Raw genomic sequence first — 72,089 nt, 5'->3', positions numbered from 1 at the left:
GTAATCCCAGCTACTCAGGAGGCTGAGACAGGAGAATTGCCTGAACCCAGGAGGCGGAGGTTGCGGTGAGCCGAGATCGTGCCATTGCACTCCAGCCTGGGTAACAAGAGCGAAACTCTGTCTCCAAAAAAAAAAAAAAGAGAGAGAAAAAAGGTAATCAATCACAAAATTGAAACTATAAAACAATTTATTAAGGCAGCAGGTTAGAAACTATAAAAGTTCAAGAGTTTTTATATAAATAACAGCAACAAATAAGATGACAACATGGAAAAGAAAACCACATTTTCAATAGCAACAACAATAACAAGATCCCTAAGAGTAAACCTTAGAAATGTTCAAACCTTATATAAAGAAAACTTTAGGCTCCTGAACGACACAAAAAAAGATGTGAACAAATGGAAAGACTTCCACTGCTCTTTGACAGTCAACTCAGTATCATCACAAAATCAGTTCTCCAACTTATAAACTTAACATAATCCCCATAAAAAGACCAACAAGCTTTTTTTCTGGAACTAGAACAATTTGATACTAAAGTTCACATGGAAAAATAAACATAAAAGAATAACCTTGTAAAAAAAAGAACAATGAGGTGAGAGTGGCACTATCAAAGACTAAAACATGTTAAAAAGGCTAGGCACAGTGGTGCACATCTGTAGTCTCAGCTACTCAGGAGGCTGAGGCAGGATCATTGCTTGAAAGTTAGAGTTCAATACTATGATGTACTATGAGTGCACCTGTAAATAGCCACTGCAGTCTAGCCTAGGCAACACAGCAAAACTCCACCTCTTTAAAAAACAAACAAACATGGTGTAATGCCTCAATAATTAAAATACAGGGAGTTACCATTCCTTAATCCCCCATATTGGAAAAATTTAACAAGCCTGACAACACAGCAAAATTGTGGAAAACAGGTAATGTTGGTAGAAATGCAAAAAAGTTATCTCCTACAAAGGGAATTTGGCAATATTTAACGAAACTACATATGCATTTATTCTTTGATTGCTGCTTCAATTCCCATGTTAGTAGTTAACTCTAAAGACACAGCTGCAACAATCTGAAAATACGTTTGCATAAGGTTACTAATATTTACAGATTATTCAGATGACATTATTTACAACAGTAACATTGGAAACAATCTAAGTGCCATTATGTCGGGAACTCGTTGAATAAACTGGGATATAACTACACAATGGAACATTATGCAGTTGTAAAAAGAATATGACGGGATTCTATGAGCTTAGTGATTTTTTAAGATATATGAAGTGAAAAAAGGCAAAATATATATTTTTAATGAGCTTTATTTTAGGAAGGGAAAGTAGGCTTAATCTTAATCTTACATGTTTTGCATATTCATAAATAAAATTTCTTTAATTCCATAATTCAACAAACATTATACAATGCACTTACACAAACCTAGATGGCATACAGTCTACTACATACCTAGGCTATAAGGCGTAGCCTATTGCTCCTAAGCTACACACCAAAACAGCATGTTACTGTACTGAATACTGCAGACAACTATAATACAGTGCTAAATATTTGTGAATCTAAACATATCTAAACACAAAAAAGGTACAGCAAAAATACAATAATATATTCTTATGGGAACACAATCATATATGCAGTCCATCATGGACCAAAACATTTTATGCAGTGCGTGTCTGTACTAACGATACATAAACACAAAAAGAACTTCAAGCAAATCAGTAGCTCTATGTGGCAGGTCTGTTGTTTGTTGTGGGATAACAATCCTGGAAGTATTCTGTAAGTACTCCAGAACTGAGAAGATATATATATACTATTGTAGAAAACTAAGATTCTTACTGCAGGTTAAGAGAGGTACATGGAATGGAATAAGGAAAAGAACAAACTAGCTAGTATGGATTGCAATTAGAAGTATCAGCATAGCCTCATGATTTTCAAAATAAGTGTATTTACAAATAAAATAATTTTTTTCCCAGCTCTGTTCTCTAAAAGGGATAGAGGAAAAAATAACTCAATAGCAATGAGCACACCTATCACCTCGACCTTGGTTTCTATATACTATTAATACCACACTAAATGGAACCAGAATTTTCAGATAAATGGATGATTCTAGAACTGAGTAGGCAAAATACAAGATGACCCTGGAAGATCTTACTTTATCAAAAAGGGCGGGCCCAAGAATAACAGACACATGTTGAATAGATAAAAGAAGCTAGCTTAAAAAGGCTCCCACTGGCCAAATCTAAGCAACCAAATGCTTAACAATGACAGTTTTTAACCAATGTATAAAGTAAAAATTGAATCAATAAAGAAATAAGAATGAAAATACTTCCCTTACTGGAGACTATCAACTAAAAAATGTAAAAGAAGTCAGGAGGAGTGGCTGATCCCTGTAATCCTAACACTGTGGAGGCCAAATGCAAGTGGATTGCTTAAGCCCAGAAGTTTGAGACCAGCCTCAGTAAAACGGCACAACCCTGTCTCTATAAAAGGTACAAAAAATAGGCCGGGCACAGTGGCTCACACCTGTAATCCCAGTACTTTGGGAGGCAGAGGAGGGCAGATAACCTGAGGTCAGAGGTTTGAGACCAGCCTGGCCAACTTGGTGAAACCCCATCTCTACTAAAAATGAAAAAATTAGCCAGGCATGGGGGCACACACATGTAATTCCAGCTACACAGGAGGTTGAGACAGAAGAATTCCTTGAACCCAGGAGGTGGAGGTTGCAGTAAGCCGAAATCACACCATTGTAACTCCAGCCTGGGGTGCCAGAGCGAGACGTTGTCTCAAAAAAAAAAAAAAAAAAAACACTAAACAAAAAAAATTAGCTAGGCAGAGTGGCCTGCACCTATAGTCCCAGCTACTTGGGAGGCTGTGGTGGGAGGATGGTTTGAGCCAGGAGGTCAAGGCTGCAATGAGCCATAACTGTGCTACTGTGCTCCAGCTGGGTGTTTTGAGACAGCATGAGAACCTGTCTCAAAAGAACAAACAAATGTAAAAGGAAATGACAGAGTTAGAAAACAAGCATCATAAAATGCTTGTATCATATTAATAACTGATTCAAGCACAAATAAATGCAAGTATATTAATAACTGATTCAAGCCCAAACCATCAGTGAATGTTAAAACTACTGGGTAAAAGTTTGATGGTAAGCAAGATAGTTACATGGTCTCAAGGTATATTGCCACAGATTACTCCTTAATTCAAAAAGAGAACATGGTGACTTTACAGTGGAGAAATCAGGATATCACTTAACCTCAGCAATAATGGGACAAAGTGACATGACATGCCTCTTGCCAAAAATGCCTAACTTAAATCCTGAAAAAATACTAGACAAATCCAAACTTTATAGTACTTTTGGCCTGTACAGTACAAAATGGTAACATCACAAAAGGCAAAAAAGGCTTAAGTAGAGATATGATAACTACATGCAATACAAGATAATGAATGGGCTGGGGAGATAGGACTGCTATAAAAGACATCTTTGGGACAATTGTTAAAATTTGATTTAAGGTCTACATAATATAGAATACAATTTTGTCCATGTTAAGGCTTCTGAATGTAATTACTGTCCACTGTTACATTAGAGAATGATTTTATTCTTAGGTAATAACACATAAATAAAAGATATTATACCGTAATAATGGCAAATGAATAAACAACACTGACAATTATCACACACTTGCCACATCTGCTTTGTATTTTTCTTTTTATATGTGACGATGTGTGTGTGTATGAGTGTGTACACCATCACATACAAAAAGAAAAATACAAAGCAAATGTGGCCAAATAATTACTTGGTTGATCTACAGGAAATATAAGCAGAAGTTCACATATAGATAGCAAAAAAAATTAACAATATTAAAAAGGAAAAACAGGCCAGGCGCAGTAGCTCACGCCTGTAATCCCAGCACTTTGGGAGGCAGAGGTGGGTGGATCATGTGAGGTCAGGAGTTTGAGACCAGAGTGACCAACATGGTAAAACCCGGTCTCTACTAAAATACAAAAATTAGCTGGGTGTGGTGGTGGGTGTTTGTATTCCCAGCTACATGGGAGGATGAGACAGGAGAATCACTTGAACCTGGGAGGCAGAGGTTGCAGTGAGCCGAGATAGCACCACCGCACTCCAGCCTGGACGACACAGTGGGACTCTGTCTCAAAAACAAAAAAAGGAAAAACATGGCAAAAAAATAAAGAAAGAAACAAACAAAATGATGGATACACCATTTCTCACTCAACTGGACTATATTTAAAAACCACATACATTTTTACTACTAGATTGAATTACTACATTGCAATATGGAGCTACCTGAAAAAAAAAAAACTCAGAAATTCAAAAGTTTGACTCTTTAGTGGTGTAAACTAAAAATCATACCAAACCACTTAAGCACTCTAGATAGACCACCTATTATTTGCAAGCACACTTGAGGTACAGTTTACTCTAAGGCACTAACTACTATTTATGAAGTTCTTTCTATGTAGTCTGATCTGAGCTCAAGCATATGGCTAATTTACTTAATCTATGAACTATTAGGGAAAGTGTAATCAACCTGAGCCTTATTACTGAAAAATTTAAATTCATCCTTTTTTATTTTTCTTTTGAGACAGTCTCGTATTGTCGCCAGGTGGAATGCAAATGGCATGATCTTGGCGCACTGCAACCTCCGCCTCCCGGGTTTATGTGATTCTCTTGCCTCAGCCTCTCAAGCGGCTGGGACCACAGGTGCACACCACCACACATGACTAATTTTTGCATTTTTAGTTGAGACAGGGTTTCACTATGTTGGCTAGCCAGTCTCAAACTCCCAACCTTGTGACTGGCCTGCCTTGGCCTCCTAAAGTGCTGGGATTACGCTGTGCCCAGCTCCCATTTTTAAAATTTACAAATTAGGTATTTTCTGGACAAAGCCCTAACTATGATCTTTTCTTTGACCTATTTTAACAGAATGTTCCCACTGATCTCACGTATGTTTATATTAACATTTTATTTATTTAAAAGTAATCACTGAGCTACCATAGAGACAGAATAAAATTTCACCCAGTAACACTTCACCATGAAAGATCTATACTATAGAATAAACATCACCTTTGTGCACAAAGCAATTGACCACTGGGCACTGTACATAAATATTTATCAAGTACAAGAGCAAGAACTCAGAAAGACCAGAATTATGGAATCTTGCCATATTTTACAGTAAGATATATATCCAAACAAAAGATTATTATACAACCTTATTTGAATTCTTCATAAAAAGTAACTTTGTATTTTAACCCAATTATATGGTAATTTAAAAAACTACTTACTGATAGAAATAAAAGCCAGGCACACCTGGAACATCGAATATACCTGCCTCAAGATGATTAGCAACTACGGATAACGTAGGATTATCTATAAAACAATGCTCTGGCTGGGTGCGGTGGGTCACACCTATAATGTCAGCACTTTGGGATGCCAAGGAAGGTGGATCACCTGAGGTCAGGAGTTTGAGACCAGCCTGGCTAACATGGTGACATCCTGTCTCTACTAAACACACACACACACACACACACACACACACACACACACAATAATTAGCTGGGCATTGTGGCAGGTGCCCGTAATCCCAGCTACTTGGGAGGCTGAGGCAGGAGAATCCCTTGAACCCAAGAGGTAAAGGTAGAAGTTGCAGTGAGCCACGATCAAAACATTGTACTCCAGCCTGGGCAACAAGAATGAAACTTCATCTCAAAAAAAAAGACAATGCTCTGTAATATGAATAGCAAGTTTATCAGCAGGGAAGGGAATGGGAAGGTAAAGCAGGGAAAGTGTGGTCTGAAAATATATAAAATATATATATTTTTTTTACTAGCAATTATGGCTGACACTTAAGGATAGGAGTTGGATAAAACCTACAGCCTTAACAAAAACAAACAAACAAAAAAAAGTAGCCTATATGCCCCAGGAAGAAAAACGTTTGGGTGGCATAAAGAACTTTTTCCCTTGCTCTTACAGAAAAACAAACAAATATAAAAGAGAATTTGTTTTCCTAATTGTTATTTTTTCTAAGATTAGATAATACAATTACTTCTGAAATTTGAAATTATAAAAACAAAATATCCCATGTGAAAATGTTTTGACAAATAAAGCTAGTGAACATTAAACAAAACAGGTTATTGTTAGTATTATTTTTTTCGAAATTTATATATGTCAACTCCACTATGAAATACCAGGAGAGACCAACAAACTCTCACAAAGATAACAAGCATCCAGTAAATTCAGTAAAACAAATGGTACCCCATTTGTAAAGAATCCTGTAAAGTTCTATGGAAAAAAAAAACCATATATATATATATATATATATATATATAAAGAAAATTCACTGAGCACAGCGGCTAACACCTGTAATCCAGCACTTTGGGAGGCTGAGGTGGGCAGATCATTTGAGGTCAGGAGATGGAGACCACCCTGGCCAACATGGTGAAACCCTGTCTCTGCTAAAAATACAAAAATTAGCTGGTCGTGGTGGTACGTGCCTGTAATCCCAGCTACTCGGGAGGCTGAGGCAGGAGAACTGCTTGAACCTGGGAGACGGAGGTTGCAGTGAGCCAAGATCATGCCACTGCACTCCAGCCTGGCTGACACAGCAAGACTCTGTCGCCAAGAAAAAAAAAAAAAAAAAAAAATTAGCCACAGGTGGTGGCGCATGCCTAGAATCCCAGCTACTCAGGAGGCTGAGGCAGGAGAATTGCTTCCTGGGAGGCAGAGGTTGCAGTGAGTGAGCCAAGATTGCACCATTGCACTTACTCCAGCCTGGGCCAAAGAGTGAAACTCCATCTCAAAAAAAAAAGAAAAAGAAAAGAAAATTCTCCAATTACGAATAATTGAAGGAAAATTTATTTTTAATTAATTTTTAAAAATCCGAATAACATAAACACACTTAGGATAGGTTAGAATTTGGTAATTCATTTTCTCTTTTTTTCCCTTAACTAAAGTGGAGCCCTTGTTATCATCTCTGGCATCCTGAGACAAAGAATAGGGTATGTCCAAACTCTGCTCAGAAATGACAGGTGCAGCTTGAGCAGGTGCCCCTAGACCAGATGTCACCTAGAGGTTTTGTTCTGGATGTAATCCTGGCCAACATACTCATGCCAAGTTAAACCAAACTAGTTATCTCAGCAACTAAACTGGTTTCATTACAATACTTAGATCAACTGTTCTCAAACTTCAGTGTACTTAAGAATCACCTGGAGCATTCTTTTTAGAAACCCATATTAATTAAGTTATTAATACCTAGAACCACTGTTCAATCTTATCATCGCTAAAGCAGGACAACTAAACATTATATGCCTCATGATATGAAAAGCATAGCACTACCTATTATGTATACCTAAAATACTGAATCTGAATATTATTAACCTTTAGATCAATCAATTTGCAGCCAATAAGTATGAGGGATAGAGGAACAAGTTAATTGACACTAGAAGAAAGCAACCAAAGCCAGAATTCAGGACAGTCTAAAGAACAAATTGATTTGCTCTTTTGTTGGAGTAAAGGACAACAAAATCAATGGTATAATTGAGGTGGGGCTGGGTGTTGGGAGAATGTGGCAGCCAAAACATCAAAAACAGCACCATTCTCCCTGGGGCTCCACCAAAAAAATTCTATGGCAGTAAGACAGGATTGAAACCCTGCAAAAACTGACTTAGATATTAATGGAATATGGATGTATCATTACTGGTCAACAATTCAGAACATGATAGTTATTCCCAGACATTACCACGAGATTTCCATTCCAGCAAAAGGTAACTGCAAAGTATTTAGTCAAATGAATTATCAATTCACAACATAATACACAAAAAGTATCCAAGCACAAGTGAAATTTGTGTTTTAAAACAGAAAAATATTTTTTGTTATTTCTTTTATCACATTACAAACAGTAGAAAACGTATACTTATGCATCTCTTAGGCTGGTGCAGAAGTAATTGCAGTTTTGGCCATGGTATTACTCTATTTACTGTGGCGTGAAACACTATTTACTATGGGGAAGAGAAGAGAAGTAATAGTTACTTCTCCCAAATTTCTAGAGATCCGCAATACATATTAGCAAATTAAAGTCTCTAAGGAGTCCTGAAATAAAGTAACCCAAGTTTAGCCTTTCGCTCAAGTTCATCTGGTCCTTTTTTCAAGGAAATACTTTAACGTTTCTGGAAAACTAGTCTTTCTAGAGCACAAACTGGGAATTTCTATTCTAGCTGACCCTAAATACAAAAGAGGGTCAAAGCAGCAAAAGGAAAATCCTCTTGCCCCCACCCGACTCTATTCCATTTATCCTCTGTCCTTCCTTCGCAATTCAGACAAAATGCATTTTTACCATTAAACTTTACTAGGTCTGGAAAACGCCCAATAAGCACCTTTACAAAATAATAACTCTTAAATACTTTACCTAAAAGTATATAATAAGTACCTGCTCACTGACTAGTGAAATGCAGTTAAAACATTTGTTTTTCCTTCCTTTCCAACTTCTGATTTCAGTTTGAGAATATAAAAGATCTAGTAGTGATACACTTTTCTATCAGACACATTGTAGATTTCATACACAATCAACTATGAAAATATTGAATCCACAACAGGGCAAAGATAGAATTATAAAAGAGTGCTTCTATTCAGAAATATGTATTTTTAGTTAACAGCCAAGGTAGAAAATTTAAGTACAAAAAAAAAAGCATATAAACATTTTTGGGAATTATAATGTTCTCAGTTTATCTCCTCAGGAAAATTTGTAACCTCAGTAAAAACTATCTACCTTGGAAAGAACTCAATTTATTTCGACTTTGGGCGATTTAAGCTCTAAAAACATGGATTCTAAGACATAACACTAACCTAGCTGAGCTTTGATCAGTCTGCCAACTTTCTTCACTTTCCCTCTTCCTTTAAACAAGTGTACATGCCCTTTAAAATTTTAACAGAATATCAGAAAATATCAAAATCAGGGTTTTTTTTTTTTGAGACGGAGTCTCGCTCTTGTTACCCAGGCTGGAGTGCAATGGCGCGATCTCGGCTCACCGCAACCTCCGCCTCCTGGGTTCAGGCAATTCTCCTGCCTCAGCCTCCTTGAGTAGCTGAGATTATGGGCAGGTGCCACCATGCCCAGCTAATCTTTTTTTTTTTGTATTTTTAGTAGAGACAGGGTTTCACCATGTTGACCAGGATGGTCTCGATCTCTTGACCTCGTGATCCACCCACCTCGGCCTCCCAAAGTGCTGAGATTACAGGCTTCAGCCACCGCACCTGGCCAGTTTTTTGTTTTTTAAAACGGATACATTGCCAGGCACAGTGGCTCACTTTTGTATCCCAGCACTTTGAAAGACTGAGGTGGGAGGATACCTTGGGTGGGAGAACATCTTAAAGCCAAGCATTCAAGTCCATCATGAGTGTCCGGGCACAGTGCTCAGACCTGTAATCCCAGCACTTTGGGAGGCCGAGGTGGGCATATCACTTGAAGTCGGGAGTTCAAGACCAGCCTGACCAACATGGAGAAACCCTGCCTCTACTAAAAATATAAAATTAGCTGGGCCTGGTACCGCATGCCTGTAATCCCAGCTACTTGGGAGGATGAGGCAGAAGAATCACTTGAACCCGGGAGGCGGAGGTTGCGGTGAGCCGAGATTACGCCATTGCACTCCAGCCTGGGCATCAAGAGCGAAACTCCTTTAAAAAAAAAAAAAAAAAAAAAAAACCAGCACAAGCAACAAAGCGAGACCCCTGTGTACATACACTTACAAACACACATACACATACACACACACACACAATCTAGTTTACAAAGTTAAATTTGAAATACATGTTTGAATAATTTATTGATATATTTGTCTTCCAGTCTCCATATACTTTTATTTTCTTTCCTTGAATAAGGAGAGCAATCAGTTTACTCAGCTCTGTTTGGCAATTTACAAATTCAGTTTTTATTTACTTAAGGCTTTCTTTTAAAAGAATTGATCTATATGGTGGACACTAACTAAGAGAACACATGAGTGTATTCATTCCATTTAACAAATGTCAACTCCCTCAATTGGTGTAATTTAAGAAAGAGCTTTACATACCAAACCAAAAAAATAAATTTACAATGCAATTAAAAATTTATCGTGGTAAACATAACTCTACAATTAAGTTTTCGACTATTCCAAAGGTAGATACATACAAAAAGAAATTAGTATTTCAGTGCCAGAAAACTAGTAACATATTGTTTTGTACAATAAATTTTTAATGACCAAGATATTTCACCTCCTTTCCAAAAAACCAAGTTTTATAAAGGAAACATCAAGTTAACCTTGAATATTGGACTCAGTAAGCAAAAACAAAATTTTTCATTAATTAAATATTTACCTGAATCTTCATACCAAAGTTTCAAATTCTTAACCCAAATGAGACCAGCAAATCGTGCCCCAATTTCAACAACAAAACAGAACAAAAAAATTAAACTCACCAAGTAAATATGGAACTCATTAGGGAAGGATATACTTGGGCATAAATTTAACCATAAGTAATTTCCAATGTTATTTTAATTTCTTAAAATCATTTGTAACAAACAACTCACAATTATTAAATATTATTGAACATGTCATGAACACAATATTTTTGTCCAATTAACAAATGTTCTTGAGCCATTTAGTTTTTTTTTTTGCACTTTAATTTCTCCATCTACAAAATGTGGGAAATCATACCTTATCCTTTTATACTATAGGATTATCCTAATAATAAACATTTGTGGAACACGTTGAGACGTACATGCCAAGAAAAGGAACTGCATGAAAATAAAGTACATAAACATCATAGATGACTAACATCCAATTTTTCAGGGCAGGGGGAGGCAGGGGAAGACAGAGTCTTGCTCTGTCAGCCAGGCTGGAGTGCAGTGGCAATTCTCCTGCCTCAGCCTCCCGAGAGCTGGGATTACAGGCATGTGCCAGCACGCCTGGTTAATTTTTGTATTTTTAGTAGAGATGGGGTTTCACCATGTTGGCCAGGCTGATCTCGAACTCCTGACCTCAGCAAATCTACCTGCCTCAGCCTACCGAAGTGCTGGAATTACAGGTGTGAGCCACTGCACCTAGCCTCCAATTTTTAGACTGTTTTTACACATTATCAGTAGGCATTTAACTTTTTTCAATTTTTAATTTTTGTGGGTACACAGTAGGCATACATATTTGTAGAGTAAGTGAGATACTTTGATACAGGCAAGCACCTATATTTGTAAAAATTAAATGCCAGCCAGGCACAGCGGCTTACGCCTGTAATCCTAACACTTTGGCAGACCAAGGCAGGCAGACCACAAGGTCAGGAGTTCGAGACCAGCCTGGCCAATATAATAAAACCCTGTCTCTACTAAAAATACAAAAAATAGCTGCGCATGGTGGCTGGTGCCTGTTGTCTCAGCTACTTAGGAGGCTGAGGCAGGAGAATCGCTTGAACCTGGAAGGTGGAGGTTGCAGTGAGCCGAGTTGTGCCACTGCACTCCAGCCTGGGTGACAGAGCAAGACAACATCTCAAAAAAAAAAAAAAAAAAAAAAAAAAAAATTAAATGCCAATGTTAAAACAATCAACTGCATTTTCAATTTTAGACTGATAAATTTTTGTAGACAAACTACTACTGAATAAATGTATGTTTGAGACAATCAAGCTAACTTCTGGCAGACCATTAATAGTCAAGTCTATATTTAATGACTGTCAATATTTGCATCAAAAATAACAAAACACTATTAGAATATACATAGCCAGCAAACCAGCTTTGCTCTTCCTAATTTAAATATCTGTAATATTATGAAGAGATACCATAAACACTAGGCTAACAGCCATCCATTCAATTAGCAGCAAATTTACAGGGGAATGTGAGCAAATATTAAACTTATAGAGTAAAAGAGAACTAACACTTTACAGTCTTACAATAGGTGAAATGAAAAAGCAGCTCATATTAAAAAATTATTCCGTCTGTAATTTTAAAAACACACTGCATTATCTGCTTATCAATAATGATGATACTCAATCTGATGTACCAAAGAGGTAACTTAACAAGTCTCTTGACTACTATTTCTTAGGAGGCAATCTTAGGAGTAAGCAACAAAATTACTGTTACTTGGCATCTTGTCTGCCAATTAAGATTTTTCAAGGAAGGTGTAAAAGGCAGCATCATATATATCCTCTCACTGTGCAATATTAGACCACTAGGGAAAAATTCTTTCAAGGTTGGTAGTACCCAATTTTTGACCAGCACATTTCTTTTGTATTTCTTTACAAGCCATGCAAATCTTCACATGGTTTTATTTTCCAAAACAAATGCTTCAACTTTTTTCCTAGTAGCCTAGCTACGACCCTGCAAAAACAAACCTGGAGAGTGACATATGGAGGGAAAACAAGTTTAACTAAGGACATAGTTCAAAAAGCAGCTTCTAATAAGAGCATAAAGTGCAATTTGATCTGAAGACAATGTAAACACTTACAATGTTGAAACTATACAGTTAAAAACAGTACCTATAATTAACATATGATATGCCCCTAAGATAAAAATTACAACTGGAAAAACAATATTTATAATCAGCTTTTGTTAAAAAAAAAAAAAAAAATTGGAAGCCTACATATTACTTTGATTATGCTAAAGCTATTAGTATAAATGTAAATTCTTCAGAAAAATATACATCTCGCGAACCATGTATATTCCATAGTACTTTCTGGTTCTAAAATTTAAATAAACCAATCTAACAAATATGAAGCAAAACTTCAAAAATATGTATTTTAAAAGTCCAAAACTCAAATGTTTTAAACTGATAAAACCATAAAACCATAGTACGTAGTAATATGTTCCTCTCAATATCATAAATGGAAATGAGCAAATGAATGTCACCATGAATATAAAACTCTCCATTTCTCACCCACTACTAACTCAACAGTTTTGGAGACTGATTTTGTTTTCTGATTCAGCCCTTTTTTTTAAAACGTGCTCTTTAAAACACAAATGCCATCACACACAACAGATGACAACTAACCATATTAATATTTTCTAGACTTCCTGTGTAATTCAACTACACAATAACTACTCCACAAAGTTCTGTGAACTCCAGCTTCAAGCCTGAAGTCAATCTAAGATAGCCAATAGAAAGTACACCTGTGCAATTATTGCATTTCCTATTTCAGAATGTTGAATGTAACACATGATAACTGTAACTGAATGCATCTGAAGCAATAATAAATGCAAAACTCAAACTATGCAGAAGCCACATTACAAAAAAAGGCCTGCAGTATCACTATTTAAAAGTAATAAATACAAAAAATATCATTTTAGTTTTAAATAATACCAACTAGCTTAGAATCCTCTGAAGTAAGCATTAAAAATAATACACAGCGTCACGACAAATTATATGAAAGGATTCCTAGAAGACAAACTAGAAGCGAAAAAATAACACTAAATCATAAAATATATCTAGACTATATCGCCTACCAACAGAATAAGAACTTTGTCAAATAAGCAGTCAAAAAAAGAAAAAAAAAAAAAGAGGGAGAATGAAAGAAAATCCAAAGTGTAGTAAACCACTTCATAGCATCCCCATTTTCCTAGAGATATAATAATCATTTTGAACGTTTTTAAGTCACTGGAAATTCAACAAAAAGTAATTCTCAAAACAATCCTGGTCACCTAAGGCACCAACATGTTATGCCATGTATTCATATTCTACTGAAAAACCTATTCAATGACACTGTTCCAAACAAGAAGTTTCATTTAAAAAATAAAATCTGAAAGTCAGAATTTTTTAAACTAAAGAAGTTTCCAAAACAAAGAAAAAAAATTTTTCCCAAAGATTACAAAGTTTCATTAACTATCTTAACTCTTTTACTAAGCATCACCTTTCTGCCATTCAGTGGATATCAAGCGATCAATAGCAATGCCACAAAAGAATGTTTACCAAGATGGGGGCTGGGGTGCCACCTGTAATGATTTTGTATGAAAAATGTAAACAATCCTAAAATTGGTAAGAAAAACTTTCACCTTCCTACAATATCATTTTATTTATATTAAATGTGTCTTAGTCTGAAATGAACAAGCGCTCAGGAACTGTTTGGTGTGCAAGGTTTGCTTTTGTTTTTGCTAAAAACAAATCTCTCCATAAGTCCCTTATTTCCAAACACTATGGAAAAGTCACTACTACTCACCGCAAGTAATACTGTTTTAAAGCAAAGGCAGCGTTAGAACAACTTCTGGGAAAGTTGAACTCTTCAACAATTTCTCCCCACTGATTCTTCTCAGAAACCTGGTAAAACACAGGCACACTTGTCTGAAAGTGAACAATCTAAAAAAACCTTAACCTAACTGAAATAAATACCCATTCTACAGAGATCTGTAGATACCTAAGGCATCAATCGTTGTTTCTGATCGATCGGTAAGAGTTACTAAGCAAGGGCTTATTGAATCCCTATGTTTTCACCAGACAGCCCTGTATTTAATACCACTTGTTTTGTTTGGGGTGGGGGGGTTGGTGGGTTTGTTTTGTTTTTGAAGCCCGGACAATAACCAATCGCAAGTCCCTCTGTCGCCCCCTTTTAAATCTCAACGCGGTCCGTTTACACTAAAAAAAAAAAAAAAAAAAAAAAAAAAAAAAAAAAAAAAAAAGTTCAAAAGGATCAATACAGTTCCGGACAGCGACGTCCGCGGGTTCTGGGGGGGCCGGGGCCGGGGCCGATTCCGATCCCTCTCCCAGATCTATCCATCTCCATAGGCCCTTCTTTGAGGCCTACAGCTTCTGCCTAGCCTTGAAGCCTAAGATGGCTATTTGGAGACAGGTCCTGGTTTCTTTTGTTAGCTGTATAAACCGAGGGCGACGGGGCCGAGGCTGTGCCCCCGGCTGCCGGGATCATTTCGCAGCCGATTATCGATGTGAAACCTGCCCGCGCTAATTTTGAGTTGCACGAAAACTGCTCTGAGTCTGTGTGTCTCTGTGTCTCCGCCTGTGCTAGAGCGGCAGCGGCGGCAGGGCTGACGAGCGGGCGGGCGGCCGGGGCGGGCGCGGGGCGGGCGCGGGGCTCGAGCCGGCGCCCCGCACGCCCGCACCCCCCGCCGCGGCGCTCGGACCCCGCCGGCCCGCCCGGGCACCGGGCAGGGCGCTAGCCGGCGCCGGGCCGCCAGCCCGCGGGAGCCCCGCGCCCGCCGCGCGCACGCGAGCCAGCAGGCCGAAAACAGCCCCGCCGCCGTCCGCCTCCGTGCCACCGGCTGCGAGCGAAAAGAACGCCTTTTGCCCCCGCAGGCCGCCCCCTCGGCACCGAGCGCCCACTCCGGGGTCAAAGGAGACTTTTCGGAGGAGGCCAGTGGGAGGGAAATACAAATTAAAACTTCCACTCACCTTCGCGAATCCGCCTAAAGTAGTGACTCTGGTGTAGAGACCGTGAAGATCCAGCTCCTTCCCACCCACCGCAGGGATTTTTTTAAAAGGCGACCTACGGGAGAGAGAGAGACCCGCACTTGTCAGCCGGGACCCCGCGCCCGGCCCGGGCGGCTGAGCCCCGCTCGCCCCGGCTCGCCCCGGCGCTGCCCCCCCGGTCCTGCTCTCACCCTCTGCTGTGGTGGAACTGCCGCAGCTCGTCCAGGAAAGCGAGTCCCTTTCTCCGCTCGTCCGGAGGCGCCTTCCCCGTCGAGTTTGCCATTATTTTTTCAAAGGAGGTTTTTAAAAAACCCAGATCGGTGTTTTAAAAGCGCCCCCCGCTCCCAGCGCTTCCTACCAGAGCCCGGAGCCCATTCCTCGGCCGGCGGCGGCGGGGCTCAGTCATGGGCCGGCGGTGGCGGCGGCGGCGGCGGCGGCGGCGGCGGCGGCGGCGGCGGCGGCGGCGCAGGGAGGGAGGGAGGAGGGAGGGGGAGGAGGAGGAGGAGGAGGAGGGGAAGGAGGGAGCAGGAGGCCAGCGGGAGAGGAGGGAACGAGAGAGGGGAATTTCTAAAAAAGTTTAAAGAAATCGGTGCGAAACTACAGGGGCAGGCGACCGCCGGATCCGCGCGAAGCCGCGGGGCGAGCGCGGCCCCCACCCCTTCCTTCCCTCCCTCCCTCCCCGCGGCCCGGCTCTCGCCCGCCTCTCAGCGCCGGCGGCTGAGGTGGCTTGGCCCGGGGACGCGATTCAACATGGTGCTGCTGCCGGGGGCGCGCGAGCGGGCGAGGGGCAAGGCGAGCCGACGGTGAGGGGTCGGGGCGGCCGGAGGCTCTAGAGTTTCGGCGGCGGCGGCGGCGGCGGCGGCGGGGCTGGGGCAGGCGGGGCCGGGGGTGGGGAGGGGGAGGTCTGTGTGGTGGTTTGTAGAACGCGGGGCGACAGCGTGTGTTTCGGCCCCGGCTCCCCGGAGCCCTCGCGCACATTCACGCGCGGCCTCGGCCGCTGAGGCCGGGGCGTCCCCGGGCAGAAGCACCGGCGGCAGCTGAGCCGCCGCGCGCCGCCCGCTTGCTTCCCTCCTCGTCAGCCTCCCTCTCTGCCGCCGCCAGCGCCGCCGCCACGGCCCGGCAGCCGGTGCCGCACAGCGACCCCCAAGGGCCGGCCGCGGCACTGCGCCTGGCTCCGCACCGCCCCGGCAGCTCCTCGCGGGGAACAATAGACTCGGCTCGCCGGGCTTAGGGTTCGTCTGCAATGTGCCGCACATTTCACACGCACACAAAGCCGGCGGAAAGGGGGGCGGCGCGGGGAAACGGCCACTACCGGTTGTTCCAGGGTTAGGGGTGGAGGCGATGTTCGCGTCCCTGGCCCGGCTGTGGAAGGGCCGCCTCGGAGTCCCCGCCCGCCCGACGGGAGCGGTGTGGCGCCCTGGAGGGAAACGGAGCTCGCCGGGGCGGCTCACGCTACGCAACATTCACAAACCGGAATAAAGTCAATTTGTTACATTCTCTTTCTGTAAAGTCTAGAGACATTGGTTTTTATGAGCCTTATGCTAGTATTTTGGGGCCTGGTTAGCACATTTTCTATGAATTATCCACACGCTATCTTTAGCAAACTATACGTTAAATATAATGTGAACTGTCTGTCCTAGTTCTGTGGAAATAAGAGTAATGCTCTTAATTCATCTTGCCTCTGCTTGGCTTCACACATCAAACTGGATCATTCTCTTACCAAAGTCGTGCAAACTAATTAAACTGGTTAGGAAGCAATCTGTCCAACTTCGACAATAATAATCAACGTTTACATTTTTATAGTAAGGTCTCTTAAAGATCACTGCATTTAAAATAAATGTCGAGTAAAATGTTTTTCCTTGCCTTCAAATGTCTTAAATATAATCCTCGTTTAAAATATTTTTGAAGGTTAAAAAAAACCCTTTGCTTAAATGGGAAAGTCAAAACATCTCAGCAAATACTATCACCTAAATTTGCATTTACGAGGGGTGCTGGAGTCGGCTCTTTGCTGCAAATGCTAATTAAGATTAGAGTAAGCGAAGCGTATGATTATTCCCATTTTAGTGACGGCCGCTACGAACGAAGTCCCTGCCCAGCCCAAGGTCACAGGGCGGCGAGGGTCTGGATGCACTGCTATGTCAGGTAGCCGTTCCCATGGGAGCGCTGCTCCGGAGGTGCAGTGTTATGTCATAGAGCGCAGCGTGCTGCCGCTGCTCACTCTAGGAAACGGACTTATTTCCCAACTCAAGTTGTCTCTTAAGAGGGGTCGGAGTGAGGTTATGGCTAGGAAGTTCCCGACACCCAGGGCCGGCGAGTGTCTCGGAAGCCTGTGGGGGGCGGAGACCCGGCCGGGGAGGCGGAGAAGCTCGGCGGCCGGCCGCGGGAGACCAAGGGTGAGGCTGCGGCGAGGGAGACCGGGCCAGCCGTGCCTTCCGCCACCGGTCCTCTTAGGGGGAGTGGAGATGTGGGCCCCGGAGCTGCGTGGCCCGGGTTGTTCGGATTCCCTAAACGCCGCACTTGCGCACAGCCCCTTACGTAACCGGCAGCGCCGGGGATTCCCTAGAGGGGGTCATTCTCTTCAACCATTATACACACCCCGGGCTCCTGCCGCCGCCTCACAAAATGGCGGCGCCCATCGAGGAGACGGCAGCCGCCTCTTCGGCCCCATTTTGTGGGAGGCGAGAGATCCGTCAACGTGGAATACCTCTGCTGAGGATGTATCCGAGTTTGGAAACCGCACTTAAGGGATGGAGCCTGGGGGATCCCGTTAGACGGAAAACGTCCACGACTTCTACCACCTCTACGCGTTTTCACTTTTTCATTTTCTCGAAGGAAACGCCAGAAGCCTGTGGGGTAATGGTAACGAGGCGGAGAAGGCGAAGCTGAGCTGACTGCTCCGGGGCTCGCCGCGGCGCCTCGGCAGCTTTGGTTGCTCTTCCGCGCTCCCGGCAGCTGACGGGCATCTCTCGGAGGGTCTCCGGGGCCACCTCGGCCGCGCCACTCGTGCAGTGAGACTTTTGGAGAGTTTTAACATCCCACCGTCCACCGCCCGGTCGGCACCGCTCTCCCGAATGGCGGGCTCCGGGAACCCGGGAGGGCTGCTGCTCGGGAGCTCGCGGTCGGCCGGGAGCCGGGGAGCGCGGTTACCGGGAGCGGGCGGCACTCGCGGATTGCGGCGGCCTTGGCGGGTCGCTGCCCGAATCCGAGCCGGGGATGATGGTGCTGATGCAGCCGATGGGGCACGAGTGGGAACGGAGGCACTGAAATTTAAGTCGTCCGAGTTGGGACTTAAGATTGCAGGTTAATATTGTCGCAGGCTAGACTTAGAACGTCTTTTCTAGTATCCCAGTCTGCAGTGGGCACATCTATTGTCTTTATTTCTCATTGAAGGGCAGAATGGAAGGGTGACATATTTTTACTTTTCAGGAGGCGGTTGCCACTTTTAAGTTCCTGTAGTTAATGTGTGTGTGTACATACACAAACATATACAATAGTGTGTTTTGCTTTTCAGAGCAAGTATCAAAGGCTAAAGACTTGGAGTGATACTAACGTTTTAAAGTCTTTTTTTTAAAAAAAAAAAAAAAAAAAGATGTGATGAGAAATTGGAGAATTGACTATTGAAAATTCGTTTTCTGTAGAAGAGGCTGTCTTCAAAATGGAGTCCTAAAGTATATCTGATGGATATAATTTAAATTCTTAACACTGTATACGCTGTGGTCAAAAGCATAAACATAAAACTTGATGTTTATCAGATTACTTATGTTTCGATTTTCCTGTGATTAGAAAAATGTAAGACAAGTAAGCTATTAACGGTATTTGCTTGTAAGAGTAACTTAAAGGTTTAAGAAAAGGTTTATTTGTTGAAACAGATAGGCATCACACGGATAATTTATTTTAAATGATGTCCAGTTGCAGCAGTCATTTGTGCTTACATGACTTTTTAAAAAGGGGTTTAGTTTGTTGATTTTGACCCTCATATTTAATCTCTAGTGCAGAAGTGTAGCTTTCTGCAGCCTGCGCCTCAGTCACTAAGTTCCACGCCCCATCCTTTGCCGCATCCGGTTGCTACTCCAGGCATGTGGATCACCAAGATACAATTTCTGGTCCTGTCTGTTCTTACTGATGTCCGTTAGAGTTAATAAATTTGATTGCCACTAATCAGTCTGTATCTCTTGCAAGAACAGCACATTTAGCATCCAAGTAGAGTTTGAGTATATTTTTTATGAGATTGTACTAAAGTTACCTTCGTTCATAGTATTACATTTCTTATTACCATATTGCATTTCCTATAGTGGGCAGCATAGAGCAGGTGGATCTTAGCAAAGTAATTTAAGAGATGTGCTGACAACTTTACAATAGATACTGTCCAACTAATTTGACAAGATATAAAATGTAGTTGGTAGTTTTCAAGCATTAATGGAAAGTGTTCCTGTTAAAGAATTACTAATCAGTGGAAATTGTTGCAGTTCAATTTGTATAGTTTACTATTTTGATGACAAAGCCCTTATGATGGGAAAAATGTAAAGCGTTGCTTTTGTGACTGCAAACGCTGCGCACCGTAATTAGAGGTTTCTATTATTTTATTTGAACTTTTAATTCTTACCATCAGTTTTAATATTAGGAAACTGTGATAAATTTAAAATTCATTCAACTAAACCTTTAAAAACTGTATCCAGTTTCAAATCAAGCATGTCAGGTGTATGATTACAACAGCTGAAATAACTTAATTGAGGACTTGGTATGCCAACTCAGTAGAGAAAATGTTGAGATTTTAGGTTACTCTAAGATTTTCAAAAATAGTTTGATTAGTTAAACAAGGCTTTTGAAGTTAAATTGGTATTTCTTTAAACATGATGTTAGAAGAAAAATACTTTGGCGAGATTCGAAAATTCGTTCATGGCTTCTATTGCCTGTACCTACTGCTAAAATTTTTATGTGGGCTGATTTGTCTTATTTGAAAAATTGATTACAATATTAAGTCCTAGATGAAGCTGTTCCATTTTTACAATGATTCTAAGGAGTACTGATAACTAAGCTCCTAAAAGGCGAGGAAATAGTTTATTTTGCTGCAGATTCGGGTAATCTTAATGCAGATACACTGGTGGTGATTCTAAGCAATATTGATAATTAAGCTTTTAAAAGGTAAGAAAATAGTTTATTCTGCTGCAGAGTAGGGTAATTTTGATGCCCTGAATATATTCTGAATTTTTATAGATAGATTTCTGAATGATTTGGCCCAAAAGGGCCTGACAAGCTTTGGGGGATTTTTAAATTTTTTTTCTCTTAAAGAGAAATCAGAAATGTGGGATTTTTAAAAATCATTTTCAGTAGATATTGGAGATTATGCTTTGCATATTAAATCCAGTTTGATTTTTAAGTGATAATTTTCAATTAGACTTTTTAATAAGACTTAACTAAAAAATAAAATTATAGGCAATTACAGTGTTTTTTGGAGAAGCATTACCAGATGTGCTTTTGACAGGGAGTTGGTTTCATAGTTGTTTAGGTTGTTTAATCTAGAATTTTAAAAATTGTCGTGAGTTTAATGTGATACATTTGTCCATTCTTATTTATTTCATCTGTTTCAATCACTGAAAAGTTGTTTAAAAACTGTGCTCATTATACACAGTTTATAGTATTTTATACTCTGTATAGTACTTAATAGTAAGAGAACATAAATACTAAACCAAGGAACTATTTATTAATGGTAATCTACATTTAGTAGTAAATATATTTGTAACTAAATGTAGATTACTAAATCACTGAATAAATATTTCTTGAATATTTGGACAAGAGGTGAGGGGAGGGAAAATTACTTGACCCTCAAGGAACAGTACTTCAGTACTGGATTTTTGTTAACTGCTAGCTTTAAAAGATTACATTGAAGTTGGGCACATTGGTGCACACCTGTAGTCCCAGCTTCTTGGGAGGCTGAAGCAGGAGGACCCCTTAGTCAAGGAGTTCAACACTCTGTCTCTTAAAACAAAAACGGTTTTATATATATATATATATATATATATATATATATATATATGTATATGTATTTTTTTTTAATTAAAAATTTTTTTTTTCTTGAAAGACGGGGTTTCACCATGTTGGACAGGCTGGTGTTGAACTCCCGACCTCAGGTGATCCGCCCGCCTTGGCCTCCAAAGTGCTTGGATTACAGGTGTGAGCCACCATGCCCGTTCAAAAATGGTTATAAAAATATTCAGACTGGAGGGTTCCTATCTTTTAATACTTAAGCAGGGTCTTTACCATAGAGTTAAATTTAAAATTCTGTTTATAATAGAAACAAATTTAATTATGTACAAAACAGCATCACTTTAGTGTTAGGATCAGTGTTACTCAAAGTGTTGTAATAATGTTAATTACAAGCATTTAAATCACATTGTTTGAAAACTGGGATCTACAAAAAATGTGATTCCAATAATTAACTTTTTAATTATGGGAAATGCAAGGGGATGTTCAGTGAATGTAAAAAATATACTACTGAGCAAACAAACAAATTATTTTAATGAATTTTGATTTTCTGTTTTAATTTTTTGGTACATTGACTCTTCTTGACGTTGCACTTTGCTATTAATTAAAAAAAATTAAACCCCAAAGACAAATTAATTCTGTATTTAATGCAGATTTAATTCTTGACTAGCCATAGTGTTTAAGTAGTTGGCAGTCTTGTTGGCAAAACAATAAAATAGGAATTAAGCTGAACTGCAAAACTGTGTAATAATTAGGTTTTATGAAAGTATATATAGTTTTCCTTAATAACTACATGAGTCAGTAGTGTTGACTTAATAATAATTTATTTAGCTTTTGCTTTTCTCTGAAAACATATCAAACTATTCATATATAGCATCAAAATAGATATTCAGCCTGAGCCACTGCAAATTGTTGAAGCTTATTGCTATACATTAAGGAAAACTCTAAACAGCAGTTCAGTGTAAACAATTTTTTAAAGGTGCTATGATTCTTTAACATGATTTGTATTATGTAGAACTCAAAAGTATTCTAGAATAATCTTTATGTGATAACATACATGAGAAACATAAGCAGTCCTTCAGGTGTACAAAATAACTGACATAACATTTTGCAGTTAACTACAGTGCTTCCAGGTATTTTAAACAAAGATGAAAATTTTAGAGTATTGTGCTATAGTTATATAACTAAATTTCCCTCTTATTAACAATACTAATATTAATAACATTTAGCCATCAGTGATTACTGATAGCTTAAATAAGAGTGTAGTTTCTGTTTCTCATGTCTATTAATGTTAACCCCAGTTAAAGACTTTTCCTACTTATCAGACTCAATGTTAATTCAAAGTTAAATGATGGTCCTTCTGGTTCTCTGGAAACTGAAGCAAAGCTTCTCTTTCTTTAGGGCAGGCGTCCCCAAACTTTTTACACAGGGGGCCAGTTCACTGTCCCTCAGACCGTTGGAGGGCCACCACATACTGTGCTCCTCTCACTGACCACCAATGAAAGAGGTGCCCCTTCCTGAAGTGCGGCGGGGTCGGGGGGCCGGATAAATGGCCTCAGGGGGCCGCATGCGGCCCGCGGGCCAGGCCAGGCCGTAGTTTGGGGATGCCTGCTTTAGGGTATGCAGGAATTTTTTTCTTCCCAGTGAACTGAATCCATCCTTTCCACACTATTTGCTAACCTCAATTGTTTTTCTGCTCCATTAAAGTTGAGGCCACCAAAAATAGTAGTAATATCACAACTACAAAAGCCTTGGTGGGTTTATACCCATTGCACATACACTCCTTGCTGCCATTCCTAAGAGACTTTTGAAATAATAGTATATTCCCAGCTAGACAATAGAGTCAATCTGTGGCCTATTTATGGTGTTGGACAAGTCTATGAGCTCTATGAAACAAGTTGTGTTTACTGCATTTTTTCTCGAGAGAAGGTCTCAGCAGGTGCGGGCATCTTAAAGACCCTGTGATACCCAAAAGGTTAAAGCTCTATTTGCTAATGACAGTAAGTTTGGAGGATCGCTTCAGATGCTGCATTTTATTTTGTGGGTTGTTGGCCTCTAGGGAAAAACATTTTGAAATTGAATGAATACTATTTCAGTTCATCAAATTGAAAAAAATTATGGCAAATAAGCAAAAAATCTATTTCTAAAGAACTACATACAATATATTCTTATAAAAGAGTTTAGATTAAATGCACATAACTGTTTTTTTTTTTTTGGTTTGTCCTCTATTGAAAACTGATGGATGGGGGATTACTTTAATTAATGTATTTATTCATTTATTTTTAAGAAAGGGTCTCACTGATACCTAGGCTGGAGTGCAGTAGCACCACATCTGGCTAATTTTTATTTTTGTAGAGACAGAGGTCTCGCTGTGTTGCCCTGTCTGGTCTTAAACTCCTGAGCTCAAGCAATCCATGTGCTCAAGCCATCGGACCATCTCAACCTTCTAAAGGGCTGGGATTACAGGCGTGAGTCACTGTGGTCAGCCCATATTAAAGTAGGCTTCAAATATAATTCATCACTAATTGGGAATGCCTGTGGATGTATATTAATTTATTATCATTTTGTGAGTAGTAGCGTATGCTCGTGTTCATGGGTGGCATTCATCAGAATGTTTTCAATGGTGTAGCCAGGTTACACTGCCATCTTCATGTTCCCCTTTGGCTTACTTGCTCTGCTTCTATTTGCTGCAGTTTCTGGCGAGTGTATGTAGGTGTTGGTCCAGACCTTGCTTTTGTAGAGCTCATCCATAGGGCTGATTTATGCCAAATCAGTTTTTGTAGCTTATCTGTGGGCCCAATGTTTAATTTGAACTTTTAGGATACTACTTCAGACTGCAGTGTACCATAATCTTTAAAAAAAAAAAAAAAAAAAATGCTAGTTTTGTCCTCATCTGTGCATATTCCAAATTGCTCAGTGAGTATTAGTAATACATGAATTATTTCTGTGCCCTTTTTGGGGTAATTAGAGTCTCATATGAATAATTACTGTTATTTAAAATTCACGACTCCATGCATTGTTTTGGTGGAAGAGAGAGGGTAGTTGCCCATCATGTTTTACATGTATGTTAACATTCAGATTTTCCCTTTTGGCCCATTCCCTACTGAACTGAAGCAAAAGGGCATATTTGAGAGAAAACATGTGCTTTACTCAGGCTCCAGTAATTAGGCCGATGCACTTGATTTAAGTTATACATTTAGCTCATTCTTAAAATGTAAACGCTTTAACCCTCCTGGCTCCAAATTCAGTGCTTTTTCTACTAAACATTCTTTCTGTCTTGCTTAAAAAAAAAAAAAAATCCAATTTTCGGAATCCAGTTAGTTGTTAAGCACATATGCATAAAACCATAAATTTAATCGACTCGTTTATAATTTAAGGAGAAGTATATAAAAATTTAAACAGAAATCATTGATTAGTAAAAGCAATGGAAAATAAGCAAAATAAAAATAGAATTAGAGTAGGCTAAAAGGCCCTTCTTTAGGGAATTATTCGGAAAATGGAGTTTAAATATACAGTCTGGGACTACTCAAACTCTATATTTAATTTTATATTAAATTAGAATCTGCATGAGGTGGGGTGGGGTCACTCATACCTGTAATCACAGCACTTTGGGAGGCTAAGGCAGGAGCATCCCTCGAGACCAGGAGTTCAAGACCAGCCTGAGCAACCTAGCAAGACTGTATCTCTATTTTTTAAAAAATAAAATTGGATTTAAAATAAAAGAATCCACATGAACTTTCTTATCACTTATTCTTACATATTATTTCAGTGTACAATGCTTAATAACAAAGTAAGACACTTGAAATAAGTCTTTTAAGGCTACAACTTATATAACATTTTATAAATAGTACTGTTATATATATAATAGACTAACTTTTTTTTAGCCTCACAATAATACCTTGTATAATCTATAACTGCTAAAGGGCCTATAGAAGGCTACCCACCTATGTAAAAAAGGTCCTAGCTCTGTCTGGTGCAGCTTGGCAAATTATTTTTGATATGAATTGCCAGGAATATAGGGGTATCATTCCTTGCTGATAAGAGTACATGCCCTTCCTTTGCCAGATAAGCTATGTGATTCTATAGGACCTTAGTGCTGTGGCCATCCTTCAGTAGGCAGATTTAGAGAAGTTCCATTGTTCCCTTATTTTGATAGTTTTTGGTCTTTCTATGTTGTATAACCTCAATCAGATTGTTATGACTGTTTCCCCCAGGATGTAAGGAAAGATAAAAACGCCAGGCCTGATATGTATGACTGAGCATCAACAGATGAAATAGGTGTCTTAACCATGCTCTCTCTCTTTTTTTTTTTTTTTTTTAAGAACGAGGGGTCTTACTCTGTAACCCAGGCTGGGAGTGCAGTGGCTCACTCATGGCTCACTGCAGCCTTGGCCTTCCCAGGCTCAAGTGATCCTCCCGCCTGAGCCTCCTTAGTAACTGAGACTACAGGCATGGAGCACCACACCCTGTTAATTTTTTATTTTTATTTTTATAGAGACCAAGTCTTGCTATGTTGCCTAGGATGGTCTTGAACTCCTGAGCTTACGCAATCCTCTCACCTTGGCCTCCCAAAATGCTGGGATTACAGGTGTGAGCCAGTGTACTTGGTCCATACTTCGTTTCTTAAAGTCACAAGTTAAAAATGGAGGTTTCACCCAGAATCAAAGTGCCAGGTAGCATTTTAGTCCAGCCTAGGATCAGCAGCTTAGCTTCCATTAACATAGTGCAAGAATTCAGGGATATCACTTACCAAATGTAAAGCAGTTACCTCCATATTTTCCCAAAAATTTTATTGTGACAAATGAGTGCCATACTCTGAACATTAAAGGCTTTTTACCTCCAGCTGTCCAAACATTGTGCATGTTATTTAGGTAAAGGCACTGGTATGGTAGGAGTTTCTCCTTTAGTGTCTTGTGGTAACTGACAACAGATCTAGCATTTATGGAATGTATTGTTATTGTAGCTTTTGAGTTTCCATATTCAAGAATGTAAGAGAAATAACTAGGTATAGCTCATTATTTTTGGTAAAGTTAGTTTTAGTCAACCTTTGATAGTAGATACTTCTCAGATTACAATTCAGACTCAGTAACAAAACCAGGAAGTTCAGGATGGATAGGGTAGTGCTATGGTCTGAATGTTGAAATCCTAACTATCAAGGCATTAGGAAACGGGACCTCTGAAAGATGATTTAATCATGAGGGCAGAACCCTAATGAATTAGTACCCTTATAAAAGACCCCGGAGAACTGGTTTGCCCCTTCTGCCATGTGAGGTTACAGCAAAAGCACCATTATATAGGAAGCAGGATCTCACCAGACATCAAATCTGCCAATGCCTTAATCTTGGACTTCCCAAACTCCAGAACTGAGAGAGATAAATTCGTTAAGTTTATAAGCCACCTAGTCTATGGTATTTTGTTATAGCAGCCCAAACAGACTAAGGTAACAAGAAGCAACCCTCACAGTGCTTGCTTAATGTCATGCACCTATCATTCTAGTGATGATCATTTACCAGTCTTCTTTTATGAAAGAGAGATTAACAATCCTGCTTTCTCTTGTTTTGAGTGACAGGTCTCAAGTAAGGATTTATTTTCCAGAAAGAAAATGACTAAATTGGTTTCCTCCAGGAAGACTTTTAGATCAGTAGATCTGCCTTAAACTAATGTAGTCTCTGGATCCAGTTCAGAAGTGGCCAAGGCCAATCCTCAATGCATGAAAGTAAAAGTTAGACTGTATATAAGGGAGACAAATTACTAGTTAGGAACCATCAAATGAAGTCAAAGGCAAGACCTTACTGATAGATGGGCAAGTTAAATGCTATCTTCTGAAAATTTTAGCTGCTTCATGATGGACTCATTTGGAACATGTCTGGAAGGTTTTTTGGACATGTCTAAAACATGGGGTTGAATTTTCCTTGCAAGCCAAGAATAGGACCGAAGGTCAACTAGCTGTCTAGATAGTTTCTAGTTTCAGCACTACCAGAAGCTATTTGTAAGCTGTACCACTAGTCTGGTCACTTAAGTAGGAAGTATCCAGGAACCTTTCTTCTAGACACTGCAAGAAACCAAAGATTAGTAGTAAGAAATTGATAGGTAAGATGAACATATTAAACATAAAGCATAGATTCCAGACAGAAGAACTTTGTATCTGACAAGTACTCAGGAGGACTTGAAAAGGGCCCCCAGAGGTGAATTTCATGCTCAGTCTTCCACTCATGAACCTGCAAAATCCAATCCTTGTTGCTGAAGATTTCTTAAGAAAAATGGACAATGTGCCTGGCCACTTCAGTTTCTTTAAAATCCCATCTTGGTGTTATACTTTCCCTATTGTTTCTAGATGGAGAGGTAGCAAATGCTTTGCAAAATCTCAAGGAGTTATAAACTACTTTTACAATCTTATCTCATAAAGTCTATTCCCTGGTTATTATAAATAGGCAAAATGCTATTCCAAATCTAGAAATAAAGGCTTGCCAATACTCATTGTGTCAGCTCTCAAATATGTTATGTTTTCTACCCGTTCTACAAAAGTACACATAATTACTAAAACTTACGAACAACACATATATGATATTAACCTGAATATTTACAGAGAGCTTCCGGGAGGGATGATTTTATTTATTATGTTCATTATCTTTGTTTAGTTTGTGATTTTTGTATAGAAATCTTAATAGTAACAAGTGAATGAGTTAGCAGAGGAAATCAGTTAATAAATATAAGAGCAACAAGGCCTATGAACAAGAAATCACCACATGGGCCGGATGCAGTTGCTCACACTGACATCTGTGTAATCCTAGCACTTTGGGAGGCTGAGGCGGGAAGATCCCTTGAATCCAGGAGTTTGAGACCAGCCTGAGCAACATAGAAAGACTATGTCTCCACTCAGAATAAAATTTAAAATAAAAACATGAAGCAATCACTACAACCTTGGTTGTTGTTTTGTTGTTGTTGGTTTTTTGCTTAGTTTTGTTTTGTTTTGAGACAGAACCTCACTCAAGCCTCGTTGCCCAGGCTTGAGTGCAGTAGTGCGATCTGGTGCTCACTGCAACCTCCGCCTCTCAGGCAAGTGATTCTCCTGCATCAGCCTCCCTAGTAGCTGGGACTACAGGCACCCACCACCACGCCTGGCTAATTTTTTGTATTTTTAGTAGAGATGGGGTTTCACCATGTTAGCCAGGATGGTCTCTATCTCCTGACCTTGTGATCCGCCCTCCTTGACGTCCCAAAGTGCTGGAGTTACAAGTGTGAGCCACTGCCCCCGGCCGCCACAGCCTTAGTTTAGTAGCAATAACAGTATTTTGTAATACCCACAGCAGAGGAGAGGAGACTAAGGACTAGATATTTTAGCTCCTCTAGAAGTGAGGAATCTTTATTGTTTTTACAATTGTCTACAATCAAGAAGTGCCCAAATTTTGAGGAGAATCAGTCAATTATGACTTTTGATAAGTATCATCTCAGGTGAGGACAGCACTTTCTGCCACCTAGGAAGAATATGGAGAAAGCAAAACTTTTTACTACTTTGTCTTAAGAACAGCCTGCATGTCTAGAAGCCAATTTGGTTTTTTTCTCCAAGCTGACAGCTCCCTCTTCAGTATTATACCCAATGTTTTGTTTTAGTCCTAGCACCAATTACTCATTTAAACAAAATTTAACAAAACTCTTTCAATAAAAAAATACATAATAAAATATGTGTGTGACCATGTATTTGCAAAAAGGGGTTGTGCCATGATTCTTTTTTTCCCTCAGTTTAACAAATTTACAAAGGCAACTTTCAGGAATTAAAATTTTATTTTAAATATTATTAATAAGACAAATTGTTAAATTAGACAACTAATCATAATTATAGACTTTAAACTTATGTCATTTTTCACAGAATACAGCATCACTCAAATCCAGGTGTCCACAAAGCCTATTTTGTTTGAAGTAATATTTTTAAACAGTTTTATTATACAGAATTCTATTTGCTTTTCTGCAGCTATAGGGAAGAGGGAACATTTCCCCTTTTTGCTATGCTAAGTTTGTTTTTATTTAAAAAGAGAAACAATTAGAAGTGTCTAAATACCGGATTTCCATTAGCCAGCATCAAGCGAGAAGAGTAGGCACAAACTTAATATCAGAAAAGGACAGAAAAGACCAGGCATATTGGCTTATCCCTGTGATCCCTAACTTTGGGAGACTGAAGTAGGAGGATTGCTTGAGCGCAGGAGTTCAAGACCAGTCTGAGCAACAAAGCAAGACCCCAATCTCTACAGAAAAATCAGCCATTCCTGGTGGCTCACAGCTGTAGTCCCAGCTACTCAGAAGACTGAGGCAGGAGGATGGATTGAGTCCAGGAGTTCAGGGATGCAGTGAGCTGTGATCATAGCATTGCACTCCAGCTTGGAGACACAGCAAGGCCCTGTATCAGCAAAGAAAAAAGAACAGAAAGATAATGCTAACAAATGGAACATGGAGCATATAATGTCTTGCCTTTACGTGTAATAAATAATATAAGTAAAATATATCTCAGATTAAGGTATTTCTTTAAAACAGTGTCAATAGTCTATATTCAGATAAAACAGATTTTAATAAAATGATGTATGTCATGTGTTTCAAAAATTTTAGGGCTATTTTTAGTCTTCATAAAGCATAACTTAAAGATAGTTGTCTATGGTTTTGGAAAACTGTTTTGTTTGTTATTCCCTCTGTATCCCTTAACCCCATGCCTCAAATTATTTCAGAATACTTTCCCAAGAATTTACTAATTTGTTCTTTTATATTCCAAAAGTGAAAAAGGTATTAAAAGTTTGTGTTTTCAGTGCCTTTGGAAACATTTAAAAATGCATCTCTTAAATTGTGTGCCCAAACCAGTATTTCCCAAAATGTGCCATGATCTGTATATAGGTATTGGGTTTAAAAAAAAAAAAATACACAGTTACATAACTTGGAGAAATGCCAAGTTAAGCAAAGTTAAACTTCTTTACTACAAAATTTCTCAGTGCCTTTAATGTCCTCCTATGTTATCCTCTGGGTATATCCTATTTTCTAAATCAACCTACCCTTTTACTGAGATTGGTGTTTCAAGGAAAATACTGGAAAATGCTGTTCTACATATTGTTAAAAATTGAACACGTGTCTAAAACCAAAAGTGCCCAATCCTTTACTAGTATGTGAGCTCCTTGAGGACGTGGACCTATACCCATTCTTTGTAATCCCATCTTGATATAATAACTCATATAACTGATATAATGCTCATTATATATTATTTAATATGTTAATCTAAATCTAATTCTTAAGAGTCAATTTTTAATGCAAACCTAATAAGCTCCTGATTTGATAAAGTTAATTATTATGAAATAACTTGTATATTTTCATGCATATTCGTTTTTCTTCTCTATACTTGAAAGAAATGGAATATTTTAAAAGGACACTATTTTACAAGTTCATATTTAAGATGGTGATCAGCTGTTGTTATCTGTTGAAAAGCTGTAGACCTAACCATATAAAAGATCTGTTCATAAACCATGAAGGATTTCAAAAATGTGAGGTATAGAAATCAGGGTACTCTGATTCATTTCATTTCACTTTAACATTTAACTCTCTGGGAATCTGAAACTTTTTTCATCGCCTTGTACTTCACTTTTAACCCCTACCTCCCAAGAAGATAATTTATCTACTTATCTTCCCACTCCTTTCTAGAGTTCATATCATTTCCCAAAATTTAAGGCATCTCTCCCACCCTTTCCTGTTACTTCATGTTACAGAGCTTCTCCAAATGCTTTCCCATAGGTTTCCCATCTCATCTGTCAGAGGCCTCTTGGAGTTCTTCAGAATTTACTGGATATGCTAAAGAGTATTTAAGTACACATTTACTAAAATGAAGGAACCCCACTGCTGTGCAAATAATAATAAATCCTCAGGCCCCGAAACAAAGACATTTGGGGAAGTCTCAGTTTTCAAGTATGATACCTATTTATAGGGAATGTAGAGAATTTTGCCATCTTTCTTATTAGAAAGAGAAATTTGCAGATTCCTTGGAGATTTAGGGGTGTTTAAGATAATCAAAGAGTTTTGTATATTGTAGTTGGGGATCTAATCATACTGAAGACCATAAACTATAATAAAGTGTCAGGAGCAAATAGGAAACAGAAAATATGAATGGATTCTTTGAGTTTAAAGGAAAAAGAAAACCGGCAAGAATACTGCTATCTAATCAGTAAATCAGTTTAAAGATAGACACATTTGGAATGTCTGGTAAAACATGTTTATTAAGAAAGATTATTATGCTTTTTAGAGGACCCTTAATAGGTAGTATAAAACTCATATTTTGGCAATTTGAGCATCCTTTCTGCAGAATATCATGAGAATTTTCTTTGTAAAACAAAACTTTTAGCAAGGACTATTTGATACAGAAAAGTGTTGCTAATGGAAATTTCAAGACTTCCATCCTTGAAGGACTTTTAAAATTAGATGTTCATGCAGTAGCTTAAACGAGTAAGTCTTATAAACAACTGGAGAGTTATTTAATATCCTTTTGAACCAGATGTTTTGTTGCTGTTACTTATTTTTATCGCCACTCAAACTATCGTGGATGTAACACTGTTAGCCAAGCAATGTGCTAAGATAACGCACAGTGTCTTAAGTTTTGGAGTTCATGAGTGGTGGGAAGGAGGAGTGGACATAGGAGTAATTCTACTATAGTATGATCAAGGAGTGTGATGTAGATATTGGCTTTGCCTGGAGAAGTCTAGAAGGTTTATAAGAATAGTATATCTTAAAATAAGAATGTTCATATTTATGATGATGCGGGGAGAGAGGGCTGGGATAATCAAAGACCCAGAGGCACAAAAGTGTATGGCATGATTTGGGAATGGTGAATGGCCCACTGAATGAGCCCATTTTGTGGGAGTGAGGGTGAAAAAGAAGCCAAAAAGCTGTGTTGAGGCCAATCTGGGATTTGGACTTTTTTTCCCAAAGGCTATATTATTTTCAGTCATTTTTGTTGTACTACACAAATGATAGACATATACATGTGCAGGGATATATACAATTACTGGGCCCTAGGCTTTTCTGCAGTGAATTCCATCCTATTCTAGCATATGAAAATACGTGAAGGGGAATTGTATTATTGTAGATAATTGCAGATAGATACAGATTTGACTGCTTAAACATATATTTGACTTTTAAAATTATTACTTGTGCACAACTGGTGAAAACAGTTGTCTTGACAGAGGTTGAGAACAGGAGGTGACTTGTAAGGAATGTAGTAAACCACTATCATGACAAAACAGGAAGCTGGAAGCAAGGGCTTCATTAACAGAATGAGAAGACAGAGAGTAGATGTGAGGAATGTTGCAGAAATACAACTGAGAGAACTTGACCAATTTCCAAGACTTGTAACATACTCTAAGTGTGGGTCATTCTTCCTTACAACAGGACATACTCCAGTAGATCCTTTGCCATGGGGGACCTCTGAAATGACTGCTTAGGCCAGGCACAATATGCCTGTAATTCCAGCACTTTGGGAGTCCAAGCCTGGAAAATTGCTGGATACCAGTAGTTCAGACCAGCCTGGACAACATAGTGAGATCCCATCTCCACAAAAAAATGAAAAATTAGCTGGGCACACACCTGTGGTCCTAACTACTTCAGAGGCCAACGCAGGAGGGTCACTTGAGCCTGAGAGGTTGAGGCTGCAGTGATCCATGATTGCACCACTGCACTCCAGCCAGGCCACAGAGCAAGACCCTGGCTCAAAAACAAAAAAACAACTTGGCTGCTTAAAACACATACTTTAAAAAATCTCTGACCCTTCTTATGTTCCTTATCCCTGATCATCACATGCTTCCCTGCATCCCTGAATTAAAAAGATTAAACACATGGCACATGCCTGTAGTCTTACCTACTCCGTAGACTGAGGTGGGAAGATCCCTTGAACCCAAGAGTTTGAGGCCAGCTGAGGCAATATAGTGAGACTCCATCTCTTTAAAAAAAAAAAAAAAAAAGTGAAATACAATTTTGAGAAGCAAGGATGAGTTTCTGTTGCATACTTTACCTGGTAATTAAAAAAAAAAAAAACTATTAAAGTTAGATGGTAGCTTATGGCTATAATCCCAGCACTTTGGGAGGCTGAGGCAGGAGGATCGCTTGAGCCCAGGAGTTCAAGACCAGCCTGGGCAACATAATGAGACCTTGTGCCTACAGAAGAATTTTAAAAATTAGCCAGGCATGGTGGCACCCACCTGTTTTTCCCAGCTACTTGGGAAGTTGAGGCGGGAAGATCACTTGAGCCTGGGAGGTCCAGGCTATACTGCTACTCTACTCCAGCCTGGACAGCTCAAACAAAAACACTCTATGCTATCATCTGTTAAAGTCTATGTTTATATAGGTTAATAATGTTTTGACAAAACTGTACTTGGATTGACCCTAACTGGAGTGTTAAAGCATTATAGGTTAGGCATGATGACTCACACCTGTAATCCTAGTACTTTGGAGACCAAGACAGGAGGATCACTTGAGCCCTAGAGTTCGAGAGCAGTCTGGGCAACATAGTAGGACTCTGTCTCTGCAAAAAATGAAAACGTCTAGGTGTGGTGGTGTGTAACTGTAATCCCAGCTACTCGAGGCTGAGAAGGGAGGATCACTTGAGTCCAAGAAGTCAAGACTGCATGAGCCATGATCATGCCACTGCACTCCACTCTGGGTAACAGAGTGAGACCTTGTCTTCAAATAAATAAATCTAAGGTGCCAGCCATCTTTGAATTTATGTAAGCCAAAAGTTATTAAGTGATGCATGATTGTATTTTTTTAATGAACTTGAGCCAGATAGAATGTAGGGTAGTACAGAGACTAACTGCAAACTTCTATCATTTATGACAAATGTATACAGTCATGTGTCACATAATGACATTTCAGTCAATTATGGACCACATTTATGGCAGGGTCTCATAAGATTATACTATGATATTTTTACTGTATCTTTTCTATGTTTAGCTATGTTTAGATGTACAAATACTTACCATAGTGGTACAGTTGCCTACAGTATTCAGTACAGTAACATGCTGTACACGTTGTAGCCTCAGAGCAATAGGCTATACCATATACCCTTGTGTGTAGTCGGCTATACCATCTAGGTTTGTGTAAGTACACTCTATGATGTTTCCATAAGGACAAAATTGCCTAATGATGCATTTCTCAAAATATATGGTTGTCATTAAGTGATACATGATTGTGTAAGAAAAAGTATTTGTTTTGAAGTTGGCTAAGACATACACAGTAGTGAGAAACATTGAAAACGTTTGGATGTTTATTGATTTGGTAGCTAGCTGTAATCACCTCTGGATTCAATCATGGCATCTGGGTGTCTGAGCAGAAGAAATCCTGGATAATGTGACTTATACTTAAAGAATAGACTCCACATTTAGATCTGATTATGTGCACAGAGTACCTACCCTGTGCCAGGCACATTTATGTAGGTATTTCATCCAGTACTTATAGATTATTAAATCAGTTATAGAAAGTTAAAATGCTTTTACTTGAAATGAGATTAATGTTCCCTGAGACCTTGTACTATAAAATAATTGTTTTTTTCCAGCATAGTCATTTATTACAGTTAAAGGAAAATGTTATAAAACATTTGGATATTTCTCATATGCTCCTTGCATAAAGTAAGCAGATTTATATTTATTTCAATATGTTCAAACCCTAGAGCTTAAATGGTTTCTTCTGTAGTTATTATAATTTATAATAATTCTATATAAATATTTAAATATACAACAGCAATAGTTAATATTTAAGTACAGTAAATATGTAAATATGTAAGAGTTGTCCAAAACAAAAATAGGAGTTCTGGATTTTACTAACTCCAATACTACTTTGAAATACTGAATGAGTGATTTCATGTTTCTAATATTATTTCTTTTAAAATTGGGAAAAAATATTCTACTGTATTTGATTAACCCTACATAAAAAGTACTGCTTAAATTTGAAGTGATAACTACTCAAAGTATATCCTAGAGGGAAATGGTATAGGTTGGAATATATACAATGGTGGTCATAAAGAATGTTCAGCCTCATTGGACTTTTAAAAATATTATTTTGCTATGAGTGACAAGCCTTTTTTCAATTAATTTTTCTAACTGCTCCTTAAGGAGCAGGGTTACCACATAGACAGTGTGCCCAGAGTAGCCAACAAGCCTTTAAGAGCTATATTTTTAAAAGCAAATATTAGTCTTTATGGTTCTTTGAGAGATAATAATACTGCATGGAGGTATTTGTGATTCTTATATATTAACTCCACAATGGCAGACAATTATCTCCATCATTTGGATCTGAAGCCTATCAAGACATCTAATATTTATTAAGGCCTGTGCTGGAAATCACGGAATATAGCTCAAAATAATAGTCTGTGCCTTGAGGTCCTGTACACAAGCTAAAGAGAAATATAAACGTTAGTAAACCAATTTGAATATAAAACATGTAAAATCTAGCTGTAATCCTTTTGTACATGTTTTGCTGTTTTATGACATAACTTTCAAATTCTGGCTGTAATTCTATAATTGCTAATATGTTAATGCTTAACCTTATTTCTAAGGAAAAATTTCATGGAGGAAAAAGAAAATTGGGATATTTTAAATGAGGAGAGGAAGGGTGATTGGTAAACATAAAAATAGATTATTCTGGATTACTGAAGGAATGAAGAAGAGAGATGCTAATGAATGGTTAGAATAGTTTAGCAATAGACTTGAGAGAGATAAAAACAGGAACAAAAATTAGACAGGTGATAGAAAATTGGCATATGCTTCTTAACAGATTTTTCGACGGTTTTTGAAAAGAGAAAAATTTAGTCATTTTTTATATGCCCAGAGGAGAGGAAGACTGGAAACTAGTGGAGAAGTGGGAGCAGTTAGAAACAACATATGTGCGAAATTTAGACAGTAGGACCCTCAGAAAGGAATGGAGCTTTAAAGTGTTAACAAGTTAGTGTCAAAAATTACTCAAAGGCTCCGTTGACTAGTACCGATGATTGCAGAGCCTAGCATTTTAAGATACAACCACTGTCATGTTGTTTATTTAATCTTGCCACTTCCTGGCCTCTTGCTATCTTCTGTGGACATTCTATCTAAAATAGCTTGTTTAATTTGTCTCCCCACCCGTAGTCCGTTAGAATGATATAAACTCCATGAAGTCAATCATTTCTCTCTTTCTATTTTTGTTTTATTTTATTATTATTTTTGAGACAGGGTCTCACTCTGTCACCCAGACTGGAATGCAGTGGTATGATCTTGACCTCCCAAGCTCAAGTGATCCTCTCACCTCAGCCTCCAGAGTAGTTGTGACCACATACATGCATCCCCACATCTGGCTAATTTTTTTTTTATCATATTTTAGAGACAGGGTCTCACTATGTTACCTAGGCTTCTGCCTCTTTTTACAGCTATATGCTTAGTGCTGAGAATAATTTTTAATGAATTCTATACCTAGCCACCAGTGTCTTGAAATACAGCCTTCAGTTGGATATTTAGGATCAATAAATGAGAATCAAATAATCTTACATTTGTCAGGGACTGCAGAGGTAATGCAGCCTACTGTTTCTTTCCTACCTGCCTATGGATATTTGAGGAAGATTTCTACTACTTGAGTCTTGCCTCAGCTTTGAGAATGGCAATTGTGATTTAGTACTTTTCTTCTCTTTCCTTCTCTTGTCTTTCACTTTTGGGATCCAATGTGTATAATTTAACTTTTTTTTTTCAGTGTGATAAAACTGATCTGGTCCAATCTCTCACCTAATGTAGACATTCCTTCTACGGCATATATTTCCATGGGTCCCATCTGGGAGTAAAGAGCACACTGTTGGGGAGTGTCTGTCTGTGTGTGTGTGTGTTTCATCCAACAAGTATTCATTGATTGTCTACTATGTACTAGGCTAAGGATACAGTGATAAAAAGACACATTCCCTGCCCTTACTGACTTTCTAATAGAAATTTTACTAGCAGCAAATGAAGTCTCTAAACTTTTTTCCTGTCTTTATTCTCAAAGTTTTTTGAAAGAAATGCATAATAGTGGGAGGAAATAAAGAGCATATTAGTGGGAAGAAATAACAATGAGAGTTAAACTTCTGCTAAAAATATCCACTTTGAGTTTGTAGGGGTTTTAAATTCAGACCAATTCAGTTCAACAAACACCTGCTGAGCATCTCTAGCCCTTGGCTAGACCCTGAGCAATAAAAGCTGAGTAAGAAATACCCCCTACTCACTAGGGAGGAAATGCAGATGTATAAATACTCTTCAGTATGGTAAGTGCTATATGTACCTGATTTTTGACAAATCCATTCCACTGGATGGTCTAACTAATATAAAGTTGTTTCTTTTATATTCTTTTCTTTTAATTCTTTTTTTTTTTTTTTTTGAGACAGAGTCTTGCTGTTACCCATACTGGAGTGCAGTGGTACAATCTTGGCTCACTGCAGCCTCAACCAATCTTCTAATCGTAGTCTCCTGAGTAGCTGGGACTACATTCATGTGCGACCATACTCAGCTAATTTTTTGTAGATACAGGGTCTCCTTGTGTTGCCCATGCTTGTCTTGAACTCCTAGGCTCAAGTATTCCTCCTGCTTCGGCCTCCCAAAATGCTGGGATTACAGGCATGAGCCACCACACCCAGCCAAGGTTTTTCTTATGCTAAACTAAAATCTGCCACTTCTTAATTTCTGTTCGTTTGTTTCAGGTTTGTCCTCTGAGCTCTTCATTAATTGATTTAACCTGTAAACATTTACTGAAGCACTACCATGTGCCAGACTTTGCCACATTCTCCTCATACACATATAGGACATGATCTTTGCCCCGAAAAAACATTAGGATATAATTCTGCAATATGGAAGAAGTTTCTTAACCACTCTGAGCTCAGTTTCTTCACCTGCAAGTTGAAGGTAGTATTAGTTCCTACTTCTTAAGGTTTGTCATGAGGATTAAATGAATAATGCATGCAGTGTACTTAATACAAAACCTAATACACAGATTTCAACAAATGCTACCTATTATGGTATAAAGCTGGGGTCCAGATATATAAATTAGCACTTGCAGGGTTGATTTGAGTGCCCTAACAGAAGTAAACACAAGGTGCTGTGAAAATATACCAGAGGGGCACCTAATCGTAGCTGCGGAGGCTAAGGAAATACTTTACAGGAGGGCAGCTCTAAACTCAGTGTTGAAGGACTAAATAGCGGGAATGGGAAAGGCACAGGCAACTCAGGGAAAGAGGTTAGAGAGCATGGTGTTTTCAGGGGACTTCAGTAGTTTAGATTGACTATTTTCAGCAAAGCTAGAATACAAATGGCCTTAGATGCCATCCTAAGTAACTAAGAATGTCATGAAGATAATGGGGAACGATTGAAAAGGTTCTGCGCAATTAAACTTGGAACTTTGGAAAGTCTGGCAGTAGTATAGACAAAGGGCAGGAGGAAGGTGGGAAAACCAGTTAGAATGTTATTACTATGTTCCCACTGAGAAATGTCCTAAATTAGGGCAGTGATGTAGGAGAGAAGGGAACTGATTCAAGAGAGAATTGGGGCGTAATGACCAATTAGATGTAGATGTAGGAGGAAAGGAACAAGAAGTATCAAGGTTAATTTCCAAATGAGTGTCTTGAATAAGTGAAAAAAGGTGATGACATTAGTTCATAGGGAAAATGCATGGAGGGGAAGGTGCCAATATGTTCAGATATACACAATGTTGAGTTTCAAGGAAGCTAAGCACTTGAATATTCAGATCAGGAGCCTGGAACTGGCCCAAAGCTACAGATTTGGGATTTGTCAACAGGTGTTAGTTGAAGCCATCATGCTTATTGTGTATAGAGGATGGCCAACATTAAGGGATGATCAAATCACTATGATGTAAAACTTACAGGAGATATTGTTTTGGACTAACATTGTACACTGGACCCCAGCAGACCAGACCAGACCAAACCATAATGGAGTTACTCATGCTACTCAGGCTAGGTGCCACATAATCAAACAGAAATCTGAAACAGTCCAGTTTAAAAAAAAAAAAAAAAAAAGCAGGAAATACATAGCAACCAATCAAAATGGGCCCAGTTTACTTGAGTTGGCATGCTAAGGAATTTTCCTCTATTTTAACCCTATAAGGAAAGTAACTTTGAAACAACCGATCTGCTTTTTGTTCTCTGTTTCTGTCTATAAAGCCAAATTCCTCTGCTCCGCTCATCAGAACACTCATTCTTATTTTATAGAATGCGGTGTTGCTCAATTATAAAATTACAAATAAAAGCCAATGAAAGTCTTTAAGCTAAACTTGTTGTGATTTTGTCTTTTAACACAGCATTAATTGGCATTAATGTCAATTGAATGTCCAGGCATGTTAGAGGAAAAATCAAGAAATAGTACTGTCCCAGACACTAAGAGAGGAGAAGTTTTAAAAGAAGTCAATAGTCACGAATGCTATAAGAGGATAAGAGAAAATTGCTCTTGGGATTTAGCAACTAGGAAGTCACTGGGCTAGAGCTGTTTCAGAGTAGTGAAAGTGACCAGAATCTAGATTGCAAGAGATTGTCAACACAGATGGGAGGTTAGAGAGGAAGATAATGCCTGGAGGCTCCCTTTTTAGAATCTGAAGAGAGGAAAGATAGTGCAGAAGCTGGAGGGCAAAGGGCAGGCCTGGTTTATTTAAAGATAAAGGACACTTGACCTCCTTTCTATGTTGACAAGTAAGAGTCTAGAAAAAGTGAGAGGAGATACAGAATAGAGTGTAAACAAATATTAAAACAGGATTCCTGAGGAGGCTGAAGAGGTGACATCCCGTGGAAAAATGTGTCTTGAAAAGGAAGAGAGAACACCTCTTCCACTAGCCAAAGCAACATGGACACGGATACATCTGAAGGGATTTTAAGTAAGTGATGAGTTCTCTGAGGCCAAGTCATCTGACAGCAGCAATGAAGGGGATGGTAGTGAGATTGAGGTATGGACATTAGAAAAGAGGCTTGGAAATTATGGGAAAAGGCAGTGTTGCCATTTGGGGCCCAGTACTTTGTCAGCGTCCCACTTTAGTAACAGACATCCACAGTGACCTGTACCAGATGGTGTCTGACCAAAGGTGAGACCCATTGTTTTCCTTCAACTGTTAGTTCCCTTGTTTGGAATTCTGTACTTGCACTAATGTAGCCTCTGATTGAATGAGCTATTTTTTAATAGCTCTTTCTATTAAAAGATCAAGGAAAAGCATTTCTCCAGAAGCCAGAGACAGAGGAAAATTTGAGTAGGTATTGTTTACTGTTAAAAAGAATGAAATATTTACATTATAAAAGTCAAGAATTAATTCAGAAATCATTGCAATGTAATTGGATAACTTCCTAAATGTTTTCAACATAATGACAAACACAAGCAAGAATTAGTTGGATAAATTAAGTCCTGGTTGATGTTTAAAAACATCTGTTGAATGTTGAGTGCAGATGGCATAGACATCAAATAAGCATACTCTATGGATATGCCATTATATCCCATTGGTTAGTCAGAGACAAAATTCAGCAGTAGATGGATTTTGTTCTTATTCACTCACCATCCCTTATTATCCTACACCTGGTTGACACTCCAGTTATAATTCTCTAGTCCCTGAAGAACCCTAGAGTTTACTCTAGGGTGCTCTGAAATCTACCATTTGACTAGATCAGCTGAAAAATTATAACCAATCATAATATGTTAATCTCAAATACAGCTGCTTTTACTAAAGTGCTATCTTGTGCTCAATGATTGGCTTGTATTATGTGTTGCAATAAAAAAACTTCATAAAACCTGTAGTTATGCTTACTATCTGCAAAGTAGGCATATATTTTTATTTGGGAAGATTGTCCCAGTTTACACCTGTTGTCCCAGGATAATGTCTAATAGTTCCCTTTTCACTCTTAAGAAAAGTCAGTTATATGATCAGGATGATGTTTTCACTCTGCAATGGACTCTTATGGAACTTCGTAACTTTGATTTCACAGGCATCAGCCATATCTGTGTTTGTTCCAAGCAATTGGGTTGTTTTTACTATGTGCAAGTAGTGACTCATTTTTCTCCTTTCAAAACTATGAATCCTATAATTTATTGAATATGTGTATTTGATCTCACTCCCCACGCCATTAAGCATAAATTCCTGTTCCCTTTGCTGCTTTCTCAAGGTATGCTTCCAGCTTCTAGCCAGAGGCTATCCTTCCCAGCCCATCATAATAGCCACCCTGCTCTCCTTTCCAAAATTATGAACCTCATCATTCCTCAGTTAATACTATTTACACTTTGGTATTGGATACTCTAGGTTTATGACTTGTCTCAGCAATATACATCTTAAAGGCATAAAGATGCTTTTTCTCCTAATTTAACTGGTTGTACACAATAAATTTTTATTTGTTGCTAGCTTAATTTTTTAAAATCCTATTTTAAGACCAAATTGTACTGATACATATACTATCAAAAGAAAAACTTCAGACAAATTACATTTAAGAGAGTTTAATTTAGCAAAGAAGGGCTCACCAACTGAGCAGTCCCCCAACCTGAATAGATTCAGAGCAACTCCAGCACCGCCATGTTGTCAGAGAGGATTTATGGCTAGAAAAGGGAATGTGATGCATAGAAAATGGAAGTCGGGCACAGAAACAGTTGGATTGGTTACACCTCTGCATTTATCTTACTTGAACAAGGTTTGAGCAGCCTGTGCCTGTGAGTGCTGCAAGTATGGCTGCTGTGATTGGCTGAGACTCCATGGCTACTTGTTACAGGAGTAAGTTAGAATCTGTTTACACAACCAGTTAGGTTACTTCACTGTGTATGGTGAAACCCTTAGGCTGAACTTAAAACAGGTAAAGAGACAGCTATAGATTAGACTTAATTTAACGGTACTTATCAGTACAGTGTACTAATTTTGCATCTTTGGGAATTTGAATTACATTGGCTACAGATTGGATCCTAAGCATACCACATTTATTTCCATTGTGTATTTGGTCTCTCTTCCATTTCCTAGCATAAAACTCCTAAAATCCTTGGAATGTCCAAAATTCTAAGAGTCTTTTTTACACTAATGAGTTGACTGATGGCTAGCAGTCCCTAAGTAGACTCAGGATGGGGCCTGCCTGGCCATTGGAAAGACAAAGGCAAGTTTGGAGGGTTGAGATTTTCAGCCCCACCCTGCAGTCCCCTGGGAAGTAAGAGGGGCTGAAGGTTGAGTTGATCACCAATGGCTGAGTTGAATCAATCATACATATATAATAAAGTTTTTTTTTTAACTCAAAAAAAAAAAGGGCTGTGTTGGGGGGGGGGGGCTTCCAGATAGCTGAACAACACATGGAGGTTCCCAGAGTTCCATGCCCTTTCCCCACCCCTTGCCCTATGCATCTCTTCTCATCTGTATCCTTTGTAATAAACTGGTAAGTGTATTTTCTTGAGTTCTGTGAGCTGCTCCAGCAAATTAATTGAACCCAAGGAGGGGTCATGGAAACCCTGATGTATAGCTGGTTGGTCAGTGCACAGGTAAAGTAACCTGGAGCTTGAGATTAGTGTTGGAAGTGGAGAGCAGTCATGTGGGACTGAGCCCACAACCTGTGGAATCTGATGCTGTATCCAGGGAGATAGCGTCAGAACTGAATTGAATTAGAGGACACTCAGCTGTTGTCCACTTGGATATATGGGGGGGGGGGGGAACTTCACACATCTGTTATCCAAAGCATATTGTAATAGTATAGGGGGAAAGCTGAGTTTGTTCATTCCTACTGAGTTTATTCCGTATTCTCAATGCCTAATGTAAGTTCTAAGTACTATAATTTCATGGTATATATTCCTATTCCAGAAAAGATAAATTCCCCCAGATTTTTGCCCATATTTTCCCCAGCACCTGGAATGTTGCTTCAAACATATTAAGTTCTCAATAAATATTTGCTATATAGGGTAAATGTAACAATTCAATGGCAAATGGGTTGCTTACCATGTATAAAGTTGTCATCTTTCCCTGTGAAGTATAGTTGCAATGACAGGTTGAAGAATGCATAATCCTGGCTTTACTATTAATCTGCTGTGCCTTTATTTTCCCTCTTCTTGTTCACAGCAGAACCTAAATTCTTAGTTGAAGGGATTAGTAAGACTTAAAAAAAGTTGAAAATTGTAACTGAGAGCTCTGTCACTATTGACTCTATAAGGACATTGGTGTTGCTAAACCAAACTCCCTAATCAAAGAGACATTTTGTCCTCCACCAAACCTGGCCATCCATACAACATAGTAATCACAGTTAATAATCATCATACATGAGAAGCATCCCAGCACCTTTACCACAGCTGGTCTTCCCTGGACACCATGAACCACACTGTCCAAACCTTCTTCACTCCTGCCAACACTGACCGTCTCCACAACTATGAGATGCTCAAGGAGGAGCATGAGGTGGATGTGCTGGGGGCGCCCCACAACCCTGCGCCCCCGACATCCACCGTGATCCACATCTGAAGCGAGATCTCCATGCCCGACCATGTCGTCTGGTCCCTGTTCCCTCTTCATTAACTCCTGCTGCCTGGGCTTCATAGCGTTTGCCTAGTCTGTGAAGTCTAGGGACAGGAAGATGGTTGGCAACCTGACCGGGGCCCAGGCCTATGACTTCACCGCCAAGTGCCTGAACATCTGGGCCCTGATTTTGGGCATCATCATGACCATTCTGATGATCATCATCCAATACTGATTCTGCAAGCCTATCAGTAGATCGAGAGGAATCGTCCCAGCCAGGGGCTCAGCTGTCTCCCACGTACTCCACCGTCCATTCCTCGCCCTGCCCCCAGCCGAGTCCCGTATCAGCCCTTTATCCTCACACACTTTTCAACAATGTCGTTCAATAAAGTGAACGTGTTCTTGGTAAAATAATAATAATAATAATAATAATAATAATAAATCATTATACACTTACCATGTGCCAAGCACTGCGTCAAATGCTTTACATTAATCTTCTTATTTAATCCTCACAACAATCCTGTGAGGGAATGATATGGTTAGGCTTTGTCTCCCCACCGAAATCTCATCTTGAATTATAATCCCCACAATCTCCACCTGTCAAGGGAGAGTCCAGGTGAAAGTAATTGAATCACGGGGACAGTTTCCCGCCTGCTTTTCTCAAGATGGTGAGTTCTCATGAGATCTGATGGTTTTAAAAGGGGCTTCTCCCTGCTTCACTTGGCAATTCTCCTTTCTGCTGCCTCATGAACAAGGTACCTTGCTTCCTCTTCGCCTTCTGCCTTGATTGTAAGTTTCCTGATGCCTCCCCAGCCATGCTGAACTGTGAGTCAATTAAACCTCTTTTCTTCTTAACTTACCCAGTCTCAGGCAGTTCTTTATAGCAGTGTGAGAATGAACTAATACGGGAAGGTACTGTAATTATCTCCATTTTATACATGAGGAAGCAGGTCTTAGAGATGGTTAGGTATTTTACCCAATATCACACCCTTAGTAGTAGTGGAACTGGGATTTGCATCCTGGCAGTCTGGACCCAGAGCCAACACCGTTGACTACTTCAGATACTTTCATTTAAGGTTAAGGCATGATAGTGATGAAGAGCTGTCTTCCTCTGCCTCCATGTTAACAACAGCAGTGCCAAACTTTTCAACAGTCTATACGAACTTTGGGGGACAATTTTAAACCTTGCTTTCTTAAGCCATCTGTATGTGTTTAATATGATTTTCAAGTATCAAAATGTAAGATTAATTATTTAATACTACCTCATATTTCAGTGTGTGAAGTTGTTAATAAAATGTGGGCCACTGTTTGAAGGTGAAGTGTTACATAATGTTATTTTTAATCTTTATTTTTCACTTAAATAGGATACGTTTCAGATATATTTCAGTATTACAATTAATGTCCTTCATAACTTTAAAGGATCAATGCCAAGTATCACTGTTTCTAAAGTTAGAATTTTCTAGAGTTGGCATATCAGTAGGATAGTATTTTATTATGGGGGAGCGGATATAAGTATGAGAACCTCACTACTGTTCCCTTCAATTTCTCCCCTCTGGGCCTTTATACTATTGTTGCATATGTTTTTCTTATGCATGTTATACTAATACATTTTTTTTGTAGGGCTACATACACTTTAAATCCACAATACAGGGATATTATTTAAACATAGTTTTCTGTATAGAGATTTGCCTATAAAATTACGTAAGCACCCAATAGATACTGTTTTTAATTCTTTCTTACTTTGGTATTTAATTTTTAGAGCTTTTATTATATGCCTTAACCCTCTCACTAGATTAAAACTCTCCAGTTTTAAAATTTTGTTTAAAACATAACAAAACAAAAACAAAGATACTCCGACTCACTTTGTGATACACAGTATCTTAATAAGAAGTAACTTAATGTCTATGAAAGTGGCCTTAAAAATATTGTTTCAACACCAAAAAAAAACCCTAGTGTGTTATAATAAACTCTACATCTTTACTATGCTTTTTTTTTACATTTTTATTTATTTTGTTTTTGTTTTTTTGAGACAGAGTCTCACTCTGTTCCCCAGAGTGCAGTGGTGTAGTCTCAACTCACTGCAACCTCTGCCTCCCAGGTTTAAGCGATTCTCCTGCCTCAGCCTCCCAAGTAGCTGGAACTACAGGTGTGTGCCACCACACAGGTTAGTTTTTTGTATTTTTGGTAGAGACAGGGTTTCACCGTGTTGGCTAGGCTGGTCTTGAACTCATGACCTCAAGTGATCTGCCCACCTTGACCTCCCAAAGTGCTGGGATTGCAGGCATGAGCCATCATGCCCAGCCTTTATTTTTGCGTTTTAATAGAGACAGGGTCTCACTGTGTTGCCCAGACTGATCTCAAACTCCTGGGCTCAAGTGATCTTCCCTCCTTGGTCTCACAAAGTGCTAGGATTACAAGCATGAGCCACTGCACCTGCCCTATCATACCTTTTTAACTGTATCTCTGGTTCTTTCCTCGGTTTGGTATCTGAAGGATTCCTTCAAAGTAGCTGTGACCTGATTATTTTGCAGAGAAATATACACTCCTTCACAGCCCCAAAAACTTTTTCAGTGGAAAAAGTTGTTTCTTTCATTTTGTTCTCATAGACCCAGGAGAATTTGGGAGAACTTGAAAATGGCTAGTTAGTTGTCCAATATCACTAACACACACTAAATCTATTCCTTCTTCTCTCAGATATTTCCCTGATGTTGTCAAGTGTGAAACAGATCAGCATGTTACACCCATGAGATTTGACAGGGAGTTGTACATTGATATACAAAATGTACCTGATGAAAATATATTTCATTTTTTTAATCCATGGAGACCTAAAAATACACATAAGTACAGTATTTGGTTTGATTTACACATTAAACTTTACAGGAACATAAAGAGTGTCTATTAGCAACTGATATCTCATAAAAGTAAGAATCTGGCATGCTGATCTGGCTTGTATAATATTAGAAAGAAGTTCTACAATGATATTATTCCTAACAAAAATAGCACTAATTCTAGGTAATGTTAAGGCTGAGAACATGTGGTATTGTTCTTTGTATTCTCTAGTTGCAGCACAGTGCTGCACGTAGAGTAGGTGCTTAGCTAAGTGTTAAATATATAAATCAGCAGGGTTCTGAAGGATGCTGTCATTATCTGCAGTGTTTCTTTTTATTTGCTTATTAATTGACTATTTGCTATATTTGGAATAACACTTTCAAACTATTAAACTCAAAACACCAAAGTCCTCATTATGATTATTTATGATACATGAATCTCAAATACTGTGTATCTGTATTTTGTATAGTGGCATATATAACAGCATGTATAGGGCAGATGTCTCACTCACCTTCCTCCTGATGAACAAAATGGCTTTAGCAAAGTTAAACCCTAACTAAACCCTTCTTTAGTTAAACTCTGAACATAGGGTTTAACTGTTTAAGCACTTTTTATTTATTTATTTTTTCCCCTAAGTTCATGGATGAGCTCAAGAATTTCTGCATGCCAAACACTCAAATTACAGTGCCAGATTCCCAGTTATAAATAGATGCTCAATAAATACTATACTTGATAACAGTGCTAAAACTGGTGATCTCAAGTTTATTCCAAATCCATGCAATATCTTCTGTTCTGATTTTGCTATAGCACTCTGAGCATCTGCATCTTTTACATTGTAAGCAAAGCCCAGTCCAAAACCACTGAGTCTTCCTGTCAAGACCATGTAGACCCCCAGGGCTACCAACGTTGTTCTCACTTGCCAGCTATGTTTAGAGCATTCCCACAAGGGAATCTGCCCCGTAACCATCTCTTTCTTTTTTGCTGAAAGACAGAATGATTCTTATTGGCACTATGTGCCTAAGTGGGTGCAAAAAGAACATGTCTAAATTTAGCCTATCTCTATATTGCTGCAGTACCTTCATATCCACTTATTTTATGGACCCAAGTGGCCACCTTCAGTGAGCACATGGGGGTATCTGCCTTTGCAAACTGGAAGAGTGTTCTTCTGATGGACATTGACCTGTCCTACTTTAATACACCCCTCAGATTTCTGTGCCCCATGGGGCATTCCTTCAGTAAGCCAGGTATCCATTGTTGTCCTGCCTCACCCTGTGGCCAGGCCATTGTCCACTGCCCACAAGTCAGTAAGAAAACAAATATATGGGCTTTTGCCACTGTTAAATTCTTTTCCGTCACTACTACTAGGAAAACAGCATGCAATTCAATCAACCAAGCTGATTTGTTTTCTTCTTCTTCAGTCAGAGTGGCAACATTCCAAATATGATATTGTCCTTTCACCTTGGAACTGCTGTCCACACCAAGCAGCTCTTAGTTAAGAGAGGTTTATAGAGGAATTTCTCACACTGTTCCTGAGTCAGTCATATGGAAAAAGAGACTCCCTGCTTGTAGGTACAGTTTGCTCTCTGTATACATGGGTTCTGCATACAGATTTAACCAACCATGAATCAAAAATATTTGGAAAAAAGCAAAGAGGCCACACCTGTAATCCTAGTTCTTGGGAGGTCGAGGCAGGAGGATCACTTCAGCTCAAGAGTTTGAGACCAGCCTGGGCAGAGACCCCCATCTCTATTTAAAATTAATTCTTTAAATATTAAAAATAAAAATAAAAATTTTAAGTAAAAACAATACAATAATAAGAAAATACAAATTTAAAAAAGAATAGAGTATAACAATTGTTGACATTGTATTAGGTATTATATGTAATCTAGAGTTGATTTAATGTATTCAGAAGGATGTATATAGGTCATATGCAAATATGACACAATTTTATATAAGGGAGTTGGGCATCCATGGATTTTGGTGTCCAAGGGAGGTCTTGGAACCAGTTCCCCCACTGACACTTAGCGTTGACTATATTGTGTCCTTGCATTCCCCAGGTGACATGATCCTGTATAAACCATTTCTGTTTTATTATGGAACTCTTCTGGGCACTGCCATCCCCACTAAAGCATTTCTCCGACATTCAAGATTATTTTATGTCTTTCAGTCATAGGTAGCTTCAAATAATGTCCCATCACAAGGTGGTAGATGCTCCTCAAGTGAAAATTCTTTAGTCCAAAGACCCAGCAGTTGTCGCTGGAAGATGCTCATAGGCTTTTGCCGTAATCCCCAGTCTAGGCTCCACACAGGAATATTGCATGGAGAATTTGTTCATACCATCACTCCAGCTTCTATTATATACTATGTGGGCTCAGAAAATCTTTCTGGTTTGCATTTAGCATGTCCAATTAATATTGCTTGAAGGGCAGATTTACATGCCTTCTGTTTTATAAGATGAGGTAGGAGAAGTGTTCCCCAGCCAGACATAATATCCATTCACATAAAACATGTGGGTAAAGGGTAAAGGAGACACAATTGTACATTAGAGCCTGACTAAACATTCCAAATTTCATAATTCTATCAACCTTTATATTTTTATGTTCTTTCAATCTAATTGTAGCTCGAGTCAGGGCTTTAGCAATGACGTGTAGTGCTCTCACGTATCAAGGAGTCACAGGAATTTCTCTTTACCACCCCCTGACCATATTACCCACTTGTGAACACAAGGCCTTGAGTCCCCAGTAGGGGACTGAGTCGAGGAAACCTGGCACTATTGTCTATTTTTATCTTGATTAATCTGCCTGGCTATGGCCCCAGGAATTTCAGATCAGATTTCTCATTATAATATTTGCCTTCTGACTCTCAAAATTTCTCCAAGCTGGGAAATACAGCAAACATATTTGGAACCTCTTAATGTTCGGGGACTAGCAGTGGCTTTCTTTGGTTTGTTCAACCTTCAGTAGTGTTGTATTGAGACCTTTGTTTTAACTCCATCAATTTCCATTTTATTTATCCCATTTAAAAATTGCCATCTAAAGAATTTCACCCTCTGGGATGGGTCCCATGACTCTCCCTCTCTTCTTCAGTGTTTTATGTATCTTATTTCTTAATAACCGTTTAAAAATCACCTTCCTGCGACTATTCCTTTGACTCTCACTTTTACCTTTTCCCATTGTCCGTTAACTTAATGTTTTCATTAGCATCTGTTTCCCATTGTCTGTTAACTTAATGTTTTTATTAGCGTCTGTAAGACCCAGGAGGAGAAGCTGAGACAGCAAATCTGATAAGGCTTCCTGAACTTTTTGTTTTGTTTTGCAGCAGTAAGCTTCTATGAGGGGTTCACATTAAAGGGGTAAATGCCACATTAACTGTGGCATTTACTGTGACCTGGGTAATGGACATTATCAGCAGGTAAATATCCCAGTCATCATAAAGCCAGTCCTACATGGCTTGCATACAAAGCATATGAGCTGCTTCATCTGGGGTGTTCCACTTGGTGTTTATAAGTGAAGTTGGACAGTTCCCTTTCTCAGGATAAACAAATCTTACAGTAGCTGTTATCCAATCCCTCCAGCACTATGATTTGAATAGTTATCTCCTCCAAAACTCACGTTGAAGTTTAATTTCCAATGTAAGAATATTGAAAGGTGGGGCCTTTAAGAGGTGATAGGGTCATGAAGGATCTGCCCTTATAAATAGATTAATTTGTTAAAGGAAAAACTTTAGACAAGTTAAATTTTACTGAGTTTTATTGAGCAAAATTTCACAAACTGGAGAGTGCTCAGAATCAGAATAGATTCAGAGCAACTTTGGGACTGCCAAACAGTTGGAAAACATTTGTGGCCAGAACAAAGTAAGGTGATGCACAGAAAGTGGAAGTGAGGTACAAAACAGCTGGATTGATTACTGCTAGGCATTTGCCTTATTTGAACACTGAACAGTTGACAACCCGTGATTGGCTGAAACTTGACTGCTGGGATTGGTTGAGATTAAGCTACTTGTTACAAGAGTAGGTTATAGTCTGTTCACATATCCAGTTATGTTACAGTGTGCTATGTACGGAGAAACCTTTGGGTTGAACTTAAAATATGTAAGGAGGAAGCTTTAGGCTAATCTTAATTTAACAAATCCATTAATGGGTTAATGGATTAGTGGGTTATCTTGGGACTAGGACTGGTGGATTTATAGGAAGAGGAAGAGAAAACTGAGCTAACACATTCAGCCCTCTCAACACGTGATGCGCTGTGCCACCTGACTTTGCAGAGTTCCCGTCAGCAAGAAGGCCCTCACTAGATGCAGCCATTCTACCTTGGACTTCTCAGCCCTGCCCAAGGGCTTTGCGGAAGGCTGAACTTGACAGTGATGGACTAGGGTATCTGGTGGAAGAAATATCTGAGCAACAAAGCATTCAGGTTGCTGAGTGGCTACTTTTAACCACTTGTGGTTACTTTTAACCACTTACATTAAGCTCTGAGAGGGAAAAAATGACTCGCAGACAAAATTTATAATCAAAGAGAAGTGGAAGTATCTGGAAAACTCTTAGCTTGAAAAAGGTGTATTAGGGAGAGGAAACCAAGGGTGTAGCTCAGCGACCCTTTGGCAAATAGATTAGCAGGAATACAAGGAAGCCAGGTGCTGTTCCTCAAGACAGTGTTAGAAAGATCTAAAAGTCTTGTCAGAGATCATCAAGGCTGACTCCCTTATCAGGCAGAATGATTTTGGGGGACAGGCTGAGGCATTTTCCACAGACTCACTACCCCAGAGTCCTGGAATTTCAGTGTGTTGCTTCTCAGCCTCCTGCTCTGTTCCCAAGCATCCCCAGGTACATACCAACCCCAGTTTAAGAAGATACAAGCTGTAAGCCTTGACAGTGTCCATGTGGTGCTAATTCTGCAGGCTTACAAAAAGCAAGAGCTGTGGAGGAGGCTTGGCAGCCTCCACCCAAATTTCAGAGGATGTGTTGAGAGGCTGGGACCCAGGCAGAGACCCAGTCTCAGGTATTCTGTTATAAGCAACTGATTACAATCTGAAACAACCAGAATGGTTGTCCCCTTGGGAATAACCTCTTGCGTGTCTAGATCACATATAGCTGTCTGCGACTGTTCCACAGGGAATGTGGGTTCTGCATCAATCCAAACATGTTCTCCCCTTTTGTAGCATTTAAAATGCTTCTGCTTCTAAATTGGTTACTCTCACAATTCATTTTAGTAAGGTTCTTCAGGGAGCTGATGATACAAATCTACAAAATGAAACGATTTCTTAACACTATACCATCTAGTTTCAAGAGTTTCTTGGTTTTGCTCTTCCATTGACTACTTTCTTGACAACCACAGGTCTTAGAGGTACTTTCTGTTGTCTCTGCATAATTTGTTCCTTGGTGGGTGGCTTTGAAGCTTGTGGCCAAAGCTCAGAACAACTAAAAACTGAGTTTGGTCTAGCATCAAGGTCCGGTTCAGCATTCTTTTAATTTAATTTTATAGATTACAGGTAATAATAACCAAGAGATTGCATGCTTCACTTTTTTCTTATTAGGTAGCATTTCATTATGCATCCGATGAAACATTCTCCAGGAGCTGGATCCATTTCTAAGTTCCACTGGTAATTTTTACCTTTAGTGACAGATTATAACACAGCTGCTGCTCTATATTATGGGTAGTCATGGGCATATAAAGAAATCAAATGTTCCTGGTCACCCACCCTTTTATCCATTCTCTTCTCAAATCACATGTTTTCCTGCTGCAGGGTGGTTCTAACAATTCTCACTTAACTGACACCAGTAAAAAAGTGGAGAAATGATAACAAGAAGAGAATATAGCTAATAAAGGATACAGTATTGGCTGGGCGTGGTGGCAAGCACTTGTAATCCCAGCTACTCGGGAGGCTGAGGCGGGAGAATCTCTTGAACCTGGGAGGCAGAGGTTGAAGTGAGTCGAGATTGCACTACTGCACTCCAGCCTGGGTGACAAGAGCAAAACTCTATCTCAAAAAAAAAAAAAAAAAAAAAAAAAGGGTACATTATTAAATCAGGCACTCCAATAAGTGGCTGGAGCTTAACCTCAAGGGGGAAACTGGGAAATAATTCAAAATACATGCCTTAGAATTATCCCAACCAAGGGGTGAGGAAGCTATAGTATTTCTATGCCAGCTCTGAGGTAAGTCACTGATTGAGATCTGTTAGGGGGTGTGTGTGTGATGATTGCTTGTCACGTTGGTCTACTAGAAGCAGGGGCTGGGCCTTCTGTGGTTTTGGGTTAGGGTGCGGAGTAGAAGGAAGAAGTCTTCAGGGACAGAGATTCAGATACTGAGAGTGAAAGTCAGCCAGAGCACAATAAGAAGCCGGGGCACCGCAGAGTCTACTACAGCCACCTAGAATTGTATAGAGATAACCCTTACAGCAGCATGTGGTGCCTTGTAAATCTATTTGTCTTTATTTAATCTAGTATTTAAATTCCATATCACTGATCTCATTTTTCCTTTTCATTATTTCAGTTCGTCTAGGTAAGCTATTAAATACTGTATTTTTTGAAATGGTGGCCAGGTAGTCTTCAGTGTCCATGTATGGTTTGACAAATGTTGCATTTTACAATATCAAGAGCCATCACCCTGAGTTTTGACATTTACTACATTTTTGGGGGTCTGTATTGATCTCTTTTTTTTTTTCCTTTGTAATATCTTAAATATGCCTTCTGAATGCAATCCTATTCTCTAAGGTGTAGTCATGGTTTCACTACATTATATTTCTTCAGCATTTTCCCTCTCACCCCCAAATACTTACTAAAATGTAATATATGTTCATAATAAAAGAAAAATAAATGGGATGGAAGAGTGTAACTTTACCTTCCCTCCAGTTCTCCATCATCACAACTCTTCACAGGTAGCCATACTAAACATTCTGGCTCCACCATTTAGTATTTATGTGACCCTGGATGGAATATTTTAATTCCTTCAGCTGTAATTCCCTCTGTGCTTCAATTCCCTCAGCTATAAAACGGGGATAATTTTTGTGGGTGTGTTTTGAGAACTTAGAGATAATCCAGATGAAGCTCTTAGAACAGCAACTAGCAACTGTTATCGATTATTATGTCTTTCCTACACATGGCAGCACAAGTCACCTTTTGTTTTCATATTAACAGGACCATACAACTCAAGCAGTTCTGCCACTTGCTTATATGTACAACCACCTTGTTATTTTTAATAACTGTATAGTATTCCAGGCCTCTATTGATAAATCACTTCACAGTTATATATTTGTCACTACTTATACGATAATTATCATCATACCTAAATAAGTTAAAAAATGGGGTTTTGATATGTAATATTTTTCCTGCCAGATTTTCTGATGTTCAGAACTTAGCATACATTTAGAATTTGTTCATGTTTATTACAATAGCCTATATGCTTCTGGACTTTAAGGGTTATTGTTTATGAATAATTTAGTTATAAGATATACATCTAGATACATGATAGATGGATAGATAGAAAGATAGATAGATCCCATTATATCAGTTAGAATTAGTTTTGTTTGCAAGTAACAGAAGTCAGAAGAACAGTGGTTAAACCAGAGTACTTCTCTCTTTATGTAAAAATCTACACATTCTATGTAAATAGTACCCCCTGGAGTTGTGCAAAGCACAATTTGTGAAGTCCAAGGAGACTGTTCTAGCTTCAGCCATCACATCTACATTTCAGGCAGCAAGAAAGAGAATGAACAAAGAAGAAGGAGCAAGGGGGTGAACCAACTACCTTTATTTTGTGTATGTGTGATAAAACATACATAACAAAATTTACCATTTTAACCATTTTTAAGTATATGGTTATTTCAGTGGCATTAAGTACATTCCCATTGTGCAACCATCACCACCATTCATGTCCAGAATGTTTTCATTCTCCCTAACAGAAACTCCATACCCATCAAACATTAACTCTCCATTTTCCCCTTCTTCCATCCCTGGCAACCACCGTTTTACTTGCTGTCTCTATGAATTTGACAACTCTAGATACCTTGTATGAGTGGAATCATACAATTTTTTGTCCTTTTGTGATTAGTTTATTTCATTTAGCAGAATGTGATCAAAGTGCATCCACATTGTAGCATATATCAGAATTCCCTTCCCCTTTAAGGCCAAATAGTGTTTCATTGTATGTATATACCATATTTGGCTTATCCAAGTTGTTTTTGTTGATGGACACTTGGGTGGCTTCCACCTTTTGGCTATTGTGAATGATGCTGCTACAAATATGGGTGTACAAATATCTGCTTCAGTCCTTTTCAAATCTTTTTTTTTTTTTTTTTTTTTTTTTTTTTTTTTTTTTTTTTGAGACAGGGTCCAGGGTCAAGGCTAGAATGCAATGGTATGATCTTGGCTCACTGTAGCCTCAATCTCACAGGCCGAAGTGATCCTCCCACCTCAATCTCCTGAGTAGCTGGGACCAAAGGTGTGCCACCACACCTGCCTAATTAAAAAAATTTTTTTTGTGGAGACAGGGTTTTTCCATGTTGTCAGGCTGGTCTCTAATTCCTAGGCTCAAGCGACCCTCCTGCCTGGGCAACCCAAAGTGCTGGGATTATAGGCATGAGCCACTGTGCCTGGCAGCTTTCAAATCTTTTAAGAATATATCCAGAAGTAGAATTGGTAGGTCATATGTAATTCTGTCTTTAATTTTGGGGGGAATGGCCTTACTGTCTTTCATGGCAGCTGCACCATTTTATACTTCCACTTGCAATGCACAAGGGTTCCAATTTCACCACATTCTCATCAATGTTATTTTTTTGTTTTTTGGCAATAGCCATTCTAATGGTTGTGAATTAGTTCTCATTATGATTTTGATAAACATTTTCTTAATGATTAGTGATGTTGAACATCTTTTCTTGGGTTTATTGGCCATTTGCATATCTTTGGAGAAATGTCCATTCAACTTTTGTTTTAATTAGATTGCTTGGGTTTTTTTTTTGTTTTTTTTTTTTTTTGTTTTTTGGCTGTTGAGTTATAGGAGTTCACTATAGATTCTGGATATTAACCTCTTATCAGACTTTTATCAGATATAGTAATTTGCTCTGTAGTGACATTTTGGTCAACAAATATGTGTCAGTGGTCCCATGAGACTATAATACTATGTTTTTAATGTACACTTATTTTATGTTTATGAAATGGGAGAGTTCTCTGACCCCCCTCGCAAGATGTGCAACAGGGGTGTGGCTCATCTGTTCAGCCACTGTGTGCACTCTAATCCCTTACGGGAGGGGGAGCACATAGATGGGTAGGGGCACTTGCACCTGGGCTCTGGCCCCTTCACAGCATCAAGAGCTGGGAGTCTGCGACTCCTGAAACACAAGTGGGCATGTGTTACAGTGCACTCTTTTAGCCTTGCTGTCTGCAGATAGCTTAAGTGTTAAGTGGTACCCAGGTCCTTGTCCAGCAGCCAGGAAGAATCAGGTTGCATTCATCCTTCATGGACTTGGAGGATGAATGCAGGGGTTTTACTGAGTAATGGAGTTGGCTCTTCGGGGGATGGATAAGGAGGTGGAAGGGGGATGGAGTGGGGAGATGATCTTCCCCTGGAGTTTGGCCATCCAGTGGCTGATCTCCTCTCCGATCGTCCACAGCTGAACTCTTATCAGAGTACAGATGGTCTTTCTCTTCTCTGCTGCACCTCTGCTATTCTTCTGCTCTTCTGTTCCTCTCCTCATGGAGGCAGGGCTTTAAGGTTTATATGGGTATAGGATAGGGGTACCTTGTGGGCCAAAAGGCAACTTTTACACATGAAAACAGGACTGCCTGTGCCCATTTAGGGCCTCCGGTTTGCAGGTGGAAATAACCCAGTATTTCCCCGTTTTCTGTCATTTAGACATGTTTAGATACACAAATACTTAGCATTGTGTTACAGTTGCCTACGGTATTCATTATAGCAGCATGATATATACAGGTTTGTAGCCTAGGAACGATAGGCTATACCATGTAGCCTGGGTGGCTATATCATCTAGGTTTGTGAAAGTACACTGTGTCATGTTCACACAATGACAAAATCACCTAGTGACTCATTTCTCAGAACATATTCCCAGTGTTAAGTAATACATGACTATATATGATTTGCAAATATTTTCTCCCATTCCCTAGGTTGCCTTTTCACTTTTTTAATAGTACTCTGACGCACAAAAGTTTTAAGTTATGATGTAATACTATTTATCTATTTCAGGCTGGGTGTGGTGGTTCATGCCTGTAATCCCAGCACTTTGGGAGGCCAAGGTGGGTGGATCACTTGAGCTCAGGAGTTCAAGACCAGCCTGGCCAACATGGTGAAACTCCATCTCTACTAAAAATAAAAAACTTAGCTGAGCATGGTGGTGCGCTCCTGTAACCCCAGCCTCTTGGGAGGCAGAGGTTGCAGTGAGCCAAGATTGCACCATTGCACTCCAGCATGGGTGACAGAGCAAGACTCTGTTTCAAAAAAATAAAATAAAATAGCCAGGTGCAGTGCTCACACCTGTAATCCCAGCACTTTGGGAGGCTGAGGCGGGTGGATCACAAGGTCAAGAGATCAAGACCATCCTGGTCAACATGGTGAAACCCCGTCACTACTAAAAATACAAAAATTAGCTGGGCATGGTGGTGCACACCTGTAGTCCCAGCTACTCGGGAGGCTGAGGCAGGAGAATTGCTTGAACCCAGGAGGTGGAGGTTGCGGTGAGCCGAGATTGCGCCATTGCACTCCAGCCTGGGTAACAAGAGCGAAACTCCGTCTCAAAATAAATAAACAAACAAACAAACAAATAAATAAAATAAATAATATTATTTATCTATTTTATATGTTGTCTGTGCTTTTGGTGACTTATCCAAGAAATCATTTGCAAATCCAATGTCATGAAGATTTTACCCCTATGTTTACTTCTAGAAAAGTTATAGTTTGTGAAAGGTGATCATATGAATTACGTCAATTTCATTATATCCAACTAAACAGAGGCCAGGGGTAAAAAGTACTCCAGGCACATAACATTGCTCCAAGAATATAATTATCTGCAAGCCTGACTGCTGAAACTGCCTGTTGTGACCAATTTTATCTAATGACTACTGAAACAATCTGCTGTGACTCTAAGACTGGTTTTATCTACCACTGTCACTCATTAAACGGAGCTTTCCCATTCCCTAAAACTTTACTAGTGCCAATGAACTTTCTTTCAAAACAATACGTAAATGTTTCCTTTTTATAAAACCTCCAACCATTTCTTTGTTCTTCAAACATACTGGAGACCACCTGGTCTCTGTGTATGCCCTGAATTATAATACTTGCTTCCCAAAGAAAACATTTTAAATTTAGAGATTTGTCTGTATATTTTATTTGATCTCAACAAGTTTTAACTCTTATGTCTTTGATCCATTTTGAATTAATATTTGTATAGAGTGTAATATTAGGGTCCAGCTTCATTTTTATGCACATGGATATTCGGTGTTCTCACACCATTTATTGAAAGGACACCACTTATCATTTATAGAGTGTGTCCTGTAAACTGCCAAGTAACATTTCTGCTTACATCCCATTGGTCACGACTTTGTTGCAGGGCTACTCTTACCTGCATTTGATTGGCAAATGAAGTGGTCGGTACAAGATAACTTTATTTTTTTATTTTAATTTTTCCTTTTGTGAAAATTGTCAATATAAGCTACTTTAAAACAATTTTTAAAAATTTCTTTTCCTCGGCCGAGCGCGGTGGTTCAAGCCTGTAATCCCAGCACTTTGGGAGGCCGAGGCGGGTGGATTACGAGGTCAAGAGATCGAGACCATCCTGGTCAACATGGTGAAACCCCGTCTCTACTAAAAATACAAAAAATTAGCTGGGCATGGTGGTGCATGCCTGTAATCCCAGCTACTCGGGAGGCTGAGGCAGGAGAATTGCCTGAACCCAGGAGGCGGAGGTTGCGGTGAGCCGAGATCGCACCATTGCACTCCAGCCTGGGTAACAAGAGGGAAACTCCGTCTCAAAAAAAAAAAAAAAAAAAAAAAAAAAAAAATTCTTTTCCTCTTTTGATTATCTTAGATATAGTCTACAATAGTGTTGTACAATGATGTACTTTCAGTTATCTGTACTAATTTTGAGAGGATAGTTTGATTTCCATGTACATTATATATTCTTGAAGACCTAGCATAATATTGCAATAGGAATAAATATAAAATAAATGGTGATGGGGGTTGGAGTACTTTTTCAGAGCCTATAAATCTATTACAGTGATAGATCTTGTAGCTGAGTCACTAGTAGGTTTTTTCTCATTATTTTTATCCAGATACCTGAGGTATTTTAAAGGTTAAAGATGTATCTGCTGCATTTAAGTATCTCAGCATCATTTCTAAGGTTTTGCAGTTCATACTCTAAACAAATAATACTAGCTGTTGTGGAGTTTGGCCTTCTTCAGAGCAATTTATCACATTTAACTTCTATTCTAAAGTTACTGGTTTTGGAGTGAGTTTTCAAACCCCAACATCAGCTATTGATGGTCTGTTTGAATTATTAAAAACAATTTTACATTAAAATAATGGTAAATGTTAAGCAGCAAAGCAGTCACCAAAATTATTTAATTCTAAATCATGGAACTAAGGTGTTCATATCATATGAAGGATAAGTAGGCATTTCTTTTTCTTTTCTCTCTCTCTCTCTCTTTTAGCAGAATCAAAGGTAGCATGTCTGTTGAGCAGTTCAAGTGAGAAAAACACAAAAAACATTTACTATTTACTTGCCTACCAGCTCTGACATTTTACAAATCTTAATAATTACACAATTCTCAATAATTTAAACATTTTAAAAAAAATTAACATGTAAAATGAGACTTTATTAATATTTCTGTTGTGCTATTTCAAATTCATATAAACTATAGTTTATACTATAGTATTCACATTCATGAACTATACTATTCGTATAGTACCACACTGTATCCAGTGTCTTGGTGACATGATGAAAGAGAAGCATATGAAGTATGTAATCACTAAGTTTAGTGATAATATAAACTTAGTGATTATATACTGCATATATTCTTATATACTTTATATAGTACAGTTTTTATCTTTTTAAAATTAATTTTATTATTTCATTTAATTAATTTATTTTGAGACAGAGTCTCAACTCTGTTGCCCAGGCTGGAATGCAGTGGTGTGATCGTGGCTCACTGCAGTCTCAACCTCCCAGACTCAAGTGATCCTGCCACTTCAACCTCCCAAGTACTGGGACTAGAGGTGAGTGCCACCACCAGCTAATTAAAAAAAAGATTGTATAGACAGGGCTTCACCATGTTGCCCAGGCTGGCCTTGAACTTCTGGGCTCAAGAGATCCATCTGCCTCAGCCTCCCAAAGTGCTGGAATCACAGGCATCAGCCACCAAGCCCAGCCTATTATTTGATTCAATTAATTAAATACATATATGTGGTGTGTGTGTGTGTGTGTGTGTGTATAATTTTTTTTTTTTTTTTGAGACAAGGTCTCACTATGTCGCTCAGGCTGGAGTACAGTGACTCAATTTTGGCTCACTGTAACCTTGACCTCCCAGGCTCAGGCAATCCTCCCACCTCAGCCTACCAAGTAGCTGGGACTACAGGCACACACCACCATGCCTGGCAAATTTTCAAATTTTTTCGTAGAGATGAGATGTCACTGTGTTGCCCAGGCTGATCTGGAACTCCTGGCCTGAAGTGATCTGCCTGCCTCAGCTTCCCAAAGTGCTGGGATTATAGGCATGACCCACTGTGCCTTGCCAAAGTCCTGTTTTTTAAAAGATGCCTATTTGCCTTTGTATTAGTCTTTTCTCACGCTGTTAATAAAGACATACCAGAGACTGGGTAATGTATAAAGGAAAGAGGTTTAATGGACTCACAGTTCCACATGGCTGGGGAGGCCTCACAATCATGGCAGAAGGCAAGGAGGAGCAAATCACGGCAGCAGGCAAGAGAGCACTGAGAGCCAAGTGGAAAGGGAAACGCTTTATAAAACCATCAGATCTGGTGAGACTTATTTAGTACCAGGAAAACAGTATGGGAAAACTGCACCCATGATTCAATTATCTCCCACTGGGTGCGGTCGATATGTGGGAATTACGGGACCTACAATTCAAGATGAGATTTATGTGGAGACACAGCCAGACTATATCAGCCTTAAAATACTAGGAGTGAGAGTGGGGATGAGAGGGGAGTATAAGTGCAACAAAATTGGTCATAGGTTGGTAGTTATTTAAGTGCTGGGTACATGGGATTTATTATATTATTCTCTTTATGTTTGCTTGAAAATGTCCATGGTAAAAAGTTTAAAATAACAGAGAGGGCCGGTTTGTTAACATAAATTTATACTTAGTTGCATTTTTCTATCAGAAACATTTTTTTTTCTTTTTTTTTTTGAGATGGAGTTTCACTCTTGTTACCCAGGCTGGAGTGCAATGGCGCGATCTCAGCTCACTGCAACCTCCACCTCCAGGGTTCAGGCAATTCTCCTGCCTCAGCCTCCTGAGTAGCTGGGATTACAGGCACACACCACCATGCCCAGCTAATTTTTTGTATTTTTTAGTAGAGACGGGGTTTCACCATGTTGACCAGGATGGTCTCGATCTCTTGACCTTGTAATCCACCCGCCTCGGCCTCCCAAAGTGCTGGGATTATAGGCTTGAGCCATCGCACCCGGCTCAGAAAAATCTTTTAAAATGGAAAGATATCGTGTATGAAATTAAACATTTTAAAAGAGATGATATTTTTTGCTTGCTAATCCTAAACCTGAACACTCAAAGACCCAATGGAAGATTCCTGAGAGAGGAGGTAAACTCCATGACAGTGTGTGGCACCCTAGTATTGGATGATAAACAAGAACTCTAACTCTGGTGTCATAGCCTCAGGTAGAGACCCGTGAGTAATTCCTACTGATGAACAGAGCCAAGGAAAGGAATTATGTTTAATTCCTAAGATCCACCCTCATAGCTTTCCCTCTAGACTCAGAAAATCCAGTTCAAAGTTAATGCCCACATCCGAGCTGTTGATCACATCTATTTCTTCTCCTCTGGGATTTTACTATGTTATTATTCCCTTTCTCATATATTCAGTCGTTCTATCCACTAGCCCCTTCCCTATAGCATGTGTGTTCAGATCTCCCATAATTTCTCATCTCCCCCTAACTAAGAAGGTGCCAGCATCCTTTCTCTATCCTTTCTTAAACATTTACTTCAAAATAATAGTTTATTCCTCTTCTCCAATTTTCTTACCTCCATCTTGCAGTAATTAGACTTCTACAACCACCATATCCCCAAAACTACTGTGGTAACAACCATGAATTGCCTAATTAACAAATTCAATGGCCAGTTTTAGGTCTTAGCCTTACATAATCTCTCTTATTGCTCTTTTTAAAAATTATAACATAAGCCAGACACAGCTTTATGTGCTTTCTAACATTAGCACATGTAATCCTTATAACAAGCCTATGAGATAGGCATTATTATTCTCTCCCCTTTGCAGTTAAAGAAACAGAGGCAGAGAGAGGTTGAGTAACTTGCCCAGAATCACCAGCCTCTCCATTTTTCTTTCTTTAATGTTTTTGTTTCTTTGATTAGTTTCTGAGATGACAGCTGTGGTAGGCAGAATGTACCTCCCCCTCTTGTCAAAGATGTCCATGTCCTAATCCTCAGAACCTCCTGTAATAAATATATTATGTTATATAGCAAGGAGAATGAATGTTACAGATGAAGTTAAGGTGACTAATCTCCTGATAAGGAGACTATTGCAGATTATCCAGGTGAGCCCACTGTAACCACAAGTGTTTTTCAAAGTGGAAGACAGAGGCAGAAGAAGAGAATTGGAGATGGTATTGTGAAGACAGAAGCAAGGTCAGAATGGTGTCATGTGAGAAGAACTCTACCCACTTGCTGGCTTTAAAGACTGAGGAAAAGTTCATAAACTAAGGAATCTCAGGTGGTCTCTAGATGCTGGGAAAAATCAAGGAAGCCATTTATTCCCTCAAGTCTCCAGAAAGGAATGCTACTCTGCTGACACCTTGACTATAGACAAGTGAGACATGTGTTCTATTTCTAAACCCACAGAACTGTGAGATAATAAACTTGTGTGTGTGTGTGTCTGTGTGTGTGTGTGTGTGTGTGTGTTTAAATTTTTTGAAATAGAGTCTAGCTCTGTCACCCAGGTTGGAGTACAGTGGTGCCATCACAGCTCCCTGCAGCCTCAAACTCCTGATTCAAGCAATCCTTCTGCTTCAACCTCCCAAGTAGCAGGGACCACAGGCATGGGCCACCACATCTGGCTATTTTAATTTTTTTGTAGAGATAGGAGTCTCGCCATGTTGTCAAGGTTGGTCTCAAATTCCTGGGCTCTAGCAATCCTCCTGCCTCAGCCCCATAAAGTGTTGGGATTACAGGCATCAGCCACCGCAACTGGCACTGCATTGCTTTATTTATTTATTTATTTTTCTTTTCTTTTTTCTTTTTTGAGACAGGGTCTTGCTCTGTCACCCAGGCTGGAGTGCAGTGGTGCAGTCTTGGCTCACTATAGCCTTGACCTCCTGGGCTCTAGTGATTCTCCCATCTTAGCCTCCTAGGACTACAGGTGCACACCACCACTCCCAGCTAATTATTATTATTATTATTATTATTATTATTATTATTATTATTTTAGTAGAGATGTGGTCTGGCTGTGTTGCCCTGGCTGGTCTCAAACTCCTGAGCTCAAGCAATCTTCCCTGCCTCTGCCTCCCAAAGTGCTGGGATTATAGGTAGGAACCACTGTGCCTGGCCAGCATTGTTTTAAACTACAAAGTTTTTGGTAAGTTTTTACAGCAGTAGTTGGAAATTCATACAATAGCCTATCTTGGCTGTCCTTCTGCCTCACATACCATTTCTTCTCAGGGTCTTTTCCTGGTTTCTTTCACTCTGACCCCATCATGGTTGGTATACCTCATGACTTTCTCCTTCACACCCATTCTCATCATTTATGTTTTTTACTGGGTGCTATTATCATTCTCATGGTTTTGATCTGTATTCTGACTCCCAAATCTCTAATTCTAACCCAAACAGAATCCTGAACTTGAGACATCTATACCTAACAGTCTCCAATACCTTCTACCTCAATGCCTAACAGGCAACTTAAACTTATATACCCTGCTCCTTTAGTATCCGATACCTGTATTTTCTGCTTAGAATATATATAACCCAAGCCAGAAACTCAGAGGTCATTGTTAACCTCTTCCTCAACTTCTAAAACCTAATAGTAGATAAGTCCTATTGATTTTACCTCTCTGATAGCTCTCCAAACTATTTCCTTCTCTTCACCTTAGCCCCTCTCCTCTACTTCATTACTTGCCTGGTTCACATAACTTCCTTGGATTTTAACAACAGCCTTTTGTCTTCTGATATTTTGCCTAAATGGGGCTCCATCTCTCACACTCCCCAACTATTTTCTATATAGCCACCAGAGGTACTTTTTGACATATAAATATAATCATGTTACTTCATCGCTTAAAATTCTTCAGCGTTTACTCATTCCCTCGAATGCAAAACAAGGCAAAATATGATCTGGCCCCAGCCCAACTTTCCAGCCTCATGTGCTCAGGTCATACTCAAGTACTTGTGGCTTCCTGACAAGCTGTGCTGTTTAATGCCTTCTGCCTTTGCAATACTATTCAAGCTGCTTAAAATACTGTCCGCACCTTTTCTACCTGTTATCAGCTCAAGCACTACCTCATCTGTGAAGCATTCCTTGCTCCTCCCAAGTAGAATTCCCCAGTTGAATCTGTACATTTCTATCAGAGTTTTTCTTAGTCACTATTATATTTCTTTCCCTGTCTTCCATCCATATTAATCTTGGAGCTCTCTGTAAAAAGCAGATTTCATTCACCTCCATTCCTAGCCTCTAGCATAAAGCCTAGAACACCAAGACACATATTAACTGTTGAATACAAGAAAGATTTCTTGAGACTAAATCAGAGGGAAACAGATATGAGGGGCTCTTAGAGGATTCTGTGGTCATTGGAGGACATGATAAATCATTGTTGAGGCAGATAATGTCTGAATTTGAGCTTCATAATCCTTTGATTGTGGTCCATCACTAATTTGGAAAATAATAAAGAAGGTCTGTGCCCAAATTAAGCACAGTATTCCCTGTGCCTAGTCTAGTATCTGGTATACAGTACATAGTTTTGAAATATGTACTGAAAGAATGATTGGATATACAAAGGGATGAAGAAGAGACCATAGCATGTGGAGGTGGGGTTAAGGGGGAAAGAGGAGTAGAACTTGGATATATTTGCAAGGAGCAATGTCAAGAGCATAGGCATGGAGCTGGAAATGCAGCAGGTGAGAGGAACCAGGAAGAGGCCTAGAGGTGTCACCTGAAGGATGTAAGGTGAAGAGGGGAGATGTATAAATAGAGGACAGACTTGGCAGGCAGGGAGACTCAGTGAGATGTCTCCAGTGTTCAGGTGTGAGCTGATCAAGGCCGAGACCAGGAGAGATATGGAATTAGAATGGAAAAGAACTGTGTGAGAGATGAAAGGATTAGTGAGAGAAATCAGTGAGTGACTCCATAAAGAAAACCGAGAAAGGAATGATGAATGACTCCAAGATTTTGAATCTCAGAGAAATGCCCAAATTAAGCAAGTCCAGAAAAAGAAGCTGGCTTTGCAAGAAAATGAAAGCATTTAGCTTTCCCAATAGTTTTATAAGATTGAGGCAGAGTTAGAAGGCATCGTGACCCTTTTAGAAGCCAGATTAAGACAAATACATTTTTCTGTAAATTCTGTAATCATTGTGTAGTGTGAACTGTAATTTAAATATCACCATAGTTTTCTTTGATAATCTTTCCCCTAGCTGCAAAAGAAATATGTGATTAATGGAGAACTTGGAAAACACATAAAGCAAAATAAAAGAGTAATTAAAGAATCAGTCTATAATACAAGTATAACAACCAAAGTCAAAATTTAGAGCTATGGCCAGGCATGGTGGTTCATGCCTGAAATCTCAGCACTTTTGCAGGCCAAGGCAGGAGGATTGCTTGTGGCAAGGAGTTCAAAGCCAGCCTGGGCAACATAGTGAGACGCTACCTCTACAAAAAATTTGAAAATTGGCCAGGTGACCAGGCTCAGTGGCTCATGCCTGTAATCCTAGCACTTTGGGAGGCCAAGGTAGGTGGATTGCCTGAGGTCAGGAGTTTGAGACCAGCCTGGCCAACATAGTGAAACCTCGTCTCTACTAAAAACACAAAAAATTAGCTGGGCATGGTGGCAGGCACCTGTAATCCCAGCTATCGGGAGGCTGAGGCAGGAGAATCACTTGAACCTGAGAGGCGGAGGTTGCAGTGAGCTGAGATTGGGCCATTGCACTCCAACCTGGGCAACAAGAGTGAAACTCCATCTCAAAAAAAAAAAAAAAAAAAGGCCAGGTGTGGTGTTGCAAGCCTGTAATACCAACTACTTGGGAGGCTGAAGTGGGAGGATCACTTGAGCCCAGGAGTTTGAGACTACAGTAAACTATGATCATGCCACTGTACTGTGCCTGGGCCACAGAGTGACACCTTGTCTCTAAAAAGAAAAAAAAACTTGATGGTGCATCCTTTAGATAATTTTCGATGTATTAATATGTATTGTATTATAGGAACTTGTTTTTTTAATTGGTAATTTCATTATTTCTTTGCCGTCAATATTCTTTGACTAGTTTTTAAGAGTTGGTTTAAATATTGTATACATAGGCAGGTGCAGTGGCTCACGCCTGTAATCCCAGCACTTTGGGAAGTGAAGGCGGGTAGATCATTTGAGGTCAGGAGTTTGAAACAAGCCTGGCCAACATGGTGAAAACCCATCTGTACTAAAATTACAAAATCAGCTGGGCGTGGTGGCAGGCGCCTGTAATCCCAGCTACTCAGGAGGCTGAGGGAGGAGAATCACTTGAACCTGGGAGGCAGAGGTTGCAGTGAGCAAAGATTATGCCACTGCACTTCAGCCTGGGTGACAGAGCAAGACTTTGTCTCAAATAAATAAGTAAATAAATAAATGCTGCATGCATAATATTTCCTTGTTCCAAAAGCACTTGGACAACACCGAGTACTTGTACAAAGATCTTTCCATTCTAGTTCTTTAGTTCTACCAATGCCATTCTTCTAAAGGAAGCATTGTTTGCAACTTGTATTTCTTTTCAGAACTTTTTTCAATGCACTGTTAAATATACATATATTTTGTATTTGCAAACATATATTATCTTTATACATTATGTATACCTATATATTATTTGTGTATAGGTTTCAAACATGCCTATATATACTCATGTACCACATGATTATAGTGGCTACTTAGTATTTCATATTATGACTGTATCATAACTTATTTAATAGTTAATTGCGGAACATTTAGATTTTCATTTTTGTGTTTAAAAAATGCAATAAATCAGTAATATCCTTGTCATAATTCTGACTTTACTGGGAATTCTTCTAGTGTTTTGTTGTTAAATATGCTAGTCCATGTAAATATTATTTGCCATGACAAAGTGGGCTTCCTCTATCCTCAGTTTACTGAGACATTTTTTTTCTTTAATTATAAATAGTTGCCAAATTCTAGCAAGTGTTTTTTGCCTTCTATTAAGATATTACTCTTTTGACTTATCAGTGTGATGAATCTTATTAATGTGGCATTAAATAATCTTTCTTGTACGATTGAATTAACCCTCTTTTAATACTAAATTATTGAATTTCATTTGTTCATATTTTATTTAGAATTTTGAATCTATATTCACTTGTTTGTATTTGTAACTTGACCAGGAACTGACTTCTAGATGTTTAAAGGATGTGTCGTTGCAAATATCAGAGCTTTAAAATAGACACACACCCGGCAGCCTAAGAATCTGGGATGTCTTCCACACAGCTCTCATAATAAGCAACTCCTTTAGTCTCTGCTAAAAATAGAGAAGAGGACTTCCAGCCTCTCCTGTCCTAAGTGATTCTACCTTTTCCCTGGGTCTCTACTTTGGAGAGCAAGACTGGAGAGACAGTTTGATCAATGTGCCAGTACCCGCCTCCATCCAATTCCATAGAGCCGAGAATCTTTCAGGGGGATGTGCTTATTCTCTCTTATCCTTCTTTATGGCTGACCAACTGGGAGCCAGCCACCTTGACAACTTTTTGAAGAGAAGCAGGATGTAAAAAAACTAGAATTAAATCAAAACTGGAATTTATTTAGGCATTTGATATCTTTGGTAGCTTTTTATATAGAAAAGATGATTCCTATTAGCAGTTTCAATTTAAAACTGGAATTATAGTAAAGATAGATTCATTTGTAAAAATTATAATGTTCAGTTGAGTGCAGTGGCTCACACCTGTAATCGTAGCACTTTGTGAGGCTGAGGCAGGAGGATTGCTGGAGCCCAGGTGTTTGAGACCAGCCTGGGTAACATAGTGACACCTGTCTTTGCAAAAAAATAAAAAATTATCGGGGCATGGTGGCACATGCCTGTGGCCCCAGCTACGTGGGAAACTGAGGTGGTAGGATTGCTTGAGCCTGGGAGGTCTCGGCTACAGTGAGCTATAATTGCACTACTGCACTCCAGCCTGGATGGCAGTGAGACCCTGTCTCAAAAAAAAAAAAAAAAAGAAAGAAAAAGAAAAAGAAAAAGAAAAAAAGAAAAAAGTCATGAAAAATAGTGTTTTTTTAAAATTTTTTTTAAAATTTTTTATTTTTTTTTAATTAAGGATACTTCTTCTTCCCTACCCCCAGGACTGGTAGAGCCAGAGGGGAGTTACTTTGGGAAATTACTGTTTGCCATCAGCTAGAAAAAGCCTGTTCTGTAGATAAGACAAATGGTTATGAAAGAGGATGTGGTTGGGGTAGATTCAGTTTGTGGCAATCATTTTGAAGCATTCTAAGACATGCTTTATCTGTTGGAATACAGAAAAGTAGTATTAATTTCTTCACCCCTAAGTGTAATCATGGCACTTCCCCTTACTAATTCATGTTTCAGGTTTATTGTGAGGATTAAGTGAATTAATATATGAGAAATGCTTGGATTATTGCCTGGCACATAGTAAGCTCTCAATAAATGTTATTTTCTTACTATATTTATAGAGTGTTAATTATTGTGAAGGTAGGCAACTTCTGATGTAACTCCCAATGATCCCCACTTGCTGGTATTCGTACCCTTGTGTAATCCCTTCCAGTTGAGTGTGGACCTGGTTACTTGCTCTTAGTAAAAAGAATATGACAAAAGCGAAGGAAATACTAATTTGTAATAATACTAATAATGTCTATGCATTTTTTTGAGATTGAGTTTCATTCTTCTTGCCCAGACTGGAGTGCAAGTGTGCTATCTCTGCTCACAAGCAACCTCTGCCTCCCAGGTTCGAGCGATTCTCCTGCCTCAGCCTACTGAGTAGCTGGGATTACAGGCATGCACCACCATGCCCGGCTAATTTTGTATTTTTAGTAGAGATGCGGTTTCTCCATGTTGATCAGGCTGGTCTCAAACTCCTGACCTCAGGTGATCCACCTGCCTCGGCCTCCCAAAGTGCTGGGATTACAGGCGTGAGCCACCTCACCCGGCCTTGCTAATGTCTATTAACAGTAGGTAGTGGCTTGTATTTTGCTGGACTCTATATTCTTCCCAGCTTTCACACTTTGCAGACTACCATGTTTGAGAGGCCCATGTGGCACAGAATTAGGGATGGTTTCTGTCTAACAGTTTGCAAGGAACTGAATTCTAACAATAACAACATGAATGAGCTTTGAAGTGGATCCTTTCCCAGTTGAGCCTTGGAATGACTACAGCCCTACAGGATACATTGATTGCAGCTTGTGAAAGACTCTGAAGCAGAGTACCTAGCTAAATTGTATTCAAATTCCTGACTCACAGAAACTGTGATTTTGTTGTTTTAAGCCACTAAATTTTGGAGTAATTTGTTATGCAACAAGAAATAATACATTTTTGTTATCATTGTTATCATCATCGTTATTATTAGCAATATGACATAGAATTAAGAATAGGATCTTAATCTGGAACCAGATGGTCTGAGTATGAATCCCAGCTCTTCTACTTACCAGCTGTTTGACCTTCTGTCAATTATTTTCCTCATCAGTAAGATGGAGCTAATAATAGTTATGAAGAGTAAATGTATTAATACATGTAACAACTCAGGCACTTAGCAAGAGCTGTATCTGTTGGATGCTGCTATTATTTTATGAAGGGAAAACCAGTACATAGACCCTGCTCCTGCCGGTATTAGTCATCAGCTCTGGTTTTCTGTTAAAGTCTTTTACAAACCAAGAATTCTTTCTAGTTTTAGCTTATAAATACATTCAGCCTGGTGCTGAGGTGAGAGGCAAACAGAAAGAATAATGGTTTCTGCATTATTTCATGAAGAGAGAAACTGAAAGTCCTTTCAAGTAAATCTTAAAGATAAAGGTTTCGTTCTCTGAAAGAGAAATGAGATTCCATGCCACCTTGTCTTCTACACTCAAATATTGCATATTACTTAGATGGATTACAGTGGACAGGAAGATAAACTCTTAGTTTACATTCACAGTTCTTACATAGCAGGTTCAGCGTAACCGCACTACTGAATGCTGAGTCAAACATAAGCCACAGAAATAATTAAGTTTCTGTAGTCCAGGAAAGAGCTGGGCAGAGACAAGGTCTAAAGAAAAAACTTCACTAGGTAAGAAATTAAATCTTGAGCTGGTGTAAGATCAAACAAAAGCAAGCTTGAAAACAAAGAGGTCATTTACTGAGGCAAAGATTAGGTGTCAAAAGATCTCTAAAGAACAAAAATAATATATTACATTTGTATAGCACTTCAGAGTTTACCAAGTGTTTTTACACACAGTATTTTATTAGCTCCTCACAACATCTGGATAAGGCAGTGCTAATGCGCTATTCTGATTTTTAAATGAGCCAATGGAAGATCAGCAGGGTTAAGTTACTTACTTGAGGTCACACGGCCATTAAGTGGGATTAGATTCAAAACTTCTTTCTGATCGGTGTGATAAAATATTTAGTCTAATATAGCTATTGGATTATCTTTTTTCATCAGTTTCTGTGTCATTCAAGATAGAATTATTTAGGACTTAACATTCCTGACTAGGAATGTACACTTCATGAGCAAGACATGGCAGACACCTTGTAAGTGAGCTTGAATTTTGAGTTCCAAGTTCCAACCAGGTTTATCTTATTCCTGTTAACAAATTCTACTTCTCTCCATATTCCTGTTCAGCAGCTATTACGTGACACATTCCCAAACTCCCTGAAATCTTTTGATAAAAATTAAGTAAGAAAATGTTAAGTTCCATGGACATTCAAAAGTAATGATTCCCTACTTAAAAACTACCTTGCACTAACTACCCGTGACAGTTTCACAATATTTTATGGTATGATTTTGGAGTTGATTTCAATTAGAAACACCATTTAGTATAATGAGGAAAATGGCCCCAGATTATGCTTTTTATAAACCATACCCATCATACAATATGGTAACATGAAGGGTTTTTAAAATCTGACCTAAAATTTATCTTTCATAAGCAAATAGTATATATGTCAGTTTTTATCTTTCTTTGCCAAATACTACGTCGGTAATCTTCATAAATTATTGTTAAATATAAACAACATGCCTAGGACCCAGAGAGGTCCTTAGGCACTGTAGTTAAGGACCTGAGTTGTTATGTCCGTGTTGGGAATTCTTCCTCTCCTTCTAACACTCAATATCTTAATTATGTAACTAATTGGATGTTTCTCATTGGAGCGCCCTTTCAAATGTGCCATTCTTTGGGATGGCCTTGGATTATAGATTTTCCTCTTACTCAGCTGGTCTACTGAGTATCATATGTTGTATTAGGTTATCTGGGGATATAGAATCTTAGTAGGTAAGACCCTATGCAAACACATTCATTCATTCATTGCATAACTATATACAGCCCTCATGGAGCTTTCATTCTGATGACGGAGACATTCAATAAACAAGATAATGCAGGAAAATGTACATAGTGAGAAATGCTAAAGATTTTAAAAATCAGAAAAAGAGATTTGTGGGTTTTTTTTGCCTTTTTTTTTTTTAAGACTCAGTCTTGCTCTTGTCCTCCAGGCTGGAGTGCAGTGGCACAATCTTGACTCACTACAACCTCCACCTCCTGGGTTCAAGCAATCTTCTTGCCTCAGCCTCCCAAGTAGCTGGGATTACAGGTGCCCACAACCATGCTCTGCTAATTTTTGTATTTTTAGTAGAGACGAGGTTTCAGTGTGTTGGCCAGGATGGTCTTGAACTCCTGACCTCAGGTGATTCGCCCACCTTGCCCTCCCAAAGTGCTGGGATTACCAGGTGTGAGCCACAGCTCCCAGCCGAAAAAGATTTAAAGGAGAGTTTTGAAATTTTGGTCTGGTAAGACCTCATTAAGGTGACTTTTGATTAAACAAGTGAGGAAAAAATCTTAGTGACAAGATGAAAGTCATACCCAACAAAGGTTTGTGGAAAATACGTTA

At 39.1% G+C, this 72,089-nt stretch overlaps 2 protein-coding genes across 2 annotated transcripts in view; one reads left to right on the top strand and one right to left on the bottom strand.

Annotated features, from left to right (window-relative positions):
• The window catches only part of ARID2 (AT-rich interaction domain 2), a 197,056-nt gene extending 181,267 nt beyond the window's left edge, over window positions 1–15,789 (bottom strand). The window contains exons 1-3 of the mRNA XM_039461706.2: window positions 15,558–15,789; window positions 15,349–15,442; window positions 14,165–14,262 (exon numbers count right to left, since the gene is read on the bottom strand). Of these exons, the coding sequence (XP_039317640.1) occupies window positions 14,165–14,262; window positions 15,349–15,442; window positions 15,558–15,649 (284 nt within the window). The 5' untranslated portion in view covers window positions 15,650–15,789. The remainder of the gene's footprint in view (window positions 1–14,164; window positions 14,263–15,348; window positions 15,443–15,557) is intronic.
• Window positions 15,790–17,174: 1,385 nt separating this feature from the next.
• LOC104653463 (uncharacterized) lies at window positions 17,175–39,629 on the top strand. Its single transcript, XM_074403171.1, has one exon. The coding sequence runs from the start codon at window positions 17,412–17,414 to the stop codon at window positions 18,108–18,110; it is 699 nt and encodes a 232-aa protein (XP_074259272.1). The 5' UTR covers window positions 17,175–17,411; the 3' UTR covers window positions 18,111–39,629.
• The last annotated feature ends 32,460 nt before the right edge of the window (window positions 39,630–72,089 follow it).

This window comes from Saimiri boliviensis, chromosome 7 (genome assembly GCF_048565385.1).
Source record: "Saimiri boliviensis isolate mSaiBol1 chromosome 7, mSaiBol1.pri, whole genome shotgun sequence".
NCBI classification, from domain to species: domain Eukaryota; kingdom Metazoa; phylum Chordata; class Mammalia; order Primates; family Cebidae; genus Saimiri; species Saimiri boliviensis.
Note: the sequence above shows the minus strand (reverse complement) of the source record. Positions and strands in the feature narration are given on the sequence as shown.

Coding starts and splice junctions, on each gene's coding strand:
- LOC104653463 (XM_074403171.1), top strand. CDS start 17,412: ATGATTATTCCCATTTTAGTGACGGCCGCTACGAACGAAGTCCCTGCC.